This window comes from Triticum aestivum, chromosome 7B (genome assembly GCF_018294505.1).
Source record: "Triticum aestivum cultivar Chinese Spring chromosome 7B, IWGSC CS RefSeq v2.1, whole genome shotgun sequence".
NCBI classification, from domain to species: domain Eukaryota; kingdom Viridiplantae; phylum Streptophyta; class Magnoliopsida; order Poales; family Poaceae; genus Triticum; species Triticum aestivum.
The window spans coordinates 414,455,078-414,527,166 of NC_057813.1; the positions used below are offsets into that span (position 1 = coordinate 414,455,078).

Here is a 72,089-nt window from a genome sequence, read left to right on the forward strand (position 1 = left end):
ACCTGCTAGTTCATCGAGTGGTTCGTGATCACAGGTAGTGGATACTTTATCTTGAGTGTGAGCATATTTAGTTGTCTGTGATCCACATACAAACGCCATGTCCCCTCTTTCTTTCTGACCAAAATAATGAGAGAAGCAAATGGGCTAGTACTCGGAGAAATAACTCAAGAGGCTAGAATTTCTTTCACTTGTTTTTCAATTTCTATCTTGAGTTCAGGAGAGTAACGGTATAGTCTGATATTTATTGGCCGAACACCTTCCACCAAAGGAATTATGTGATCATAAGAACGATGAGGGAGCAAACCAGTGGGTGGTTGAAAGGATCGAGAAGAGGGGTCTAGAGGAGGATGATTAGACCCTTAACAAGTAAAAGTGGCAGTTTCTAAATTCTTCAAGTTAAAGTGGAGTTTAGCATAAGTTAAAGGGCACATAATACATTTTACACAAGCATAGCAAGAGTATGAGCAGCGAAAAGATTAATACATGCAAGTATAAGAATGTGAAGTAATGGGATTGGAGTGTGCAAACGCAATGCGGACACGGAGATTTTTGGCGTGGTTCCGATAGGTGGTGCCATCGTACGTCCACGTTGATGGAGACTTCAACCCATGAAGGGTAATGGCTGTGCTATTCCATGGAGGGCTCCACCCATGAAGGGTCCACAAAGAAGCAACCTTGTCTATCCCACCATGGCCATTGGCCACGAAGGACTTGCCTCACTCGAGTAGATCTTCACGAAGTAGGTGATCTCCTTGCCCTTACAAACTTCTTGGTTCAACTCCACATCTTGTCAGAGGCTCCCAAGCGACACCTAACCAATCTAGGAGACACCACTTCCAAAAGGTAATAGACGGTGTGTTGATGATGAACTCGTTGCTCTTGTGCTTGAAATGATAGTCTTCCCAACACTCAACTCTCTCTCATAGATTTGGCTATGGTATAATAAGGATTTGAGTGGAAAGCAACTTTGGGAAGGCTATAAATCAAGGTTCAAATGATAGGAATGGAATCTCTTGATCTCAACACATGAGGATGTGGTTCTATCTCAGAAAATGTATGGTGAAAGTGTAGGCATGTTCTGATGGCTCTCTCGACCGACGAAGAAGGGGTGGAGGGGTATATATAGCCTCCACACAAATTCTAGCCGTTACACACTTTTGACCCATCTCGGTGGCACCGATCAGAAAACTCGATGGCACCAATCTGTGTAAAAATATGAATGTTAGGAATCTCAGTGGGACCGACGGGAACAACTCGGTGGGACCGATGTGCTACGGCTTAGGGAAAACCTCATCTCACTGGCGCCGATCGCGTCATCTCGGTGGGACCAAAGTGAAGCAACAAGGCAACAAAGAACCGGTCATGCCATATGAAAGAACATGCGGTGCCCCCATGTTTGGTTTTGGTAATTGATGACAATCTCTATGGACTAATGGTTGCATCGAGTTATATTTGAAGGATGTTTCCATAGGCATTTCTTGAAGTCCATGTGTTGGTTTCAAGGAGTTTATGGGTTGACCAAGGTGCTATTAAGGAATTATCCAAAGATTGGTCATGTGAGTGTTGAGCTTATTGCAAGCATGTCTTGAAGAAGAAGATTGTGTGATCATTCATATTTACCTTCAAGACATCATCCAAATGAAGAGAGTCGGAAAGATTCAAGGTTGATCAAGACTAAGTCAAGAGTGAATCAAGTTGATCAACTCACAAAATATAGAAGATGTACCGAGTGGGACCAAGTGTTCCCATGGTATGGTAAGCATTGTCCATTATGCTTTGTGTACTAACCCATGGTCTACGTGAGAGTTCTTTGTGGGGTTAGGTATGTTTCCATGGTCTTGCGTCAAGAGGAAGATCCCATACAACCCATGGAGGATGACATCAAGTGGTGATCGTCATCAAGTTTGCAGTGTGCAAGTTCAAGTGGAGCAACACAAAGAGTGGCTCACCCATAATGGAGTATGGGGGAGCAATCAAGTTTGAATCTTGCCATCCATTGTGGTGTCAATGGACTTGTGAATATGTGCCGAAGAGTCGCTCACCCATAGTGAACTATGGGGGAGCAATCATCTAGTCTTCATCGAGCCAATGCAATCAAGAAAGGTGGTCCAACTTGAGGGAGTCAAGATCGTCATCATCTAGCTCAACTGGACCATGTGCAAGGCAAAGGTTTGCCCTTGATAGGTTTTCTATTTTACCGGTCTCATGGTGGTAGTTGGGAGACCGGGTTATAGGATCGATAGCCGTACTATCAAGGGGGGCTCTCAAGTGAGTAGCTTGATCGTATCGTTCGTCGAGAGCTCAAACCATTGCATCCTTTCATTGTGTTTCTTGGTTCTTGTTTGATTCTCTTTGTGAGTCTTAGAGCTTATGGTCATCTTTATGACAAGCTTGAGTTCATCGAAAACGGAGTTTGCATGCGTCTTCTATGAAGTTTTCGGTGTTGGAGATTTTACCGATCTTATCTGAGGAAGGGTTCTCACCTTTTTCTTTTGGGCCTTTTCTCATTTGCTTATTATTGGTATTTCTATCAAGATTGTGTTAGCCCTTGTCGCTAGCTTTCCAACAAACTTGGTTTCGTCGAATTCGGAGTCCGAATGCAAAAGTTGTGGTAGTTTTGGTGTTCTGAAAAGGCTGCAGCGGTACTACCGCGGGTAGGAGCGGAAGTAATTTTTTAGTACCGCCCTTGGGAGCGGTACTACCGCTCTTGGGAGCGGTACTACCGCTTGGAGCAGTACTACCGCGGCTACTTCCGTGGCTACTTCCGCTCGGGACCAAAATCTCGTCACAAGTCCAGCGGTGGTAGGCACGGATGTAATTTTTTAGTACCGCTCGCAAGCAGTAGTACCGCTACCCCGAGCAGTAGTACCGCTACCCCTAGCGGTAGTACCGTGATGTCAAGCGGTACTACCGCTCGATGCGGGCTGTGAGCATAACGGTTGGATTCGGGAGGTCCTATAAAAGGGGGTCTTCTTCCCCATTGAACCTTATCCTTTGAGCTCGTGTTCTTCCCCCATTGTTGACCTTCTTCGAGCTTGCTAACTCTCAATCCCTCCATGGATTCTTCCTAGTTTTTGAGGGAAAAGAGAGAGGAGATCTAGATCCACATTTCCACCAATCACTTTCTCCTCTATGTGAGGGGAGCCCCTTGGATCTAGTTCTTGGAGTTCTTGGTGTTCTCCTTCTTGTTCTTCCTCTCATTTTCCTCCCTAGCATTAGTTGCTTCGGTGGGATTTGAGAGAGAAGGACTTGGGCACTCCGTGTGCCCTTGCCATTGCATTTGGTGCATCGGTTTGAGTTCTCCACGTGATACGTGGAAGTTACAAGTTGAGAAGCTTATTACTCTTGGGTGCTTGGTGCCCTTGAGCTTGTTTATCTTGGGTGCTTGGGCCCCCTAGTCGGTTGGTGGTGTTCGGAGCTCAATCATTGTGGTGTAAAGCTCCGGGCAAGCGTCGGGGTCTCCAATTAGGTTGTGGAGATCGCCCCGAGCAATTTGACGGGTACCGGTGACCGCCTCCAAGGGTTGCCAAAGTGTACGGGTTCGGTGACCGCCCCCAAGGGTCGCCATTTGTACGGGTTCGGTGACCGCCCTCAAGGGTCCCTTAGTGGAATCACGGCATCTTGCATTGTGCGAGGGCGTGAGGAGATTACGGTGGCCCTAGTGGCTTCTTGGGGAGCATTGTGCCTCCACACCGCTCCAAACGGAGATTAGCATCCGCAAGGGTGTGAACTTCGGGATACATCATCGTCTCCTCGTGCCTCGGTTATCTCTTACCCGAGCCCTTTACTTATGCACTTTACTTTGTGATAGCCATATTGTTATTTGTCATATATCTTGCTATCACTTTGTTGCTTACCTTGCTTAGCATAAGTTGTTGGTGCACATAGGTGAGCCTAGTTGTTGTAGGTTTTGTGCTTGACAAATTAACTGCTAGGTTTATTCCGCATTTGTTCGAGCCTCTACCGTAATTATTTTAAAACGCCTATTCACCCCCCCCCCTCTAGGCGACATCCACGATCTTTCAATTGGTATCAGAGCCACGTCTCTCTTTGTTAGGCTTAACCGCCTAGAGAGTAAAGATGTCGACTAGGGGATTAGGATTCTCTGACACTCTGAGTTTCGATGGCACAAATTTTGATGTTTGGGTAATTCGCATGCTTAATCTCTTTAGGGTCATGGACCCAAATTTGGAGCGAATTGTAGATATGGGTTTTTCTCCTCCAAAGGATCCCCAAAGATTATCTTTAGAGGATGAGAAAAACTCTTATCTCAATGCTCAAGCTTCTAATGTGCTTTTCGATGCTTTGAGCAATGTAGTTATATTTCAACTCATGCCGTTCCGGGATTCTCATGAGTTGTGGACGAAGCTTCAAGATAAATATGGTGTGTCCAAGATTTGTGGGGATGATTGTTCTCCCTCCACCTCCGGTCGTATAGTCTTCTCAACTTCTTCTACTTCACCTACATGTGGTTTGCCACAAGGTAATGACATGGTGAGTAGTGTTGGTCATTGCAATGATGATAGTATGCTTATTGTGGATGATCCTTCATCACTATATTATTGCAATGCTCCTTCTTTGGGCTTTAACACTTCGAGCACTCCAAATGTTTCACATGCTTGTGTTGATAGTCCTTGCATATCATGTAGAAATTTCTTGACTAAATATCATGATGAAATGCTTGCTATGTCTTGTTGCCATGATAAAAATGCATCTATTTCCTCGAATTGTTGTGCTAACAATGTAGAGGAAACCAAACACTCCATGGAACAAGATGTGGTGCTTAATGTTGCCTCAAGGGATCCTACATCATCATCTATTGCGTTTTGCCTTATGGCTAAGGCATCAAAGGTATCTCCTACTTTGTACCCCAATATGTCTCTTGATGATGATGTTGATGCTAATGATGATGAGGATAATGATGAAGAGAATGATAATGTTACCTCCTTAAAAATTAAGGGGGAAATGGTTTTTAAAGCTCTTCATAAAAGTAAAATTGCTCGTTCCAACTTCATGGAAATCATGTCCATTGCTATTGAGAGCAAGAAATATATTGATGAGTTGGAATCTCGTCTTGAGGAGCATGAGGTCACCATTGATAAACTGGAAGGTCATGGGCGTGATTACGCTAATGAGATTGCGGACCTCTCTCAAGCTCTTGAACTTGAACAAACGACCAAGGAATCTCTTGAGGAGACTTTTGCTCTAGAATTGTCTAGAGTGAAGGAATCTATTGATAGAGCCCTTGAGGTGGCCAATGTTTTTAAAACTAAAAATGCTAAGCTTGAAGTTGCTCATGCTAGACTCCTTGAGGATTTTGAGCACCTCGAAAATGGCTCAAGGGTCATCAAGGGTGAGCTCATCAAACTCACCGAGTCTCATGCCCAACTTGAAGCTTCTTATCTCAAAGAGCTTGCCAAGTTGCCTTCTCCTCTTGTTGTTAATGATGATGCTTGTGCTACTAATTCTATTACTTGTGAAGCATCCATTTTGAAGGAGAATGTTGAGCTACGGGCTTAACTTGAGGTGCTATCTAGCAATTATGGGAAATTGGAAGAAAGTCATGAAAAGCTCTCAAGCTCTCATGATGATCTTCTAGTATCCCATAGTGTGCTAAACATAGCTCATGAGGCCATGATTGCCAAGGTAACATCTAGTGAGCCTCATGTGGATACTAGCACTACTTCTAGTCAAAATAGTATATTGCCATGTGCTAGTCCTTGTAATTCATCTACTCACAATGTTGGTACATCTTGCGATGAATTGCTTTCCTTGCCTTGTTGCTCTAATGATGAAGCTTATACTTCCTCTAGTACTTGTGTTGAGACTAACCATGTAGAGGAAATCAAAGAGCTCAAGGCCCAAGTCACTTCCTTGAAGAAAGACTTGGAAAAGAGTCATCAAGGGAAATCCACACTCAACAATATCTTGAGTGTGCAAAAATTCCCCAATGACAAAGGTGGACTTGGATTCAACTCCAACAAGAAGAATAAGTCCAAGATCAACAAGAAGAAGGGCCAAAAACAAGTCAAGGATTCGGCCAAGATTATTTGCTTCAAGTGCAAAATTGAAGGGCATCATGTTAGATCTTGCCCATTGAAGAAGAAGGCTATTAGTGACAAGCAACAAGGGAAGCGGCTACAATTGCATTCTCATGCTCAACCTCAAGTTGAAGAAAGGCCTCTTCCCAAGAAGACTCAAGCTAATGCTTCTCAAGTTGAGAAATCAAATGAGAAGAAAGTGAAGAGTAGATGTTGCTACTTATGTCGTGAGAAAGGTCACGTCGCTTCTTCATGCACTAGTGGTAACTTATCCAACCCAATTATTATTGATGATATCTATTCTCTTGGGAAGGATAAGGTTGGCAATGTGTTTGCCAAGTTTGTTGGTACTCAAAGTGGTGTCAAGAAAAGAACCATTTGGGTAGCCAAACCTATTGTGACTAACCTCTTAGGACCCAACTTGGTTGGGGACCAACAAGCTCAAACTTGATCAATAGGTGTTGTTGGAGGGCATTGGAGACTTGGCTAAATTATGAAGAATTAAGGGGACTTCATCATTCTCTTTGTCTCAAGCCAAGTCAATTGGATTATCAAGTTTCTATCTTATATCCAATGTGCCTCCTTGCGGTAACTTGTACTTAAAATTGTTTACCTTGAAAGTTACTTGCCCCCTTGCATGTTTTGGTTTTGTTCCTTGCATGTGTTTGTATATGTTGTGATTCCAACGTGCTTACCTTGAGCAATCAAGTATGTGTGTGTTGGTTTGCACATCATGTACGTGTGTGTCATGCGTTGAGCCTTTATGCTTCTTGTTTGTATCCTAGTTGGCTCGTGTGAGAGATTGATGGAACATCCCATTTTGGGGGAGTGATGTGCTTTGTGCACCTCACAATCCTATAAATGTGTGTACATGAGGAATACCATCTAGTATTGATATTACAATATTATCTAGTCGCTAGGTGGTATATCTCTCATGAGAAATTCAAATTCTAAATAGTCCATTAATTATCTCTTGGTTGTTCCTCTTATTGCCTCTTGTTAAGTTCTTATTGGTATCACATTATGGGGGAGTAATATGCTAAGTGCATATTACAAGCCTAGAAAATGTGTACATTTGAGATATTGTCACCTAGAATTGATATTGTAGATTATCTTGTTCCTAGGTGGCATGTTAGCTCTACAAGTTGCAATTTGCTTGTGGTTGGTGTGAAGATGATGTCGGATATCCTTGTTATCTACCACCGGGAATTATTACCAAATACTTCTTGTCTTTGACAATTGGTAGTCTTATGTGTGGTAGAATTTGTTGATCATCTTTACATTGGCTTTTGTTTTACTTGCTTTTTCTCTTGCCAAGGTTTGTGTCAACTCCCGTTGTCTTCCATACCACTTGTGGATCTTGTTTATTTCTTGTTCTTGTCTAGTGTTTTCTAGATATAGTGAAAGCGGTGATCCCACCTTGTGCTTCTTGTATTCAAATACAAATCCTATATAATGCACAACTCGTGGGGGAGCTATTCTATTTTCTTTAGAACACTTTTTTGTGATCCTTATCAAGTGTGTTGGTGGAAGGCAAGCCTTTTTCTTTTGGTACTTTGTGCCATCATGAAACTTTGTCGAGAGCTTGGTTTGTTTGGAACCATCCTCTCTTTGGGAGTTTGACATCTTTAGTTTAGTGTGTATCAATGGATATCTCATTCCTTGATGTATCTTTATGATATCTTCCAAGTGATGATTTCTCCATTTGGTATCCTTTTCACTTGGCATTTCGTCGTCTTTTGGTTTCGGGTTTTGAAAGTCTTGAGCTTGCATGTTTACTTCATGTATTTCATTTGGCATGCTTTCTTTCTTTGACTCGATATATAGCGGAAACTCCACCTAGTCTCAATTTGGATGAGATGTGCATGAAATTCATTATCATATCTATATGCACATATTTATGTGGAGTTTGTCCTATGTATTGGTGTTTCTAACTATTTGGTCCCGTTGAGTGTGGGTACCGTTTAGTTTGTGTTGTTCTTCTAGGAACATTTGGAGATACATTGGATGCTCGGCTCACTCACAAGGAAGGTGTTGTCACCATGTGCATATTGGAGTCAAGCTAGGATGATCAATGAACTACTATCTACCTTCAATTGGTATCTACTACTTCCTTCCAATGATATCTCGGTAACAAGTATCTATTCATGCTTTCCCTTGTTGCATTCAACCTTGTGTAGGTTGCATCTTGGCATGATATTCATTTCATATCTTGTGATACTTGTTTCCTTTCTCAAAGCATCCCAATGATGATCTCTTGTTGCTCGTTGTGATGTCTTTGATGGATGTGTGATTGGAATTCATTTATATACAATAAGACCATATCTAGCCAAGTGCTATGCTTCCAAGCAAATATCTTATTGGTATATTTATGACTTCCTTGTGGATATCTTGTTCCTTCGTGTTGTATCTATTTCGGGTGTACATCCTTCTTTGTAGATATATTCGTCTACATAGAACCTTATACACTTGAGAGAAATTACATCTCTAGTTGATATCCTTTCTTTCACGTCCTCCCTGTCTTTCTTATGTTATTTCTTTGGTGGCTCCGTGAAAGCTCTTGCCTTGAGTGTGTGTCCTCTATCGTTGCATCTTGATGCACTCTTGTGTGGTGAAGATTATTTTCCTCATGCTTATCTTTACAAGGTTTTTGCCATCTTAATTGGCATCCCTCGTCTTGATGAGACTTTCATCTTCTATCTTCACCACGGGTTGTCACAAGCATAAGTTCTTTATATGCTTATTAGTAAGCTTGTGAACCCACTTGCTAGTTGTGTGTGTGGGAATGATAGGCCTTGCACCGTGTGCCTCATTATTTCAAGACTATGTTGATGCCTAATGCTCATCCTAATTTTAGTCCTCTCAAGTGCTTCGCCATGACTCACACACGTAATGTTGGTTGAGCCTATTCTTAAGTTGCCTCTTTTACATGTTGCTCAACCATGTACTTGTTGCAAGCGCTAGGCTTTGTTTCCTATATGCTCACTTGCACTGGATGTGAGTTTCTATTGATTTTGGGGGAGCTATGATCCTATTTTGTGCACTTTGTATTCAAATACAAAAATTCTTATGTGTGCACAAATCATGGGGAGCTTCTCTAGTTTCTTTAGAACACTCCTTTGCGTTTATCATAATATCTTTATTCTTGTTGCATGTAGGATCATTGGTCTAGTAGGTTCAATTGATATCCGTTGATTGCTTGCTTCAATTGGTATGATTGCTTGTGTCTCTCTCTGTTATGTCTTTGTGTCATATCATTCTTTAGCAATCTTTGTGCCTCAATATAGTTTGTCTTCCTCCAAGTATTTACCATTGGATTTGTGTATGGCATTTCACTCTCTTTTTGAGAGATACGCAATTTATGGAGGAACACTCCTTATATTGGCATTCTAAGCTTTTCACCCATGTTGGCAATCGATGCCAATGGGGGAGGAGTTTCAGAGAGTTTTGTGGAGAAGTTTAGAGAGTTATCTCCTCTTGCTTTAGTTTTGCTCCATAGTATTTGCATCTCATTCTCATGCATCATTGGTTGTTGCATTGCATGGTGATGCATAATTCCTTGTATAAACTCTTTTGAAAGTGATTGTCATCAATTACCAAAATGGGGGAGATTGAAAGAACATGCGGTGCCCCCATGTTTGGTTTTGGTAATTGATGACAATCTCTATGGACTAATGGTTGCATCGAGTTATATTTGAAGGATGTTTCCATAGGCATTTCTTGAAGTCCATGTGTTGGTTTCAAGGAGTTTATGGGTTGACCAAGGTGCTATTAAGGAATTATCCAAAGATTGGTCATGTGAGTGTTGAGCTTATTGCAAGCATGTCTTGAAGAAGAAGATTGTGTGATCATTCATATTTACCTTCAAGACATCATCCAAATGAAGAGAGTCGGAAAGATTCAAGGTTGATCAAGACTAAGTCAAGAGTGAATCAAGTTGATCAACTCACAAAGCATAGAAGATGTACCGAGTGGGACCAAGTGTTCCCATGGTATGGTAAGCATTGTCCATTATGCTTTGTGTACTAACCCATGGTCTACGTGAGAGTTCTTTGTGGGGTTAGGTATGTTTCCATGGTCTTGCGTCAAGAGGAAGATCCCATACAACCCATGGAGGATGACATCAAGTGGTGATCGTCATCAAGTTTGCAGTGTGCAAGTTCAAGTGGAGCAACACAAAGAGTGGCTCACCCATAATGGAGTATGGGGGAGCAATCAAGTTTGAATCTTGCCATCCATTGTGGTGTCAATGGACTTGTGAATATGTGCCGAAGAGTCGCTCACCCATAGTGAACTATGGGGGAGCAATCATCTAGTCTTCATCGAGCCAATGCAATCAAGAAAGGTGGTCCAACTTGAGGGAGTCAAGATCGTCATCATCTAGCTCAACTGGACCATGTGCAAGGCAAAGGTTTGCCCTTGATAGGTTTTCTATTTTACCGGTCTCATGGTGGTAGTTGGGAGACCGGGTTATAGGATCGATAGTCGTACTATCAAGGGGGGCTCTCAAGTGAGTAGCTTGATCGTATCGTTCGTCGAGAGCTCAAACCATTGCATCCTTTCATTGTGTTTCTTGGTTCTTGTTTGATTCTCTTTGTGAGTCTTAGAGCTTATGGTCATCTTTATGACAAGCTTGAGTTCATCGAAAACGGAGTTTGCATGCGTCTTCTATGAAGTTTTCGGTGTTGGAGATTTTACCGATCTTATCTGAGGAAGGGTTCTCACCTTTTTCTTTTGGGCCTTTTCTCATTTGCTTATTATTGGTATTTCTATCAAGATTGTGTTAGCCCTTGTCGCTAGCTTTCCAACAAACTTGGTTTCGTCGAATTCGGAGTCCGAATGCAAAAGTTGTGGTAGTTTTGGTGTTCTGAAAAGGCTGCAGCGGTACTACCGCGGGTAGGAGCGGAAGTAATTTTTTAGTACCGCCCTTGGGAGCGGTACTACCGCTCTTGGGAGCGGTACTACCGCTTGGAGCAGTACTACCGCGGCTACTTCCGTGGCTACTTCCGCTCGGGACCAAAATCTCGTCACAAGTCCAGCGGTGGTAGGCACGGATGTAATTTTTTAGTACCGCTCGCAAGCAGTAGTACCGCTACCCCGAGCAGTAGTACCGCTACCCCTAGCGGTAGTACCGTGATGTCAAGCGGTACTACCGCTCGATGCGGGCTGTGAGCATAACGGTTGGATTCGGGAGGTCCTATAAAAGGGGGTCTTCTTCCCCATTGAACCTTATCCTTTGAGCTCGTGTTCTTCCCCCATTGTTGACCTTCTTCGAGCTTGCTAACTCTCAATCCCTCCATGGATTCTTCCTAGTTTTTGAGGGAAAAGAGAGAGGAGATCTAGATCCACATTTCCACCAATCACTTTCTCCTCTATGTGAGGGGAGCCCCTTGGATCTAGTTCTTGGAGTTCTTGGTGTTCTCCTTCTTGTTCTTCCTCTCATTTTCCTCCCTAGCATTAGTTGCTTCGGTGGGATTTGAGAGAGAAGGACTTGGGCACTCCGTGTGCCCTTGCCATTGCATTTGGTGCATCGGTTTGAGTTCTCCACGTGATACGTGGAAGTTACAAGTTGAGAAGCTTATTACTCTTGGGTGCTTGGTGCCCTTGAGCTTGTTTATCTTGGGTGCTTGGGCCCCCTAGTCGGTTGGTGGTGTTCGGAGCTCAATCATTGTGGTGTAAAGCTCCGGGCAAGCGTCGGGGTCTCCAATTAGGTTGTGGAGATCGCCCCGAGCAATTTGACGGGTACCGGTGACCGCCTCCAAGGGTTGCCAAAGTGTACGGGTTCGGTGACCGCCCCCAAGGGTCGCCATTTGTACGGGTTCGGTGACCGCCCTCAAGGGTCCCTTAGTGGAATCACGGCATCTTGCATTGTGCGAGGGCGTGAGGAGATTACGGTGGCCCTAGTGGCTTCTTGGGGAGCATTGTGCCTCCACACCGCTCCAAACGGAGATTAGCATCCGCAAGGGTGTGAACTTCGGGATACATCATCGTCTCCTCGTGCCTCGGTTATCTCTTACCCGAGCCCTTTACTTATGCACTTTACTTTGTGATAGCCATATTGTTATTTGTCATATATCTTGCTATCACTTTGTTGCTTACCTTGCTTAGCATAAGTTGTTGGTGCACATAGGTGAGCCTAGTTGTTGTAGGTTTTGTGCTTGACAAATTAACCGCTAGGTTTATTCCGCATTTGTTCGAGCCTCTACCGTAATTATTTTAAAACGCCTATTCACCCCCCCCTCTAGGCGACATCCACGATCTTTCAATTGGTATCAGAGCCTCGTCTCTCTTTGTTGGGCTTAACCGCCTAGAGAGTAAAGATGTCGACTAGGGGATTAGGATTCTCTGACACTCTTAGTTTTGATGGCACAAATTTTGATGTTTGGGTAATTCGCATGCTTAATCTCTTTAGGGTCATGGACCCAAATTTAGAGCGAATTGTAGATATGGGTTTTTCTCCTCCAAAGGATCCCCAAAGATTATCTTTAGAGGATGAGAAAAACTCTTATCTCAATGCTCAAGCCTCTAATGTGCTTTTCGATGCTTTGAGCAATGTAGTTATATTTCAACTCATGCCGTTCCGGGATGCTCATGAGTTATGGACAAAGCTTCAAGATAAATATGGTGTGTCCAAGATTTGTGGGGATGGTTGTTCTCCCTCCACCTCCGGTCATATAGTCTTCTCAACTTCTTCTACTTCACCTACATGTGGTTTGCCACAAGGTAATGATATGGTGAGTAGTGTTGGTCATTGCAATGATGATAGTATGCTTATTGTGGATGATCCTTCATCACTATATTATTGCAATGCTCCCTCTTTGGGCTTTAACACTTCGAGCACTCCAAATGTTTCACATGCTTGTGTTGATAGTCCTTGCATATCATGTAGAAATTGCTTGACTAAATATCATGATGAAATGCTTGCTATGTCTTGTTGCCATGATAAAAATGCATCTATTTCCTCGAATTGTTGTGCTAACAATGTAGAGGAAACCGAACACTCCATGGAACAAGATGTGGTGCTTAATGTTGCCTCAAGGGATCCTACATCATCATCTATTGCGTTTTGCCTTATGGCTAAGGCGTCAAAGGTATCTCCTACTTTGTACCCCAATATGTCTCTTGATGATGATGTTGATGCTAATGATGATGAGGATAATGATGAAGAGAATGATAATGTTACCTCCTTAAAAATTAAGGGGGAAATGGTTTTTAAAGCTCTTCATAAAAGTAAAATTGCTCGTTCCAACTTCATGGAAATCATGTCCATTGCTATTGAGAGCAAGAAATATATTGATGAGTTGGAATCTCGTCTTGAGGAGCATGAGGTCACCATTGATAAACTGGAAGGTCATGGGCGTGATTACGCTAATGAGATTGCGGACCTCTCTCAAGCTCTTGAACTTGAACAAACGACCAAGGAATCTCTTGAGGAGACTTTTGCTCTAGAATTGTCTAGAGTGAAGGAATCTATTGATAGAGCCCTTGAGGTGGCCAATGTTTTTAAAACTAAAAATGCTAAGCTTGAAGTTGCTCATGCTAGACTCCTTGAGGATTTTGAGCACCTCGAAAATGGCTCAAGGGTCATCAAGGGTGAGCTCATCAAACTCACCGAGTCTCATGCCCAACTTGAAGCTTCTTATCTCAAAGAGCTTGCCAAGTTGCCTTCTCCTCTTGTTGTTAATGATGATGCTTGTGCTACTAATTCTATTACTTGTGAAGCATCCATTTTGAAGGAGAATGTTGAGCTACGGGCTCAACTTGAGGTGCTATCTAGCAATTATGGGAAATTGGAAGAAAGTCATGAAAAGCTCTCAAGCTCTCATGATGATCTTCTAGTATCCCATAGTGTGCTAAACATAGCTCATGAGGCCATGATTGCCAAGGTAACATCTAGTGAGCCTCATGTGGATACTAGCACTACTTCTAGTCAAAATAGTATATTGCCATGTGCTAGTCCTTGTAATTCATCTACTCACAATGTTGGTACATCTTGCGATGAATTGCTTTCCTTGCCTTGTTGCTCTAATGATGAAGCTTATACTTCCTCTAGTACTTGTGTTGAGACTAACCATGTAGAGGAAATCAAAGAGCTCAAGGCCCAAGTCACTTCCTTGAAGAAAGACTTGGAAAAGAGTCATCAAGGGAAATCCACACTCAACAATATCTTGAGTGTGCAAAAATCCCCCAATGACAAAGGTGGACTTGGATTCAACTCCAACAAGAAGAATAAGTCCAAGATCAACAAGAAGAAGGGCCAAAAACAAGTCAAGGATTCGGCCAAGATTATTTGCTTCAAGTGCAAAATTGAAGGGCATCATGTTAGATCTTGCCCATTGAAGAAGAAGGCTATTAGTGACAAGCAACAAGGGAAGCGGCTACAATTGCATTCTCATGCTCAACCTCAAGTTGAAGAAAGGCCTCTTCCCAAGAAGACTCAAGCTAATGCTTCTCAAGTTGAGAAATCAAATGAGAAGAAAGTGAAGAGTAGACGTTGCTACTTATGTCGTGAGAAAGGTCACGTCGCTTCTTCATGCACTAGTGGTAACTTATCCAACCCAATTATTATTGATGATATCTATTCTCTTGGGAAGGATAAGGTTGGCAATGTGTTTGCCAAGTTTGTTGGTACTCAAAGTGGTGTCAAGAAAAGAACCATTTGGGTAGCCAAACCTATTGTGACTAACCTCTTAGGACCCAACTTGGTTGGGGACCAACAAGCTCAAACTTGATCAATAGGTGTTGTTGGAGGGCATTGGAGACTTGGCTAAATTATGAAGAATTAAGGGGACTTCATCATTCTCTTTGTCTCAAGCCAAGTCAATTGGATTATCAAGTTTCTATCTTATATCCAATGTGCCTCCTTGCGGTAACTTGTACTTAAAATTGTTTACCTTGAAAGTTACTTGCCCCCTTGCATGTTTTGGTTTTGTTCCTTGCATGTGTTTGTATATGTTGTGATTCCAACGTGCTTACCTTGAGCAATCAAGTATGTGTGTGTTGGTTTGCACATCATGTACGTGTGTGTCATGCGTTGAGCCTTTATGCTTCTTGTTTGTATCCTAGTTGGCTCGTGTGAGAGATTGATGGAACATCCCATTTTGGGGGAGTGATGTGCTTTGTGCACCTCACAATCCTATAAATGTGTGTACATGAGGAATACCATCTAGTATTGATATTACAATATTATCTAGTCGCTAGGTGGTATATCTCTCATGAGAAATTCAAATTCTAAATAGTCCATTAATTATCTCTTGGTTGTTCCTCTTATTGCCTCTTGTTAAGTTCTTATTGGTATCACATTATGGGGGAGTAATATGCTAAGTGCATATTACAAGCCTAGAAAATGTGTACATTTGAGATATTGTCACCTAGAATTGATATTGTAGATTATCTTGTTCCTAGGTGGCATGTTAGCTCTACAAGTTGCAATTTGCTTGTGGTTGGTGTGAAGATGATGTCGGATATCCTTGTTATCTACCACCGGGAATTATTACCAAATACTTCTTGTCTTTGACAATTGGTAGTCTTATGTGTGGTAGAATTTGTTGATCATCTTTACATTGGCTTTTGTTTTACTTGCTTTTTCTCTTGCCAAGGTTTGTGTCAACTCCCGTTGTCTTCCATACCACTTGTGGATCTTGTTTATTTCTTGTTCTTGTCTAGTGTTTTCTAGATATAGTGAAAGCGGTGATCCCACCTTGTGCTTCTTGTATTCAAATACAAATCCTATATAATGCACAACTCGTGGGGGAGCTATTCTATTTTCTTTAGAACACTTTTTTTTGTGATCCTTATCAAGTGTGTTGGTGGAAGGCAAGCCTTTTTCTTTTGGTACTTTGTGCCATCATGAAACTTTGTCGAGAGCTTGGTTTGTTTGGAACCATCCTCTCTTTGGGAGTTTGACATCTTTAGTTTAGTGTGTATCAATGGATATCTCATTCCTTGATGTATCTTTATGATATCTTCCAAGTGATGATTTCTCCATTTGGTATCCTTTTCACTTGGCATTTCGTCGTCTTTTGGTTTCGGGTTTTGAAAGTCTTGAGCTTGCATGTTTACTTCATGTATTTCATTTGGCATGCTTTCTTTCTTTGACTCGATATATAGCGGAAACTCCACCTAGTCTCAATTTGGATGAGATGTGCATGAAATTCATTATCATATCTATATGCACATATTTATGTGGAGTTTGTCCTATGTATTGGTGTTTCTAACTATTTGGTCCCGTTGAGTGTGGGTACCGTTTAGTTTGTGTTGTTCTTCTAGGAACATTTGGAGATACATTGGATGCTCGGCTCACTCACAAGGAAGGTGTTGTCACCATGTGCATATTGGAGTCAAGCTAGGATGATCAATGAACTACTATCTACCTTCAATTGGTATCTACTACTTCCTTCCAATGATATCTCGGTAACAAGTATCTATTCATGCTTTCCCTTGTTGCATTCAACCTTGTGTAGGTTGCATCTTGGCATGATATTCATTTCATATCTTGTGATACTTGTTTCCTTTCTCAAAGCATCCCAATGATGATCTCTTGTTGCTCGTTGTGATGTCTTTGATGGATGTGTGATTGGAATTCATTTATATACAATAAGACCATATCTAGCCAAGTGCTATGCTTCCAAGCAAATATCTTATTGGTATATTTATGACTTCCTTGTGGATATCTTGTTCCTTCGTGTTGTATCTATTTCGGGTGTACATCCTTCTTTGTAGATATATTCGTCTACATAGAACCTTATACACTTGAGAGAAATTACATCTCTAGTTGATATCCTTTCTTTCACGTCCTCCCTGTCTTTCTTATGTTATTTCTTTGGTGGCTCCGTGAAAGCTCTTGCCTTGAGTGTGTGTCCTCTATCGTTGCATCTTGATGCACTCTTGTGTGGTGAAGATTATTTTCCTCATGCTTATCTTTACAAGGTTTTTGCCATCTTAATTGGCATCCCTCGTCTTGATGAGGCTTTCATCTTCTATCTTCACCACGGGTTGTCACAAGCATAAGTTCTTTATATGCTTATTAGTAAGCTTGTGAACCCACTTGCTAGTTGTGTGTGTGGGAATGATAGGCCTTGCACCGTGTGCCTCATTATTTCAAGACTATGTTGATGCCTAATGCTCATCCTAATTTTAGTCCTCTCAAGTGCTTCGCCATGACTCACACACGTAATGTTGGTTGAGCCTATTCTTAAGTTGCCTCTTTTACATGTTGCTCAACCATGTACTTGTTGCAAGCGCTAGGCTTTGTTTCCTATATGCTCACTTGCACTGGATGTGAGTTTCTATTGATTTTGGGGGAGCTATGATCCTATTTTGTGCACTTTGTATTCAAATACAAAAATTCTTATGTGTGCACAAATCATGGGGAGCTTCTCTAGTTTCTTTAGAACACTCCTTTGCGTTTATCATAATATCTTTATTCTTGTTGCATGTAGGATCATTGGTCTAGTAGGTTCAATTGATATCCGTTGATTGCTTGCTTCAATTGGTATGATTGCTTGTGTCTCTCTCTGTTATGTCTTTGTGTCATATCATTCTTTAGCAATCTTTGTGCCTCAATATAGTTTGTCTTCCTCCAAGTATTTACCATTGGATTTGTGTATGGCATTTCACTCTCTTTTTGAGAGATACGCAATTTATGGAGGAACACTCCTTATATTGGCATTCTAAGCTTTTCACCCATTTTGGCAATCGATGCCAATGGGGGAGGAGTTTCAGAGAGTTTTGTGGAGAAGTTTAGAGAGTTATCTCCTCTTGCTTTAGTTTTGCTCCATAGTATTTGCATCTCATTCTCATGCATCATTGGTTGTTGCATTGCATGGTGATGCATAATTCCTTGTATAAACTCTCTTGAAAGTGATTGTCATCAATTACCAAAATGGGGGAGATTGAAAGAACATGCGGTGCCCCCATGTTTGGTTTTGGTAATTGATGACAATCTCTATGGACTAATGGTTGCATCGAGTTATATTTGAAGGATGTTTCCATAGGCATTTCTTGAAGTCCATGTGTTGGTTTCAAGGAGTTTATGGGTTGACCAAGGTGCTATTAAGGAATTATCCAAAGATTGGTCATGTGAGTGTTGAGCTTATTGCAAGCATGTCTTGAAGAAGAAGATTGTGTGATCATTCATATTTACCTTCAAGACATCATCCAAATGAAGAGAGTCGGAAAGATTCAAGGTTGATCAAGACTAAGTCAAGAGTGAATCAAGTTGATCAACTCACAAAGCATAGAAGATGTACCGAGTGGGACCAAGTGTTCCCATGGTATGGTAAGCATTGTCCATTATGCTTTGTGTACTAACCCATGGTCTACGTGAGAGTTCTTTGTGGGGTTAGGTATGTTTCCATGGTCTTGCGTCAAGAGGAAGATCCCATACAACCCATGGAGGATGACATCAAGTGGTGATCGTCATCAAGTTTGCAGTGTGCAAGTTCAAGTGGAGCAACACAAAGAGTGGCTCACCCATAATGGAGTATGGGGGAGCAATCAAGTTTGAATCTTGCCATCCATTGTGGTGTCAATGGACTTGTGAATATGTGCCGAAGAGTCGCTCACCCATAGTGAACTATGGGGGAGCAATCATCTAGTCTTCATCGAGCCAATGCAATCAAGAAAGGTGGTCCAACTTGAGGGAGTCAAGATCGTCATCATCTAGCTCAACTGGACCATGTGCAAGGCAAAGGTTTGCCCTTGATAGGTTTTCTATTTTACCGGTCTCATGGTGGTAGTTGGGAGACCGGGTTATAGGATCGATAGCCGTACTATCAAGGGGGGCTCTCAAGTGAGTAGCTTGATCGTATCGTTCGTCGAGAGCTCAAACCATTGCATCCTTTCATCATGTTTCTTGGTTCTTGTTTGATTCTCTTTGTGAGTCTTAGAGCTTATGGTCATCTTTATGACAAGCTTGAGTTCATCGAAAACGGAGTTTGCATGCGTCTTCTATGATGTTTTCGGTGTTGGAGGTTTTACCGGTCTTCTCCGAGGAAGGGTTCTCACCATTTTCTTTTGGGCCTTTTCTCATTTGCTTATTATTGGTATTTCTTTCAAGATTGTGTTAGCCCTTGTCGCTAGCTTTCCAACAAACTTGGTTTCATCGAATTCGGAGTCCGAATGAAGAAGTTGTGGCAGTTTTGGTGTTCTGAAAAGGCTGCAGCGGTAGTACCGCGGGTAGGAGCGGAAGTAATTTTTTACTACCGCCCTTGGGAGCGGTACTACCGCCCTTGGGAGCGGTACTACCGCTTGGAGCAGTACTACCGCGGCTACTTCCGTGGCTACTTCCGCTCGGGACCAAAATCTCGTCACAAGTCCAGCGGTGGTAGGCACGGATGTAATTTTTTAGTACCGCTCGCAAGCAGTAGTACCGCTACCCCGAGCAGTAGTACCGCTACCCCTAGCGGTAGTACCGTGATGTCAAGCGGTACTACCGCTCGATGCGGGCTGTGAGCATAACGGTTGGATTCGGGAGGTCCTATAAAAGGGGGTCTTCTTCCCCATTGAACCTTATCCTTTGAGCTCGTGTTCTTCCCCCATTGTTGACCTTCTTCGAGCTTGCTAACTCTCAATCCCTCCATGGATTCTTGCTAGTTTTTGAGGGAAAAGAGAGAGGAGATCTAGATCCACATTTCCACCAATCACTTTCTCCTCTATGTGAGGGGAGCCCCTTGGATCTAGTTCTTGGAGTTCTTGGTGTTCTCCTTCTTGTTCTTCCTCTCATTTTCCTCCCTAGCATTAGTTGCTTCGGTGGGATTTGAGAGAGAAGGACTTGGGCACTCCGTGTGCCCTTGCCATTGCATTTGGTGCATCGGTTTGAGTTCTCCACGTGATACGTGGAAGTTACAAGTTGAGAAGCTTATTACTCTTGGGTGCTTGGTGCCCTTGAGCTTGTTTATCTTGGGTGCTTGGGCCCCCTAGTCGGTTGGTGGTGTTCGGAGCTCAATCATTGTGGTGTAAAGCTCCGGGCAAGCGTCGGGGTCTCCAATTAGGTTGTGGAGATCGCCCCGAGCAATTTGACGGGTACCGGTGACCGCCTCCAAGGGTTGCCAAAGTGTACGGGTTCGGTGACCGCCCCCAAGGGTCGCCATTTGTACGGGTTCGGTGACCGCCCTCAAGGGTCCCTTAGTGGAATCACGGCATCTTGCATTGTGCGAGGGCGTGAGGAGATTACGGTGGCCCTAGTGGCTTCTTGGGGAGCATTGTGCCTCCACACCGCTCCAAACGGAGATTAGCATCCGCAAGGGTGTGAACTTCGGGATACATCATCGTCTCCTCGTGCCTCGGTTATCTCTTACCCGAGCCCTTTACTTATGCACTTTACTTTGTGATAGCCATATTGTTATTTGTCATATATCTTGCTATCACTTTGTTGCTTACCTTGCTTAGCATAAGTTGTTGGTGCACATAGGTGAGCCTAGTTGTTGTAGGTTTTGTGCTTGACAAATTAACCGCTAGGTTTATTCCGCATTTGTTCGAGCCTCTACCGTAATTATTTTAAAACGCCTATTCACCCCCCCCCCCTCTAGGCGACATCCACGATCTTTCACCATATCGGTGGGACCGATTGCAACATCTCGATGAGACCGAAGTGATTGCAACAAGTCACAGAGAGCTGGCAAAGCCATCTCGGTGGGACCAAGATCCGTATCGGTGGAACCGAATTGTTAGGGTTTTGGCAGTGGCTAAGTCCAGATGAACTCGGTGGCTTCGGGTATGAAATATCGGTGGAGCCGAGTTGGAAATTAGGGTTTGGACATATTTGGAAAGTGGCTAAGGGTTTTGGAGCAATATCACTAAGTACTTTTGAGCAAGTAGATCATTAAGCAACACCTCCTCCCCTTTTAATAGTATTGGTTTTCCTATGGACTCAATGTGATCTTGGATCACTTAACCAAAATGAAGAGTCTTGAGCTTTTGCCAATCCTTGTCCTTAGCATTTTGAAGGGGTCCACAATCCTCTTGTCCTTTTCACACCACTGTTGAACTTGTCTAATAAAACTATTAGTCCAACAAAAGATATGTTGACATTAATTATCAAAATCACCAAGGGAGCACTTTTGGGTAATTAACGACAACATACATCAAAGCTTCAAGTAATGATATGATGAGTAGTGCATTTAAAGCTTTGGATAAACATGTAACTTGCATAAGCTCCCCTTACATGTGTGCAGTCATGGCTTAGAAGCACTACAAGGAAAGGGCTTATAGGTGAACCCCAATGAGTGGCGGGCATGGTGGGGCACCCGCCACTTCTAGTTAGCAAAAGTAACTGTGATGGGTGCTAGAACGTGATCGCCAGAGGTACTGTGCTAGCAGTCGCGGGTGACACACAACACCCGCCAAAAACAAGCGGCGCTGAGGGTGGACACATGATGAATGCGATCGGTGGCGGTTGTGGAGAACTGCTCGCCACTACTCTGCGAGGCACCAGTGGCGAGCGTACCAACTGCTCGCCACAGTTTAGTGGCTGCAACAGGTACAAAAAGAATATGTATGCATACTTTACCTATGGCGGGTACGCCAGCAACCGCCACGGCTAAGTTAGCTGTGGGGTCGTCCCAAATCAAATCAGCGGTGCCGCTCGCCATGCCAAAATAGCGTGGCGGGCAATCTGAATCGCCCGCCACATTAGGCGAACTCAACAGCCCGACACGCACCCTTCCCCCTCCCCAACTCCTTCACTCCCTCATTCTCGCTCACCCTCCATCGATCGGCTCATCCACGCTGCCGCCGTTGGCCTCGGCGTCCGGCGCCGCCGTCGCCCTTGTCGTCCACCGTCGCGAAAATTTGTGGTCATTTTAAGGATGTACAAAAATAGACCATGTTGAACTGGCGGGATAGGCTAGAAGGCTCCGTCTTAGAGCATTTTGTTTCTCCACATTCTTGAAATGACCCCAATTTTTTACATGGACTTGTGTGGCCAACTACAGTCACCATGCCAAGTTGTTTTGATTTTCCACAAATTTAGCATTTTCTTGAGTTTTCCGGTCAAAAAAAGACAAAAAATGCCTGGACTTGTCGCGACTTGCATACGCGGTCAAAAATCATTCAAGCATGACATGGATATGCACTATGGGCATGCCCACCAGCTTGCAGAAGTTGGGGTTATTTCAAAAATGTCCAAAAATAGATCAAGTTGATCGAAGGGTGTTTGAGTAAGTACAAGGGCTCCGTCTGAGAGCACGTTATTTCTGGACATCCTTGAAATGGCCCTAATTTTTTTCATGAGCTTTTGTGACCAAATTCAAGGCACGATGCTAAGTTATTTTTTGTTTTCAACAAGTTCAACACTTTCTGGAGTTTTCCCAGTGAAAAAGACTGATACATGGCCGGACGTGTCGCAACATGCAAACGGTGTTGGATTTCAGTCAAACAATGCATGGATGCCTAACATGGGCTTGCCCTTCTACTTGCAAAATTTGGGGTCATTTATCCATGGTCCAAAAAAACCACCAGTTGAGAGGAGTGTGCCAGACTAGGCCACCCGAGTGCATCCGTGAGCATGTAATTTTTTCAAATTCAAATGTTTTTGTTATTTGCAATATCCGTCATTATCAATCAACATGAACATTTTCTTGTGTTCTAATCATTTCTTGAAAGTTTTCAACAATTTTAAAATTTTAAGTTGTGTACACGAATTTTATGAACTTGAGCACTTTTTCCAAAATTATTAACAACTCCAAACAATTGATGAAAAATTGCAAAACAATTTTTTTAAAACATTTAGAAACTTTTTTTGAAACAAAAAACATTTCATAAATTTGTGAATACAAATTAGAAAACGGGAACATTTTTTAAATTGTAAACAATATTTGAAAACAAGAATATTGTTTGGTATTCGAAACGATGTTACAATTTTTTGAATAGGTTTTAAAAAGAATAATAAATTTCAAAAAGGAGATAAATAAATTAACCAAAATACAAGGAAACGAAAACTTAGAAAAGAGAAAAAATGCTTAGGCCTTCACCCAACTAGGCGATGGCATCGATCCCAACAGTCGCCTGTTGCGCCGGCCTAAGCATTCACGGATTTGAGAAAAGTTCATCAACTTTTTTAAAAATGTTCAGGATTTTGAAAAAAAATCCTGTGGGTTGGTCTTGTTTTTTTTCACGACTAAAACCCGGTATAAAAAAACAGGATTTTTTTAATTTCGTTTCTGCTTCCAAATATTCTAAATAAATATATTACAAAAACATTTAAATAAATTTTTTTGAAAAAATGTTAACCAAGCATTTGAAAATTGTTAAATTTGTATAGAGAAAATGTTTCTCATGTGTACAAAAAACATATAATGTGTGTGAAAAAAGTTGAATATGTATTTAAAAAAGCTAATTGAAGCATTTGAAAAAAAGGTAAGCAAGTATTTCAAAAATGTTAATCAAGCATTTAAAAATGTAAATGTGTATAGGAAAAAATGTTGAACATGTATTTAAAAACTGTTAACCTTTTATTTGAAGAATGTCAATCCATGCATTTGAAGAAAATAAATGAATGAAGCATTTGGAAAATATTAAATTTGGATAGAAAAAATGTTGATCATGTATATAAAAAATGTTAAAATTTATTTGAAAAATGTTAACCAAGCATTTTAAATATGTCAAATGTGTATAAAAAATGTGTGATGATGTATTCATAAAAAGTTAAACTTGTATTCGAAAAGTGTTAATCAAGCATTTAAAAATACGAAGTGTGTATAGAAAAATGTTGCCCATGTATTTAAAAATGTTTATCTTGTATTGAAAATTACTAACATGTATTATAAATATATATTAGATGTATACCAAGAAGCCCCTCAAAAGATATATACCAAAAAATGTGTATAAAAAACTGTGAAAACCGAGAGAAAACCCGATAAACATGAGCCAAACACTACTCAAGAAGAAAAGAAAAAATCCGGTGAAAATCAAGAAAGAAACAAAAGAAAGAAAACAAAAACAAAAGCCCCCGAAAACCAGTGGAATAGACGGCTCTTTTACCAAGTTAGTTGCGCCCTACATTTTTGCCACATGGTCCATAGTGAGCTAGTTGTTTGTGGCTCAACCCTTGATCTAGGGAACCTGGGTTTGATACCTGGCATCTTCAATTTCTCCACTATTTATTTCCCTGCCCTCTCCATTTTCTCAGCTATTTATTTTATTGAGTGTTCGCTAATGGGCCAACCTTTTAAATGTTCGCTAGTGGGCTGGTCCGTACCGGGTGACGTATTTTCAAAAAGGATCATCATACCCTTTATTATAAAAAGGTATGGACGGATCTTCCCCGTTGATGTGTTAGGGGAGGAGTGTACCGAAGCAGAAGTGAAAATCACTTGGATGTGTCTTCCGGCGTGCATCCACATGGTCGAAGAACTGCAAAAAGGTGGAATCGTGGAACACCTGCTGTTCCTTTGCCCGGATTCTAAGGAGACATAGGCCTGTGGTCAGGGGCGCCAAATTTTAAGAGTTAATTACATGTATGGTACATGAACTTGCATGAGGGGTACAAATTCATACAACAATTTGAAAAATGATACAAATTCATCACACAACTTGTATTTTAGGTACAGTTAGATACATTTTCGTTCTTGCCGTCAAGTGCGCCGTTAAGTCTGCCTAGTGGCTCACCACCGTGGCAGCAGGCCCCTTCATTGTGTGGGTCCCACATTTTAGTGAGGGAGAAAGAAATAGAAAATGTTGTATGAGAGACGTAGAAAATGGGTGGTGCGGCTCTGGGTTTCGAATTTGTCAATGGCGATGAGATGGAAAGAAATAAGGATGGAGTAAAATGTGAGATGCAAGGGAGTTCAAAACCGAGCACATGCACTACATTGCTTCTCCACACACAAGAGCTAACCGAGCCTATTGAAGAGTTGAGATGTTAAATAATTTGTGTCTCTCCTTTGTCAAACAATTGCCATCTAAGCTGGCTTGGTCATTCAGGTTACACAGGACGCTACAAGCTCTACGGTTTGAAATTCTGCGCAGATAACTTTCTTGTTCCAATTTATTTCTCTTGTTGTTGTATATAGAAAATTTAAATGTCAAGCCTTAACCTGATGTACCATCGGAAATCCAATTTAGCTCCCGGGAGCACGTGCTCCTACGCCCGAAAAATGATTTTTGAAATGTAAAAAAAATCCCAACAAACTTTTTATGTACTCGCAGCCACGTCCAAATGCTACCTGCAAAGTTTTAGGCAAAAAGGTTAAACATTTTGGCATGTGCATAAAAACATAACACATTAGACACCAAAAGTTACCCTAAAATGTCACCCTGAATTATTATTTTTCAATCAGCGAAACACTACTACTACGTTTCCTTACGAAAATTGTCAAGCATGTTTGCGGCACTAACACAAATTCCACAAAAAACCACTTTTTTTACATTTACCACCTTTTGAGTTACTGTACATCCGGTAGCAAATGCTCTCGGGAGGCAAAACGCCTACCGTTCTTGTGAGGTGAGGCATGGGGTGTGATTGCCATTGCAACATTTTATGTTTCAATTTATTTCTCCCAATCCCTCAAAAAGTCACCCGCAATGTTTTTTTGTTTCGATGTATTTACCCCGCTAAAGGATATACAAATATTATATGTCTAACTTAAACTAGAAGCTGCATTTTTTGTTTCAATTAATTTCTCCCAATCCCTCAAAAAAATCATCCGCAATATTATTGGTTTCAATTTATTTATCTCGCTAAAGGATATACAAATATTATATGTGTCTAACTTAAACAAGAAGCTGCATTTTTTTTGTTTTAGTTTATTTCACCCGATCCCTCAGATATATAAACATAATACCCAAGCCTCTATTTCTGAGGACGATTTTGCGCTGAGACTTACCCACTTGTTTGACCGCGACCTGCTAGCTTACCGAGTGCAGGCACGTGTATTTAATTGGGATACTGGCGTGTACAATTACCCCGTAGCTGTAAATTCTCGATCAAAATTTTGTTAACTTGGATCGCGACTCGATGGGTGCCCTTAGCGATTTTTCGTGTGGGCCATATTGTCGCGTTGACCTGGCTGCGTACGGTTCCTTCGGTGGTCGCGTGCATGTGTGGCCTGGTTGTTTCTCACGATTTGCCTGCTTATTGCGTCCACGTCTTGGCAGCGGGATGGGCTTCTCCTGTTGCGCTAATTTTTTGGCATGGGCCTTCGTGCCTGCTCGGCTGCATGCATGGCCCGACATGTGCTGCCTTTCTCTTGCTGTAGCGCGATCGGCCGCCTGCGTGTGTCACGTCTACGCGCACTCGATTCTTTCGTCAGTACCGCCTTGGTCGCCCCCTCCAGAAGCACCCTCGCTCGATGCTTCGCCTCTTTTGGATGCGGCGGCCGCCTTGCCGCCCTGCCGCGCTTCCCATCGCGAAGGCTCCAGCGGAATCCGGTGCCACATCGTTTCACCATCTTGTCTGCCTATAAAATCCTCCTTGCCTCTCCTCTGGAGCTCACAACGTCGCCTGCGTTTCGCAAATCATCACGGTGCAAATACCGTCACCTCTGTCCTTGCCGCCGGCCCGTTCTTCACTGGAGTCTCAACCGCCATGTTCCGTCTCTCCTCCCAGCGCCGTCGTCGTATGCCCTCGGCGCCACCAGGTTGATGGCATGCGGGGCTGCGCCAGGAGGCCACGCCGCGGAGGGGCTTGCTGCCGCGGCCAGGTCGCTACAGATCCCCGTGGCTACCGCCGCAAACCCCTACGCCTGTCGATATACGCCCATGGGCCATGGCTCTTCAGACGCTTTGGCTAGGAGACTAGGACGGTGGAGGCTACCATGGAGGCATGGGCGATGGTGGGAGGAACAGAGGCGGTAGTGACGGTGGACCTGCTGGCTTCCGGTTCATCCTGCTTCGGAGCGTATTTGCGACTTCGCGTCGTCCTTCTAGGGTCGAGCAGCCATCATTAATCGGTGCGTAACCCGGTGGAAGGCGTTCTGCAGCTCGAGGTTCTGCTGCGTTAATGACAGAGGGTGCGTTGATGATCAACTATCCGACGTTCACTCATCGCGACGAGCTTGGCATGCCGGTCGTCGTTCTGCTCGCCATGCAGATCATGGTTAGTTTGGTCTAGCTGTTTGCTTCTGAGATATTTTCTTTTCTTTTCTTGCGTGATTATTGAGTGTTGCGTGTTTGTTTTCTTGTTTTGTGCAGGAGTTGTGTTTTTGTAGCATGAAGATTTGCCTGTCGATTCTTCATACCATCGGCGTCGTCGACAACGGCCAGGGCGCGGCGGCGGCGGCTACACATGAAGCCGAGCGGCGGGCTGAAGGGGAGGACACCTGCTGAAGCACAGACTCCGGCGGCGACTACCATGCTACAGAGGCGACCCTTGATGGCGTGAGGCGTCGGCTCTAGCTACAGGACAGCCTCGTGGTGGCGAAGGAGTCCGCGGACCCGGAGGATGACTTCCCGGCGAGCATCATGGACGCGATGATCGCGGCCAACGACAACCTCTGGTCGTCGCTGCGGGTCTCCGGCCAGGAGTTGCTTGGGTGCAACGTACATCGCCCTCAACGCCGCCAAGCACCGCCGCGGCATCGTCGCCGCATTCCGGCACACCTAGCTCAAGTACCGGCGTGAAAGTCCATTAGAGACGGAGCGGCGTGTCGCAGCATCAGTCCATGTCGTCAGCAGTCAAGGAGTCCGGCAGGTTCAGATTGAAGGGCAGCTCCACTCGCCCACACCCATCCCCAGGCAGGCTGCGGTTGCGCCGCCGCAACATCAGCACGTCGAGCAAATCATTGGGTCGTCGACCTTGTCGTCAGGCAGCGCGCACATGAACCGCCGCTCGAATCCTGAATATTTGCAGGAGAGCCGTCTGTTCATGCCCGACACGTGTGGTGGTGATCGACTTGGTGGTCCATCTGCGGTTGCGTGACCGCGAGTTTTCTCTCTCTGTACTGTAGGTCCGTAGGGTCCCGTTAGGTCAGTTTGCATTTCTTTCTTTGTAATCTGGTTCATTTTATGTAGTGCATGCAAGCAGGAAAAAAGGAAAAATGCCTGGACCAAACAGCGAGAGAACAAAACGATCTCCGATGTATATGCATGTAGACACATCATCTCCTACTCCCATGCACGTGGTCACATCAACCCCATTCACGCCCAACCAGTGCATGCAGCAACTAATTATTCATGTATGGCGGACAAAGGTCATTTGACAAAAAAATAGAGATACAAATTGCTAGGTGCATCCCAAATTAGAATGGCGGATCCACAATTTTCATCGAGTATCCAAACTATAACTCAAAAAAAAATCCAATCACTTGAGGAAGAAAGAAACACACGACTATATGAAATATCAGAATAAATACTGGACCAACGGATCTAGCTCATGTCAGTGATATTATGCCATAGTTGCAAAATGCCTCTTTATTAGCATTAGGATTTGAGAGCACCGGATACATTCATCTCTAGGAAAGAAGTTAATTTCTCTGAACTTGAACTGTTTAAAAATTAAGTTTGTAATTAAATTAATCTATTGCAGCGGCAAGTTGTTTCGAGTTTATATTCCTTTTATGAGAAAAAATCTGTTTCATAAATCATTGATAATATTTGAAGAAGAGAATATAACCTGAGCCTTTCGTAGTAGGCACTTTTAATGAGTAGTATGAAAGATGGTGATAGCATTGACCATCTTTGGTTGGTATTCTTTGACTATTTGGATGCAACTGAGAGTGTAACCTTTGGCAATATGAAATATAACATGCATTTGGTCGATTAACCATCTCTCTTGCCACAAACAGAAATATAGCAATCTAGCATTACTATCACGCGGTGCATTTCATACCGACGCATCAACGGGGCGCGGCGTGCCGCCGCGCGGGCATAGCTAATAATATTCTACCAAAAAGTATGTACGTGAGCTGCCAAGCAGCAAGCCATATTCATGGGGAATGCAAAACTCAAATGTATGATACATGAATAATATCAACATTGATTACCCCAAAAGCTACCAGCGGGTTCACGGGCACGCCCTCATATCCAACAAGGCTAAGTACGTCCCCAAGAAACTTCTCGGATCTCTGTGAACCTCCTGGATCTCCCGTTGACAAGCAACAAATCAATCACCACATCCGATGCACAATAAAAAAGATACCCAACCTTATACTTCCTCCATTTCACAATATAGTGCGCCCGCGCTTTCTGAGATTTAAGTTGACCATAAATTTAACCAACGAGACCGACCGCGGCGGGAGCAAAAATTATATCACTGAATTCATATCGAAAATACGGATTCGGTGCCATAATTTTTACTCCTGCCATGGTCGGTTTTGTTGGTTAAATTTACGGTCAAACTTGAATCTCGGGAAACGCTGGCGCACTACATTGTAGAATGCAGGGAATATGTGAGAGGGAGAAACCGCATAATGTATCCATGAGGTCCCGCACCCGTCGGTCGACCTCGTCCTCGAGGAAGACGGGTTGCGGACGGAGTCAAGGAGCACCTCAACAGCCTGTGGCATTCATGCCTTGAGCGTGTCGTAGCTATTGAGTATTATAATTATTAGGAAGTACATGATATATATATATATATATATATATATATATATATATATATATATATATATATATATATAGTAACGCTATTCTGATCCCGGGATCATAATAGTTATTTGGATCACGATCAGCCTATATAGGGCCCGACGGGCATGTTCCCGAACTCCCGAACCGGCACAGTGGACGAAAGAAAGAAAAAAAGAAAATCTCCACCCACCCCTGACCCGATCCCCTCCCCGATCCCATCTGGCCCGCATCACACGGCCACCGCCGCCTCCCTCCCTGGCCGGCGCGGCCACCGCCGCCTCCCTCCCTGGTCGGCGCGGCCACTGCCGCCTCCCTCCCTGGCCGGCGCGGCCACCACCGCCTCCCTCCGCTCGCGCAGCCACCGCCGCCTCCCTCCCCAGCCCGCGCAGCCACCGCCGCCGACCGCCGGCTCACCCCGCATCCCTCCCTGGCCGGCGCGGCCACCGCCGCCTCCCTCCGCCCACGCAGCCACCGCCGCCTCCCTTCCCAGCCCGCGCAGCCACCGCCACTGACCGTCGGCTCGCCCCGCCTTCTTCCTCGATCCACCGCGGCGGCGGCCTCCCTGCCCCTGGACAGCGCCTCCCTCCTCGATCCATCGCGGTGACGGACTCCCTGCCCCTGGACAGCGCCTCCCTCCTCGATCCACCGTGGCGGCGGCCTCCCTGCCCCTGGACAGCGCCTCCCTCCCATGGATCCACGGCGACGGCGACCTCATTCCCCCTGGAACCGCAACGGAGGCCTCCCTCCTCTGCTTCCAACGCGGCCACTCTACTACATGGCATAATACCGTCCAGGGCCGTCCACCTCCTCTCCATCTTGAAGTTCAATTTGGTTTTTCCCAACATGTAGTAGCATGTGCTGTACTTTTGCAACTTGATCTTTCTCCAAAACAAGTGTAGCCGCTACGTGATTTACTGAAGAAAAGAAGCGAAAGTAGAAAGTTTAGAGAAAAAGGTAGGAAAAGGTAGGAAAATCACGTCTCCAGAGGTTATAGCTTGGGCCTCCCCATGACTCCATCGACACAGGTCTCCCATGCTCCTCCGTCCTCCGGTTGAGGACATCTCGTGCTGGATGCCAAGCTCCAGCGCGGTGGAGGCATGCAGCCTTGTCCCCTTCGCTCCCTTGCCACCACATTATCCTTGCTGTACGGTGATAAACAATTCATGTGTGTCGTTGTGCCAGCTCTGTGTTAGGATGTGTGTTGTACTATTGTGTCAATTGTATGGCAGGCTTTTGACAGTTCAGCTACAGGAATAACGATAGGTCAGCTTTCGTATACAGTGCAGTAATAGAATATACGGCTAGTGTGCACCGTAGTAAAAGGTTCCGCTGAATAAGCCTGATCTGGACGATGCACTAGTAGCTCTGTACATTGGGTTTGCTTTGTTCGGTGATGTGCTGTAGACTGTTGGTTCGCTAGCTTTACCCATCGCTGCTACATCACGTGAAAGCTACGAAAAAAAATTGATAAACGAGAGGTGATGCGCTGGTCAGAAAATGCAATGGGAGAGTATGAGAGCAAATTATTTCCATTTCAAGGAAAAATAAAAAGTATGAAGTTCAATTTTTATTTAAAAATGTCGGATGCTTCAACTTATTTTAAAACCATATTTTTTTCCTAAAAAATGAAACTAAGAAGTTCAAATTAAAATAACAAAGAAGTTCAAAGTTTATAAAAACCTCGGGTTTTTTCTCATTACTAAGAACTTAAATGAAGAAGTTCAAATTAAAATAAAAGGAAAAACCAAAACAATTTAGAAGAATTTCCTTTTAAAAAACTAGAAGTTCAAACTAAAATAACGAAGTGGTTCAATATTTATTAAAAAATCTAGGATTTTACCGTTTAAAAAAACTCAAAACAAAATGAATTTCCCCGTTACTAAGGGTCATCAATAAAAAAGAACAAACTGAAGGTTACTAAAGGGAACAAACAAGAAGTTAAAATTACATAAACAGAGTACTTCAAAATTTATAAAAAAGAAATGTATTTTCCCCGTTTGTGAGAAGACCAACAGAAATTCAAATTAAACCAATGAAGCAAATCAATGTTTACTAAAAGCTCAAATTTTTAAAATGGGAAAAAATGACGACCGACCTTCAATTGCGTGTAATTCGACGTCTACACAAAAATGCGACAGAAGTTCATAGTAAAAACAACGAGAAGTTCAAGTACTATAAGGAATGCATTTCAGGTGAGAATAAAAAGTATAGAAAAATAAAAGCTTAAAAAGGTTGTTGAAAGAAGTTCAAGTTCTCTGTCCGGAGAAGTTCAAAAATTCTTGCGAGAAAGGTTCACTTTGTATTTCCATGTTCTACTTTTTCCGTATAAAAATCGAATACAATTCTTTACTCAAAAAATATAAAAAGGTGAAGTTCATATTGAAATAATAGAGAAGTTCGGAGTTTATTAAAATATAGGATTTACCTGTTCAAAAAAAACACAACGCCATTTTTTGTACTTTTAAAAACAACTCACAAACGAAAAAAAATGGTTGCTAGAAGTTCAAGTGCTCGATGAGGAAAAGTTCAAAAAATTCTTGTGAGAGAGGTTCACCGTGTATTTAGATGTCCAAAATACGTAAAAAGATATGTTGTTTTTTGGGTTTTAAAATAATTCTCTTAAACCAGAGAGAAGTTCAAAGTGATAATAACCAGAAGTTCACGTACTACATGGTGTGTATTTCATACAAGAAAAAAAACAAAATAAAGTGAAATAGAGTGAAGTTCAAACAGACATGCCCCAGAAGTTCAACTACTTCACGCAGTGCAAAAAACAGCACGTCAAAAACAAAGTGAAGTTCAAACAGACATGCCCCAGAAGTTCTACTACTTCACGCAGTGCATTTCCATTTGCGATGAACGCAGAAATCATGATCTCGCCATTTTCTAATTTACCTTAAAACAGCAGGAATATTATTTATGTAAATTCAAGTCCTCGGTCGGAGAAAGTTAAAAAAAATATTGTGATAGAGGTTTGTACAAAAAGAATATCATTTGTATAACACTGACGAAATGGATGGAAAAATTACAAACGAGAATACGTCACAGAAGTTCAACGTAAAAACAGCATGAAGTTCACCTACTGCACTGAATGAATTTGAGATGAAAAACTTTTAAAATCGTCACGAGTATGAAAAAATGATCAACACGGGAAATTTGCGTGTTTACAATAGCTTTCCATCGGTATATCACTTGCTCAATTCCAGTGAGTGGATGGAGAGCTACGAGCAGTGGATGAAGAGCTACGAGCAAAAAAATCACGTGAAAAAACAGAGTGAAGTTCAGGTACACGCACCGAGAAGTTCAGGTTCTTCACGCGGTGCATTTTCAAAGAATCTGTTTCGCGGTAGAGGCAGAACGAATGATCCCACCATTTTCGGAATTACTTGAAAACGGCTAGGAATCAGAGAAAACCATCAACATGAAAAAGTTTCACATTTTCCGTAGCTTTTCAACGGTATATTATTTGCCCAATTCTGATAAAGTTTGTAGAAATTACGACAAAAATACGTTTTTCGCCATTTTCGAAACTGACTTAAAACCGTAAAGAATTTGGAGAAACAATACATACCAAAAAGTTTCACATTTGTTCAAGCTTTCCAACGCCATATCATTTGCTGCATTCGGACGCATGGTTAAAAAATTAGCTCAAAAATATGAACTCGGTAGGACTTGGACCATTTTCTAAATTACTCTTAAACCGTTCAAAATTAGAAAAACAATTTCTAGATGAAAAAGTAGCGCATTTTCATAAGCTTTCCAACGCCATATCATATGCCTCCATTGGATTAGCCGTTTAGAAATGACATCGAAAAAACGAACTCAACTGTTCGGTTTACGAAATTTTACGTTTTTTCAAATTACTCTTTAACCATAGGGAATTAAAAAAAACTTTCAACATGTGGAAGGAGCGGTTTTGCAACAGCTTTCCAACGCCATATTATATGCCTCATTCCAATAAACGGTTTAGAAATGCGATCGAAATTACGATTCACGTTTTTTGTGTGAAGAAAAAACGGTTTTCAAAATTGTTCTTAAACCGCTTACATTTTGTGAAAAATTTAACTTGGGTCATGATACTCGTGTCCATAGCTTTCCAACGGTATATAACAAGCCCCGTTTGGGCAATGTTGCGGGAAGTTCAACCTAGCACAGGGGGAAGTTCAGGTCGAACAACTCAGGCAGTAAAATCGTAAAAAACGCGAGTCCTTCACGACCCGAGTGCAAAATCCGCCTATGAGCGAGATTCCTATCTAAAACGAGTATTTAGTTGCTAAAAATCGTTTGAAAATTACACTTACATCACATGGAACATGACTAACAAGAAAAACTCGCGGTAGAAGGCACGGTTGCGAAGATAGCCCGAAGGTCGGGTTCGTACAGAGAGAAGTTCAGGCACGTTACTCAGGCAGTTCAGGTTGTGATCAGAATAGTGTTTATATATATATATATATATATATATATATATATATATATATATATATATATATATAAAGAACCTAGGGAAATTTCATACTACTACCGGGGGTAGTTACCCCCTAAGAATCCACCGTAGATCTCAGCTTCCTGGATGGAGCGTGAGTTTTCTTGTATGTATCGTTGCCAATGCTAACGGGCTAGCAAAAACTAGCACCCGACCCATTTGCCATTGCTTCTAATTTATTTAATTTATTTATTAGGTGCTTATCCCGTTGTTTCTGTTGTTATCCCAAATTTTGAATCAGGCTAATAACCGACCAAGACTATTTCCTACGCAAAGCCATCCTTATCCAGCTATTAAGAACCTAGGTTGTTGTTGTACGCGCTAACAAACTTTTTAGTATCTGCCAAGCCGTTTCTTTCATCGCCGGCTGGCGCCCGTGGATCGGCGCGGTCGCAAGTATTTTTCTGCCGCCGGCAAGACGGTGAAGAGAAGGGCTGGCCAACGATGGTCCGATCTGGTACATGATGAGACAAGAGTTCCTACGTCCATGCAACTACTAATCCTTCTTATACATCGGCCTACAATGACTTGAAGCCTCATACGTACACTGAGTTTTGTTTATCCCGGTGTAGGTATGGGCAAGCTCGGCGGTAGCGGTAGCAACTCCAAATCTGCATTTAGGCGAGCTCTTTCGAAAGTACATACTAATAGGCAAGAACAGGGGTCTGCCAAAAAAGCTTCCGATGGCTCTCGCTCAAAGAAACGGAGCTCCGTCAAGAAGAAACCATGGAAGGACAAGTTGTACACCAGGTGTGCTCCTTCTATCATTATAGATCTCTTGGAAGACCTAGGTGAGCAGCAGAGAAGGCTTGTAGAAGAGATGGGTTTTCAGGGATTATATAGTCTGAAGCTACATAAGCTGAATAAACCGATAGGAGCCTGGCTCCTAAGTAAATTTGATGCGGAATTGTTGCTTTTTTTCGCTGGGACAAGCAGGGAGCTCAAGATGACACCCGAGGATGTTAATCGTGTGAGTGGACTCCCTTGTTCCGGCCAGATCATAATACCTCCAAGCACACAGGATGTTAGTTCCATGAAAGCATATTTTTGTGGTGTTTTTAGAAAAGATTCATGGGATGAAATCACCATCAGTAGCCTTTTGAAGATAATTTCAAAAAAATATGTTGATCCGATGACAAATGATGAGATCCTCCAATTCAAGACCGCGTTTGCATTTTGTGTTGTTACCAAATTCTTAGCTCCACAGTCCCTTAATAACTTCATATCAACACGATATCTGAAACCGGTGTTTGATATGGCGAACATTCATACATACAACTAGGCACACTTTGTACTCGAGGAGCTCCGACAGGCCGCACTATCCCTTGCAAAAAACATTGGATACATCAATGGATGCATGTTAATACCTCAGGTTTGCCTAGTACTAATTAATACTTATTTTTATACGCTTGTTTCTGTACTGATATAACCAAGCTACATTTATTCATTCAGATTCACTACCTGGACAGCTTGGAAATTGGCAAAGATTGCCCCCCCCCCCACAACATTCTTCCAAGGTTTGCTGCATACAACGATAGCGTGGTCGACAAACTCATCAAACGTGACATAGTTCTGCATAATCGACTGCCTTTTCCGACGTACGGAAAATTAAAGGTAACATGTTATATATTTGCTACAAGGGACTGAAATATCATACTACATACTCTGACTAACTATGCCATTTACATTCTACGATACTCTCTTATCTACATAATTCAGCATACTCCATTCAGCATACTACATACTTGTCTCATCAGACTACATTCTCTAATCAACATACTACATCCTACTCTACGGCGCATACCATGTATTTTTTTCGTCATACTACATACTACATTCTACACTTCCCATTGTCATACATACTCCTCTTCACGATACTACATGAAAACACCATTTGGTCCTAGCACGATACAACATACTCTTTTCTACATACTACATCCAAGTTTTTTTTACAAAAATATGTGCATTATTTATTATCCACGATTGTATATGCAGATACGAAATCCCCACAGCATCCGCTACGAGTATGGAGCAATTGCACAACAGTCAGCGAACACTCCTACTACTCATAGAACGTTTAATTCTCTAGTTAACTTGGAGACCCCAACCTTCAACATTGGATTGAGCCAATTTGAGCACGACAACAGCATCTCAGTACGCAACCAAATCCCCCGAGTGTCTGCAAACTTATCGACGGAATTCAACATGGTAGCTGATACAGACGTAGTGCCAGATACACCAGATCGGCAGCAACAAGCTGCACAAACAGGTAAAACCAAAATAAGTAAGGTGGTTGCACTCCAAACCAATATGAAGCATTAACACACATTATTTCACCATTTACAGATTTTCCTGTCCAAACTCCTACATCCATATCACCTCATTCTTTATTACAAGAAATGAGTGCGGCAAGAATATCGATACATGAGGAATGTGGTCTCCCAAAAGTTCAACCCAAAACAAGGAGGAGAATCATTGGAGAACCATCTGATATGCTTGTAAACATACCAAAGCGAATAATTAGACCCAGTAGAATGGTTCAGTCCCCATTTCTGTGCAAACAATACATAAGTGTGAGGGTCGATGTCAAGGCATTAGAAGATTTATACACATATACTATATCCATTACTAATGAAGAACAACTGAGGTCAGTAAACTTCCTTACCTCATTATGTATTAAATTACTTGCTTTATCTTTATAAATTTAACCTTCTTTCCCACAGAAAAATCTGGGTACACATGTCTGAACCTGTGCCCAGGTTTTTGAAACTGAAATAGATACAAGAAGCCCTTAGTCAAGATGCTGAACTTCAAGATGATGCTTTCAATGTTGCTGTACAAGCACTGTTCGAGGATGAGATAGAAAGGTTTACTGGTAGCGATTTCTTAGGCTGGAGGCATTTCATAAATCAAGATTTTGCGGTACGTACACATCATAATTTCAGTTCTACAAATTGCACACATCTCACTCTCCACTTTTAATGTACACAGATGCATGCAACCGCTGGCGGGGCAGACTGGAACGCCGAGGAGCATGTCTACTTATTCAATGACATTCATATACCATACGACGTGTCAAAAAGCCGACTGGTATGTTCACCCACTATCATTCACCCTATCCTCTATCGTACGACACTCATGTGTCCTACATACTCCACAATATTTTGAGCAATATACTACTCGAACTTTGCAGCTACATGTCCCTTTGCACCAACCATTTCATTTCTCTTTGTACACATTCAACATGGAGAACGAGAAGATTCAAATCTTGGATCCCTTTAGGGATATAAGCAAAGGAGGGAAGGACATAGAAGCTCGACACTCTAAGACGAAAGACCATGTTGCTAGGGCATTACAGGAGTGCATGATGTTTTCCTTTCCAGATTGGAAACGTGATATTTCAATCTGGCAGCATGAGTTCCCCACAAATATTCCAGCAATTACTAACAGGTTAGTACATTCATACACACTGCACAAGCATTTTAATAACGTTGGATTCCTAGTAATGATTTTACCTTGCAGGATGGAAACTGCTTTCCATGTACTGAGTTACATGAAAAATTGGGATGCAAGAACCTTGGTCAACCCACTACCCTATGTGAGCATCCTTACTTCCATACATATATATAGAATTCAATTGTATCCTACCCCAGGTTAATAATCAATTGTACTAATACACAATACGCAGGATTCAAGAGAGGCACGGAAGGACTTTCTCGCGAACCTCCTATCCTTCAAGACTAACGAAGCAATAATCCCAGAGAGTGTCGACCGGCTGGTGAAAGCACTCAGGAGAAATTAACACAACCACCTGCCGATACGAATAACTATGAAGAGCAGACAGAATACCCATTAAGATCATACCGCATTACCTATTTTCTACACTCTGTAATAGAAGACATAGTACCATCAACTTATAGCATAATTTTATGTTCCATACATGGATTATTACCCTTTCCAACCACCACTGTTATTCCTAATCGGCTACACTACATTATATCTGTGAACAGAGTATGTATGTGCCTCAACATCTACATAGTTCATACCAACATACTACATACTCCATCTTCGGCACCACGGCCATAGATGTAATCTCGATCATCATTCTACATGGCACAACAATGGTCTCCAATGGGAAAAAATATTAACCAAATACGAACTGAGTTCACATACTCCATACTACATACTAAGTACCTCCTATCAACCCTTGCCATCAAAACAACACCAGTTAAGTACTACAGGAGTATGCAGTACATATTCCACATACTACATACGAGACGAGAACTATGCAGCCATCTACACATTGCAACAGATGCACCGACCTCAGTGCACATAACGCATACTTCTTATACACAAGCTCTTTTCAGCAATCACACAATACCCTGGACGATACAAAAAAAACAAAATTTCCATTCTGCATTCTCCCGAATGGTGAAGACACTACTTATAAATAATCTACCTAGAACGCAGAAACGATTAACAGTACATACACAAAGTCATTACTAAAGACCGATTCAGATTTTCATCAAACGAGAATAAACGAAAAAAAGCAAAAAAAATTGGTAAACAACAGGACGTACTATTAACTTGGTTTGAAATCACAATATATTTCACCAACAAACGAGTTCATAAGTAGACAAATAACAAGAAGTATCAATCGTTCGACACACAAGTATCCGAGCAATTTTTGAACGTACATAATACAAAAACCTAAGTAAAATGTCACAGCATAAAATCCTCTTAAAAATAAAAAGTATGTGTCTCACATCACATTAGACACACTCCCTACTTTCTCTTGTAAGTCGAATCACGGCCACACGTACTTTTATTGTGTCCTTGCTGACCACAGCTGTCACAATACCTAATTTGCATCGGTCTAGCCCCCGCAGAACTACTCCCAGTTTCAACATTTTTCATTTGGGATACGTGTCCGCTTTTCTTACCATGCCGAGACGCCATTTCTGCCTTTGACTTGAACCTTCGGACTTTAGGTCGTCCCCTCCCTCTTCTAAATTCTGGAGGAAGTATGTCACATCCAAATGGAGTTTCTACAAACTCCTGACCTTCTATTTCCTCATCAAACGATTCTTCACCAGCACCTTCTTCTGCCTCAAAGTCATCTACAAAGTTATCGTTCAGCAGGTCCTCGTCGAACTCACTCATCACATCAGCAGCAACTATCTTCCCTGATAATCTTTCACTCTTTCTACTCTCCTTGGTGTTTGTTTCTTCTGTGGCAGCCAGTATTTTCAAATCACTAATGTGCTTGCACATGACATCCATAGTCTTCCGATACGACTCTGTGTTCGTATCACCGAGCCTAACCATATCGAGTGCCGTCTGATACATTAGGTCATGTCGATAAGTCCTCGACGCAGCAGCTTCATTATCATTTACGTACTCTTTTAGGTGTTCTGGGATGGAATCTCTAGCACTTCTAGTCCACCTCTTCTTCACGTACTGTTCTGGTATCTCCCTGAACCCGAACTGCACCATAACCTGCACGCAAAGTTATTCAACCCAGTTAACATAATGTGAAACAAAAAACAATAAGCGTCACAAGTTTGCTCACAATCAATACTACCCACCTTCAATATGTCCCGGCATAGTATTCCCAAGTGCTCAAACAGTTTGCAGACACAAGAAAATTCTCTCTCACCGATATTTGCATACACATCATACTCTCTCCTGCCCCAGCTATCCTTTTCTTCGCCCATATGTATCACCATAAAATGATGTTCATCCATCGATGGTCTTATATCATACGAGACACTCCACACAAATTGTTCCTTGAACTTTTTGTAAGCACCTCTTGTGTAAACACGTGCAACATGTTTTTCCAAAGGCGACTTCGTTGCTGTAATCACCTTGTCCTTCAATACCAAAAGTATACAATTCATTGTAAATCAGGAGTAATACTCATTCAAGCTTATTTTAAATCAACTCCACACATATTTAAAAACTTACATCAGATGTGTGAAACTCCTCTGCGTCTTCCTCCTGAATTCTGTCATAAAAGAAACTTTCATACTTTCTAACAAGCACATTCATTAGGGAAGATGGCCTCACATACTTCTTCAGAACATGATTCATGCTCTCACTTCTCTGAGTGGTCGACATTTTAGCAAAAAAATAAGACTTGAAGTAAACAGGAGCCCACTTCTCCTTAATATCCCACATCCGTTTCAAGTACACACTCTCCTCTAGATTATACCTCTTGATTAAATCAGTCCATGCTTTTTCAAACTCGTCTATTGTCTGCGGTTCATTCAGAACTCTATGAAACTCATCCTTGAATGTGCTCCTCTTGCTATATATGTTTCCAAGGTTCTCTTTAGCGTTCTTCAAAATATGCCACTTGCAAACTCTGTGATACGCACCAGGCCACACAGCTTTGATCGCCGCTTCCATCTGATAGCAGTTATCTGAATAAACAACTTCATAATCGGTTAAAGATACAAAATAAAAACTATAACAGAAGACACTTCCATCTGTTTTTCGGAATTAATTTGAAATACCTGTGAGAATTGCCGCTGGTTTCTTCCAATGCATCGCCTTACTAAAAGCGCGGAACAACCATTTGAAAGATTCCACTGTTTCCTCTCTCATCATTGCACAACCAAATACTACAGTTTGGCAATGATTATTCACCCCAACAAAAACACCAAGAGGCATGTTATACATATTTGTCTGATATGTTGTATCAAACATAACAACATCACCAAAGTGCTCAAAACTAAGTCTCGACAGTGCATGCGACCAAAATAGATTTTAAATCCTACCAGCCCCATCTGTCTGCATGGTGTAATACAAGTTCTTGCTCCGACTCTGCAGCTCTTGAAAGTACTCCAATGTTTTCTCAATATCATCCGCACAATCATCTCTCCAAATAGAATAGGCCAATCTGTTCACCACCCTTCTTGTAAAAGGCGCCAAACCAGGGCCTCCATGCATTCCTGAAAGCAATCCGTACATGCCCGTCGGAGGCATCTCATTGTCTACCAAACCTTGCACGATACTCTTCGTGCCATCATCAATATAGTTGTGGGACCTATACTGATTAGTAATGCTTATTTATTTTTTAAGTTCGTGGTTATGAACACTGACAAATTTTGTCACCATCCATTGTTGCCTCTCTGAAAAACGGTTAAGCCTAATCATAGCTTTGCAACCAATCCTAGTTGATGCACCTTTCGTACTTTTGTCTATCCCCTGTTCAATATGAAAGATGCAAATGAATAAACAGAGGCATTTGTACTCAATCTACAAGTACAAATTTTACACACGCACTTGGCGTACACAGCAGTACTCTTGCATGCTTTTCACACCTCCATTCCTATCTCTTTTCTTGTGACGCCTAATACCGAAACCATGGAATCCAGCATAAAGATTATAAAATGCAAACCCATCTATGTCTTCCTTGAATAATTGCCCTAATTTGGGCACTACTGCTGATGGTTGATAAAAGCAACTAGGAATGGGAGCATCAGCAACTTAATTATCAACTATCACCCTACATAGAAACCACGATCATCACTAGTAGCAGGATTATTCATGACTACCAAAATAAAATATTAGTTTCCGTACAAGGATTACCTCTCGAGTGGAATTTTCTCTAGGCCATCTTCTGTGCCCGTGTTCTGCTCCTGCTGAATGATACGTACGACAGCACTGCCACCATCTGCGTCCATCCCTCCACCGGCGACCGTGCTGCCGGTTTCCCCAGCCACCATGCTCGGCTGTTTCTCGGTTCCTAATGCGACGTCACTCATCGGATCTAGATCCATCAAACCTTCCCAAGCAACTGAGTCTACAAGACACTTTCTGCAAGCAACGGAATGGCTAGAAACGCGAGTTTGTTATCGCACACCAACACAGAAGCACTACTAACTACTTCCCATAATTACGTGCCTGGCAGCTCGCCAGGATAAACATCCCACAAAATTCTCAGCGTGCGGCCCCTACATGCATGGGTGGCCACCAGCCTCAACTACCCTGAAATTTCTCAATAGGATGCCACTCCGTGCGTGCCACAACTAACCTGAGAAGAATTCCCTAAAAAAAACCTGAAAAGAATTCTCAGCTAGTGCGACAAATTAAACTACACACTTCCAAACACCTTGATTCTTACACATACATACTACATACTACATACCCCTCCAGATACAAAGTACTACATACTTCGTACTCACACAGAAACAGCCCACCCCATACTACGTACTCCAACAGGAACAATCTTATTAATACTCCCTCTAATTCCGTACCATATTTATAATTTCGTCTACATGTATACTACTAATCCATGGTCGACTCTCTTCACATGGTCATTCATACTACATACTTCGGGCATATAGTGAAAAAAAGGACTACATCCTATACATATCACATAATTCGACCTCTCAATCGCCATGAAGTTTTGCAGCTGACATCGATTTCCCAACCAGGGAACAACAAAACACAAGAAAAGGGACAGTCGGCTATAAAAAAAAGACAGTACAAGAAGAAAATATCAATGATTCTGAATCGTAATTCACAATCTTCATACAAAACCAACATGACAGAACATTTTATTATATTCATCCATCATGGAAATACATTGACAATGCTCAAGGGAAATACATCTTCACTACTGCAATTTAAAATGAATGAAATAAAACCTATTACTTTAACTATTACTTTAACTAGACTGTCCTATCTTCACGCCAAGTCTTCTAACGAGAAGCACGTCCACAGGTACTCCTATTGTGGCCCGTCACGCCGCAAGCCATGCACCGCCTAGGCGCGAAACCAGTACCGCGTCGACGTTCGTCCAGTTGTCGCCGGATCAACGAAATTAGTCTGCCATGCATCTCAATTGTGGTCATCAAATGGTCGATCCTCCCAATAACTTCCATCATGCGGTTGTAGTGACTGCCACAAAAAAAAATGAAATCACCAACTAGATATAAACTTACTAGAGTACGTGTACACACAGATTAAGAATATACTTACTCAAGGGAAATGGTGATGCTTTGATTCTCGTCACCGGCGGGCTGCTCAGATCCAATGCGTCCACTCTCTTCACCGGCGGGCTTCTCGGATCCATCAGCTCCGTCCATACTACCAAATAGAAAGATACTATTCTTTAATTGTAAACTAATCTGCTGCTGTATCTGGCGTCTGGGACGAAACGTGTAGGCCCTCTTTATAGGGCTGCGTGAACCCATGATTAGCGAATTAGTTGCTCGTACCTGCCCACCTACAACCAGGGAATGCTTTATCTAAAAAAACTCCATCGAATAATTAAAGAAGCTTCCGGGTTAACGGGTTCTGCCCACGATCGCTACATCCTACACCCGGCTGGATTTCTTGTACCTGCGGGACACGTGGAGACCAACGAGGGGGTAACTATTCCTGGTAGTAGATAATATATATATATATATATATATATATATATATATATATATATATATATATATATATATATATATATATATATATATGAAAAATCCATCCTACCATCCGGTGGTCGTTATCCTATATGTCTCATATACTACCATGTGCTACTATATATACTACTTTATCATTTTCAATATATTCGTATACTATATTTAAGATATTTCAAAGCAAGTTACATGAAAAAATTATATATGAACCCATAGTTTTTGTTATATTTGTGAAATACGTACATATTTATATGTAAAAAGAGTATACTCAAAACATGGTATATACTACCTAAAAATTAGTATATATACTACCTAATCATTGTTACATACTACATACTACACGTACATACTCTCAATTTTGACAGATACTACATATAACATACAAAAACATACAAAACGCAAGTGGTGGTAACTACCACTGCTTGTAGGAAACATTTGTCTTATATATATATATATATGTGTGTGTGTGTGTGTGTGTGTGTGTGTGTGTGTGTGTATGTGTGTGTGTGCGCGCGCGCGCCCGCCTACGAGACTTAAGCAATAAACAAAAATTCCTCCAATCGCTCGATTCCCTTCTAACATGGTATCAGCCTAACCGATTCAACCCTAGCCGCCGCTCGCCGCTTTCGCCCCGCACGTCGCCCTCGGGGCGGTCGGCCTCCATGACTGCCGTCGGGAGCCGCGCTGCCCGTACCTAGGGTTCGTCCGTCGGTCGTGTTGATCGGCTGTCCTAGAGAGTCTTTTCCCGATTCTTTGATCCGGGTTTTCTTCTCTCTTGCCGGCCGCTTTGGTTTTCCCATCTAAGATCGGTTTGCGTCATCCGCCGTCGCCATCGACACCCACGCGCCATTACTCTGACACCGGCGCGACCACCTGGCCTCTTCCCTGACCCGGCGGCCTCGCGTGATGCGGCGGCCTGTCCCTGCCGTTGTTCACGCGTCCGCCCGCACGTCGCCCTGCGCCGACCGTCGTCGCCCTCATCTGATCAGTATCCTGCATCATCTCACCTCCACCCCGCTCGGCTGCATCTGTCCGGCGGCCCTGGCACCGCACCACACATGATGCATGGGCCGACTGCGTTGTGATGTGCCGCTTGTGCCCCTCCCGGGCGTGGGCTGCGTTCACGTGCCGGCTGTTCGCGCGTGGCCTCGATAGCTCGGCCACCTCATCACCGACCGACGACCCGACCTTGTGAGCGGCCCGATCGATCACTTTGTCGTCGCTTCGCTTCATCCGCGCCGCGCGACCGACCTAGCTAGTCGCTTGCGCGTGCCTCCGGAGGTCCTGTGAAGATCGTCCCTGAGTAGAGCACGCCCCTCCACCGATCGAGCATTGGGCTGCCGCTGCATCGTCCCATAGGGCTGCAGCGTCGCCACCCCATGGTTCTCCCCGCTGCACCGACTTTCGCTTCGCCGCTGCATCGCCCCTTCGAGGTGTAGCGCTACGGCATGTTGTCCCCGCCTCCACCCGAGGCCGTTCCCGTGGCTGCAACAACCTGTGCACCGCTACTGCACTGCCCTTTGGGCCATGGCGCCGCGGCAGGTGTGCCGCTCAAGGTCTTCCCACTATCGCCCCGACCCGACTACTGCCGCTGCATTGCCTCGTTGGGCCATGGCGCCGTGGCCCGCGGTCCACTCTGCCGTCCCCGCGCATTGACTTCCCGTGGTATGCACCGCGCCACCTCCCTTGGCGCGCGAACGCCATCATGTGCGCCGGTCTTCGTCACATTGTCGGGTTCCTCGCCTACTTCGGGCACCGGTGCCGCCATCAGGCCGTCGCCGCCGCTCTTCTTCGGTCGGTACCACCGCTGCTGCCGCCATCGTTCATCCACCCCCTTCGTCTTCATTCAGCACCAGCTCGTCGCCAGCGTCACTGTCATCTTCCCGACCACTTCGTCTACTCCGACCACCGTTGGTGACATCGGCCCCATGCCAATTGGCGCCACAACCATCGTCGAGTCTCCTTCTCTGCTGGCCCCTCCGACTCCTCGACATGGTGTACAGTATATCTAATTAAAACTAGAAGTTGCATGTGCTTCAGTGGTTACGTCCTTGAGTGATGTGAGATCGGTTGTAGCTGTTTTTATAGCTACGAGTAATTTCTCCACCTATCTGAAAGGTGGGACCCACGTGTTGATAGTAAAAGAGTGCATGCCCACTGCCACATAGGCAGACTTAACGGAGCACTTGACAACAAGGACGGAAATGTATCTGGATGTTACTAAAACACAAGTTGTGTGATGAATTTGTGTCATTTTTCAAGTTGTTGTATGAATTTGTACCCACTATGCAAGTTTGTGTACCTTAGATGCAATTAGCTCCCAAATTAATCCCGAGGTTCCACTGACTGTGCTTTCAGGACGCCGGCGGACAAAACCAACTTTATAGGATGGTGGTTGTTCGCAGCTGTACCATGTGTCCACGGGTACTTCGGAGTTCGATGAGGGATGCAAAATATTTATTCAGCCTCAGGGAAGTTGGGCGTTTTTTCGAAACCTGGACCGTAGAACAATCGTTCTACGGTATTTTCATTAATTAAAAACCATTACAACAAAAGGTAATATAGTACATCAGGCATGATGCATCATTCATCCAATACCCTCTCTAGGAAACCGAAGGACAATCATATTACAAATGGATATCTATCCAGGACTTGAGTAGTTCTGCTTTCCTAGCTTGTGCTCGAAGTTGCGCCTCCCAATGTCTTTCCTTCACATAGAATTTCCAGGTATCTAGATGTGCTGCAGCTGTTCGAAATATTTTATCATTTCTTACAGACCAAATGCCCCAACAGCTTGCTAGAATGATGTCCAGAGCAATGTCATGTGGAAGAAGTCTGGATATGTTTGAAATCTCATCAAAAGAGGAAATGCCCCGGTGTCTACCAGGGGCAATATAATCCCAGCATGAAAGTGCAAATGAGCAATCCCAGAAGAGGTGACCCAGTGTTTCCTCAACACCATCAGGGCAAAGCGTACAAGAGTAGTCTGGTAGGTGCATCTTTCTTCTGGTAATCATATTCCTGGTGTTGATCTTATCATGAAGTAGTAGCCAGAAGAATACCTGATATCTGAGTCGACATGAGGTTTTCCAAAGTTTCTTAAAAGCACCATGCTCAAAACTGGGTCCCGTAATATTCTTGTACATCTTCATAGATGAGTATTGCTGCTTTGACCAAGTATATTTCCATATGTCCTTATCTGTGGAAATCTCTCTATTTCTAGCAGTGCAGTGAGCTCGTTGAATTGTTGGAATGCTTGGGAAGATAATGGCCTGTGGAAATGCAAACTGAGATCTTGCTGATTAGTGACTTCAGCCATAGAGGAGGCCTTGTTAAGCGCATAAGAACAAAGTTCTAGGAATTTCTCCAACAGAGGTTGCCCTGTCCAATTATCAGACCAGAAGGTAATTGTATCTCCAGTACCAGGTTGGCAAATAGCATGACTTTTATAAAGTGGAAGCAGTTTAAGCAGCGATTTCCACCAGAACGACCCAGCCATCTTGTCACTTGGGAGAGCATCTTGGTAATGTGCTTCCCAAATGATGTTGACCCAAGGTACATCTTCCTTATTGAAAAATTTGTGGAGGAATTTCATCAAAAGGGCTCTGTTGTGAGTTGTGATATCCAATATACCCAATCCACCATGTGCTTTAGGTTTGCAAATGGAGTCCCAAGCGATGAGAGCTGCGCCTGTTTCCATGGAGCCATACTTTCTCCAGAAGCAGTTTCTCAGGTAGCTAGTGATTTGATGGATCACACATTTTGGTAATGTGAGGCAGCACATGAAGTATATAGGCATGCTGGCAAAACAGATTTGATGAGAGTGAGTTTGTCACCACTAGATAGCATGGTTGAGCAGCTCAGTAATCTGTTTTCAATCCTTCTCATCATGGGCATGAAGTCCACAATCTTGGGTTTTAGGAGGCAAAGTGGAAGACCCATATATGTGTGTGGCAGGGTACCAATCTGACAACCAAGCAAAGTTGATAGGGAAGCCATCTTCTAAGGGGGAGTGTTGGTTGAGATCATAGTAGATTTCCCATAATTTACTTCGAGACCAGTGTAGGCTGCATAATGTAATAGGAGGTTCTTAATGTGGTTCAGTTGGAGAGGATCAGCATTAGCTACCAAAATGGTATCATCTGCATATTGGATGATTGGATAATCAGGACATGGATGGTGTAGCAGAGGAGGGAAGTTGGACGTGGAGGTGGAGAAGCTTCTTTTCCCAGCAAGGATTTTGCAACTTGGAGACTCTAATGGCAGACTTGGAGTTCTCTGATCTGATGCAACGATGGACGTATGGTGTGTACCTTCGTGTTGCGCATGCTTGAGCTTTTCTTTGTTATCTTTAGGCTGGAACTGGTGGCGTTTTGCTGGTACTAATTACTAGAGGGTTTTTTGCATGTAACTACTATCTTCGTCCGGCTTTATAGGCCCCTTCCATTTTGAGCCAAAATTTGACCATGCATTTAACTAATAAAATATAATCTATATGTCACGAAAACTATATCATAGAAAACCTCTTTCAAATACAAATCCAACAATACACTTTGTGTAGCATATACTTTATATATTTTTAGGTAAATACATGGTCAATCTTGAATCCAATATACAAGGGGGCCTAAACCCGAACAGAGGTAGTACTTACAAGAGGTCGAAGCACCCCTTCCTAACAGATCATGTGCTCCCAAATCCAACACGTTATGGCACAAGAAGCATGGTCATGTGCGGTCTTTATTTTTAACAGTCAAGTTAGCTCTCCAACAATAAGAGTTTAATCTCCCATTTGTAGAATCCAAAATCTTGAGGGTCTACAATTTCAAAAGACACTTTGCTACTAGCAAACAATGCTCTTCATAGAATATAACGGTTACACAAAAGTACTTTACACATTATATGCAATTGCCAGTGTCACTTTCATCTATACAATGCCAAAGTGTTCCAATGAGCACAGTTCTATGTCTACCTAGAATCATACCTAGTTGGGGAGAAAACAACATGGGAATGCTAGTTGCATCTTTCCTAACAGCCATCAAGGGCTAGTCCTAGTTGGTCTCATCTTTTTTTCAATGTTGTGAATGACAGCTAGATTTTCCTGATACGTTTCCCCCTCTTCTTTTTTGGGAAATGAAACGCATCCTCAACCTCCCAGTTTTCTTGAAATGGAACGAACCCTCGACCTCCCTGACAGGCCAACCGCCTTCATCTTAGTTTTGGTATTGGTTATTATTACTCATGTTTACTGATGTCCAAAGAATAGAAGGGGATGGGAGCAGTGCTCATCTCGGGCAAGGATGGTTAGTCACATGATCTTCAATATCACACCTGCTCTGCTATCTTGATTTGTTCTCTCAACAAGTCAACATGGTGCTCTAATGTAGGTAACATACGATGAAGGCAATTTATTGGCGGTTGAATAAAGATTTGCGATTGACAGAAGGGTGAATTCATTCAAAAGGGGGAGTGAATCGCATTAGAGATACTTCAAAGGTGGAGAGATGAAAGTGCACCAGAACAACTATGTAGAGTATGACGTATGACAAGGTCATGGCAATGCACAGGTGTTCAACTAAACTAGCTAGGCACCGCTCATTATTGGCTTCTTCATAGCAGTAGAGCTATGTGTAGTTCTGGGGGGGTGCCCCCCAGCCCTTGCATATTTACTGAAGCAATACATTTTTAGAGGATTAAATTATGAAGAATTCAGTCATTTGGCACCATGTTTTCTCTTTACCCCCCCCCCCCTCCTTAATTTCTCCTCAAGCTCCACCAGTGCTTCTTCATCTCCCATGCACTGAGTTTTGACACCTTAATATACACCCTCCCATTGTTGAAGACGTGCAGGTGAGCTTCCTTGCCTATGGCGAAGGATGCGTAAACTCTAGATAAAATGCATGTTTTCCCTCTTTCTCCAAAGCTCTCAACAACAGATCTATCGATCTGAAAAAGAGTAAAAGAATGCACAAGCTTCATAGAAAATAATTTGCGAACTTCGATAATACCAAGTTCCAACAAGAAAAGCATAACAAGATTCTCAGCCATAAAAATGATTACTCGGAATTAGGAAAGAACAACAAGGACAATACATTTATGTGATGATTATGTTGGTCTTATAAATGTTTAAACACATTACTTTGTCTATTTTTTCAAAGGCATGTGTTGAAATAGCCTTTAACAAAAAGGCAACTAGTTGAGTAGTATACCAGGCTTCACATTGATATCTTGTCATTTGCCATCTTAGTATCAACAAAACCTGCGAAGGTCAACAGGTACAAGTTAGGATTTAAAGATTACCTGCAGAAAGTCAAATAAACAATGCAATCCTTGCAAGTTATTGTACGAAAATCTTGTGACGGGCCACATGTGATATAACATTCTTTTTTACAAAATATAAAGTGAGTGAGATAATTGGGAAGCTAGAATGCATACTTGGTGGCAGTGGCAGAGCTTTGTGTATTGCTGGGGGGCTATGCCCCCCCCCCAACTTTGAACAATTCTTTGAAGAAAATATTAGGTAGAGGCCTAACTGAAAGAAAAAATAGTATTTTGCCCCCTCAAACGCTCCTATTTTGTGTTCCTCCCCCTAGGAATTATGGTGTAGCTCCGCCACTACTTGGCGGGACCGATGCACATGAGCACAACGGGCTTCCTGTCATTCCACCCCACCGCCCTGAAAACCCTGAAGAATACTATGGTTTTCTCTGTAGGAAATATGCAAAAAATCCCTTATACAATGGGGCAAATACAAAAGGCTACATGACTATAACTCATGGTGGATTACTAACACTGAGTTTAGAGAGATAGAAGTCATGGCGCACTCTAGTGTGGGCCTTCATAAAGAAATCAGTCAACTGTAACTTGGAAGGCACATACTAAAGAGCAATAACCTGACCCCGCACACTAGCGCATACATAAAAAGCGTCAATACCAATATGCTTGGTGAGCTCATGCTTCAGAGATCATAGGGTCGCGCGTAATGCTAATAGCACATGCACTATCAGACAATAGCAGAGAAGGTGTAGTGACAGAAACACCAAATCCTGAAGTAACCACCGTAACCAAATCACCACTGCTGTCAAAAGAGTCATAGCTCACAACTTAGCCTCTGGACTCATGGGAAACAACAATTTGTTTCTTTGCCTTCTAGGCAATGAGAGAACCACCAAGAAAAACACATTAAGCAGAAAGTGAATGGCGATCCGAGGGATCACTAGCCCACGTAACATCCGGAAAGACCTGAAGCTGTAATGAACTGGAGCGAGGAAAGAACAGACAATGAGAGATCATGCCATGAAGATATATATCGGAGAACACGAAGAAGGTGGCTATAGTGAACCAAAGTCGGAATAGAGACAAACTGACTCAAAATATGGATTGGATAAGAGATATCTTGACGATTGAAGAAGAAGAAGAACAAGAAGAAGACAAACGGGTGATGTCACATACGAGCAGTTCAAGCGCCAAGCAGATCGAGCGGATCAAGGCGACCCAATGCGGCCGGAAGCAAGTGGATCGGGGTAGCTGCGGCAATCGGGAGACTTGTTGATCTGCCTACAACAAATTAGCAGCAGCAATCGGCCGGAGAGAGAGGAGCAGCGGCAGCTGACTCCTACCACACCACCAGCGACATCCACCTCGGCCGCTGGCGGTACCGCCTTCTTCAAGCGGAATTGGCAGCTGCCTACAGGGAGTTCGACGAGGCGGCGGATGAGGCATGGGTAAGAGCGACAACGAGGAGGACATCGTCAGCTCCGCCCCGACCGCGCCCCACCGCCAGGACCACGAAGTCGGTACATCCGCGGGCGCCGCCGCCAACAAGGAAGAGTAGTACATGGTAGGTCGCCGCCGCTCGGGTCCCAAGAAGGTCACCGTTGTTCCCCTTCTATTGAAGCCAAGCTTAGTGGGCTGGCTCTAGAGGCGGAGCTGGATATCACGGAGGCGGAAATGGAGAAGCCGAAGGCAATAGCCGAAGCTTCAGTTCTCGGGGCTCATGGCCGGACATGGGGAACGGGCACCGGCGATCATTTAGATTAGGTTTACAGTAGGGTTTGGTCCGGTTTATACCAAAATGTAATAAATTTCGTCCGATTTATATCAAAATGTAATGAATTTCGCGATTTATATGAAATCCGTGGTGTTTGCATGAATTTCGTCCGGCTAGTTCAAACAGTGATTGAAATGTTTGCGGCAGCATTGGATGGCCGGCTCCCGCATCGGTGACTTCGGACTGGTCCCCCTGTCTGCGGACGGATGCCAGAGCAAATTCGCGGGTCAGCGTAGGAGATGTCCAATACTAATGGCAATTTTAATGAACCCAGTTGACATTTTTAACATAGCCTGCATGGCAGGAATAGTTGAGGCTGTTTGACATTCTATCTACCCTTTTTGTTTGTATCACAAATTCTGCTAAAAACACTCATGCACACTGTTCATCCTAGCTAAAAAATTTGACAATCCATGACATTTCTATGTTTGTTTTCGCCCTTCTTGATACCGCATCGAATTGGGGTTTGTAATATAGTGGCAAAATCATCCAGAATTTTCCGAGCTTCTCATGGTAAGGTGTCAGGTCGAGAAGCGGCACATGCTAGGGGAGTTGGAGACATGGTTGGCAAGAATGTTGATAAGAGAGGCACGGAGGAGGGTTTTTCTGACAGGGTGGGTATTGACGTCCAGTGAATAAACGAACCAAATAGGGGCGGAGGCAGGGGACCCTCCCCAACATCCTCTATTTCCATGTTCTGAATGTGAACATAGGCAATTGCTTCATGCTCCCCTCACAAGTCACAACATACAGTACACATATTTACTCTTTACAAAATGATGACAACCGAAAACTCTAGTCATGCAGTGAAAAGGTGCAACAATTATAAAATTAGTAGTTCGGATCATGTTGTTGGAAATATGCCCTAGAGGCAATAATAAAAGTATTATTATTATATTTCCTTGTTCATGATAATTGTCTTTTATTCATGCTATAACTGTATTATCCGGAAATCGTAATACACGTGTGAATACATAGACCACAATATGTCCCTAGTGAGCCTCTAGTTGACTAGCTCGTTGTGATCAACAGATAGTCATGGTTTCCTGGCTATGGACATTGGATGTCATTGATAACGGGATCACATCATTAGGAGAATGATGTGATGGACAAGACCCAATCCTAAGACTAGCACAAAAGATCGTGTAGTTCATTTGCTAGAGCTTTGCCAATGTCAAGTATCTCTTCCTTTGACCATGAGATCGTGTAACTCCTGGATACCGTAGGAGTGCTTTGGGTGTATCAAACGTCACAACGTAACTGGGTGACTATAAAGGTGCACTACGGGTATCTCCGAAAGTATCTATTGTTTTATGCGGATCGAGACTGGGATTTGTCACTCCGTGTAAACGGAGAGGTATCTCTGGGCCCACTCGGTAGGACATCATCATATGCGCAATGTGACCAAGGAGTTGATCACGGGATGATGTGTTACGGAACGAGTAAAGTGACTTGCCGGTAACGAGATTGAACAAGGTATTGGATACCGACGATCGAATCTCGGGCAAGTAAAATACCGCTAGACAAAGGGAATTGTATACGGGATCGATTGAGTCCTTGACATCGTGGTTCATCCGATGAGATCATCGTGGAACATGTGGGAGCCAACATGGGTATCCAGATCCCGCTGTTGGTTATTGACCGGAGAACGTCTCGGTCATGTCTGCATGTCTCCCGAACCCGTAGGGTCTACACACTTAAGGTTCGATGACGCTAGGGTTATAAAGGAAGCTTGTATGTGGTTACCGAATGTTGTTCGGAGTCCCGGATGAGATCCCGGACGTCACGAGGAGTTCCGGAATGGTCCGGAGGTAAAGATTTATATATAGGAAGTCCTGTTTCGGCCATCGGGACAAGTTTCGGGGTCATCGGTATTGTACCGGGACCACCGGAAGGGTCCCGGGGGCCCACCGGGTGGGGCCACTTGCCCCGGGGGGCCACATGGGCTGTAGGGGGTGCGCCTTGGCCTACATGGGCCAAGGGCACCAGCCCCAAGAGGCCCATGCGCCTAGGGAACCCTAGAGGGAAGAGTCCTCAAGGGGGAAGGCACCTCCGAGGTGCCTTGGGGAGGATGGACTCCTCCCCCCCCTCTTGGCCGCACCCCAAAACCCATCTAGGGCTGGCCGCCGCCCCTAGGGGGTGGGAAAACCCTAAAGGGGGCGCAGCCCCCCTTCCCCCCTATATATATTGAGGCATGGGGCTGCCCATAACACGCGATTTGATCTCTCGTTGGTGCAGCCCTGCCCCTCTCCTTCCTCCTCCTCTCCCATGGTGCTTGGCGAAGCCCTGCTGGATTGCCACGCTCCTCCATCACCACCATGCCGTTGTGCTGCTGCTGGATGGAGTCTTCCTCAACCTCTCCCTCTCTCCTTGCTGGATCAAGGCGTGGGAGACGTCACCGGGCTGTACGTGTGTTGAACGCGGAGGTGCCGTCCGTTCGGCACTTGATCATCGGTGATCTGAATCACGACGAGTACGACTCCATCAACCCCGTTCACTTGAACGCTTCCGCTTAGCGATCTACAAGGGTATGTAGATGCACTCTCTTTCTACTCGTTGCTGGTCTCTCCATAGATAGATCTTGGTGATACGCGTAGGAAAATTTTGAATTTCTGCTACGTTCCCCAACAGTGGTATCAGAGCTAGGTCTATTGCGTAGATTCTTTGCACGAGTAGAACACAAAGTAGTTGTGGGCGTCGATATTGTTCAATATGCTTGCCGTTACTAGTCTTATCTTGATTCGGCGGCATCGTGGGATGAAGCGGCCCGGACCAACCTTACACGTACGCTTACGTGAGACCGGTTCCACCGACAAACATGCACTAGTTGCATAAGGTGGCTGGCGGGTGTCTGTCTCTCCCACTTTAGTCGGATCGGATTCGATGAAAAGGGTCCTTATGAAGGGTAAATAGCAATTGGCATATCACGTTGTGGTTCATGCGTAGGTAAGAAACGTTCTTGCTAGAAACCCATAGCAGCCACGTAAAACATGCAACAACAATTAGAGGACGTCTAACTTGTTTTTGCAGGGTATGCTATGTGATGTGATATGGCCAGAAGAATGTGATGAATGATATATGTGATGTATGAGATTGATCATGTTCTTGTAATAGGATTCACGACTTGCATGTCGATGAGTATGACAACCGGCAGGAGCCATAGGAGTTGTCTTTATTTTTTGTATGACCTGCGTGTCATTGAAGAACGCCATGTAAACTACTTTACTTTATTGCTAAACGCGTTAGTCATAGAAGTAGAAGTAGTCGTTGGCGTGACAACTTCATGAAGACACGATGATGGAGATCATGATGATGGAGATCATGGTGTCAAGCCGGTGACAAGATGATCATGGAGCCCCGAAGATGAAGATCAATGGAGCTATATGATATTGGCCATATCATGTCACAACTATATAATTGCATGTGATGTTTATTATGATTATGCATCTTGTTTACTTAGGACGACGGTAGTAAATAAGATGATCCCTTACAAAATTTCAAGAAGTGTTCTCCCCTAACTGTGCACCATTGCTACAGTTCGTCGCTTCTAAGCACCACGTGATGATCGGGTGTGATGGATTCTTACGTTCACATACAACGGGTGTAAGACAGTTTTACACAGCGAAAACACTTAGGGTTAACTTGACGAGCCTAGCATGTGCAGACATGGCCTCGGAACACGGAGACCGAAAGGTCGAGCATGAGTCGTATAGCAGATACGATCAACATGAAGATGTTCACCGACGTTGGCTAGTCCGTCTCACGTGATGATCGGACACGGCCTAGTTGACTCGGATCATGTGATCACTTAGATGACCAGAGGGATGTCTATCTGAGTGGGAGTTCATAAGATGAACTTAATTATCTTGAACATAGTCAAAAGACCTTTTGCAAATTATGTCGTAGCTCACGCTATAGTTCTGCTGTTTTAGATATGTTCCTAGAGAAAATATAGTTGAAAGTTGATAGTAGCAATTATGCGGACAGTAGAAAGCTTATGTCCTTAATGCACTGCTCAGTGTGCTGAACCCCAACGTCGTTTGTCGATGTTGCGAACATCGGACATACACATTTTGATAACTACGTGATAGTTCAATTAAATGGTTTAAGTAGAGGCACCAAAGACGTTTTCGAAACATCGCGGAACATATGAGATGTTTCGAGGGCTGAAATTGGGATTTCAGGCTCGTGCCCACGTCAAGAGGTATGAGACCTCCGACGATTTTCTTAGCCTGCAAACTAAGGGAGAAAAGCTCAATCGTTGAGTTTGTGCTCAGATTGTCTGAGTGCAACAATCACTTGAATCGAGTGGGAGTTAATCTTCCAAATGAGATAGTGATGTTTCTCCAAAGTCATTGCCACCAAGCTGCTAGAGCTTCGTGATGAACTATAACATATCAGGGATAGATATGATGATCCTTGAGGTATTCGCGATGTTTGACACCGCGAAAGTAGAAATCAAGAAGGTGCATCAATTGTTGATGGTTGGTAAAACCACTAGTTTCAAGAAGGGCAAGGGCAAGAAGGGATACTTCATGAAACGGCAAATCAGCTGCTGGACCAGTGAAGAAACCCGAGGTTGAACCCAAACCCGAGACTAAGTGCTTCTGTAATGAGAGGAACGGACACTGAAGCGGAACCACCCTAGATACTTGGTAGATGAGAAGGCTGGCAAGGTCGATAGAAGTATATTGGATATACATTATGTTAATGTGTACTTTACTAGTACTCCTAGTAGCACCAGGGTATTAGATACCGGTTCGGTTGCTAAGTGTTAGTAACTCGAAATAAAAGCTACGGAATAAACGGAGACTAGCTGAAGGAGAGCTGACGATATGTGTTGGAAGTGTTTCCAATGTTGATATGATCAAGCATCGCACGCTCCCTCTACCATCGAGATTTGGTGTTTGCGTTGAGCATAGACATGATTGGATTATGTCTATCGCAATACGGTTATTCATTTAAGGAGAATAATGGTTACTCTATATTTTTGAATAATACCTTCAATGGTCTTGCACCTAAAGGAATGGTTTATTGAATCTCAATCGTAGTGATACACATTTTCATGCCAAAAGATATAAGATAGTAATGATAGTACCACTTACTTGTGGCACTGCTATGTAAGTCATATTGGTATAAAACGCATGAAGAAGCTCCATGTTGATGGATCTTTGGACTCACTCGTTTTTGAAAAGTTTGAGACATGCGAACCATGTCTATTGGTGTATATGCATGAAGAAACTCCATGCAAATGGACCGTTCGGACTCACTTGATTTTGAATCACTTGAGATATGCAAATCATACCACATAGGCAAGATGACTGAAAAGCCTCGGTTTCAATAAGATGGAACAAGATAGCAACTTGTTGGAAGTAACACACTTTGATGTGTGCAGTCCAATAAGTGCTGAGGCATGCAGTGAATATCGTTATGTTCTTACTTCACAGATGATTCGAGTAGATGTTGAGAATATTTACTTGATGAAACACAAGTCTGAATTATTGAATGGTTCAAGTAATTTCAGAGTGAAGTAGAAGATCATTGTGACAAGAGGATAAAATGTCTATGATACGATCATAGAGATGAATATCTGAGTTACGAGTTTTGGCACACAATTAAGACATTGTGGAAAATGTTTCACAATTAATACCGCCTGGAACACCATAGTGTGATGGTGTGTCCGAACATCATAGTTGCACCCTATTGGATATGGTGCGTACCATGATGTCTCCTATCGAATTACCACTATCGTTCATGGGTTAGGCATTAGAGACAACCACATTCACTTTAAATAGGGCACCACGTAATTCCGTTGAGATGACACCGTATGAATTATGGTTTAGAGAAACCTAAGTTGTCGTTTCTTAAAGGTTTGGGGCTGCGACGCTTATGTGGAAAAGTTTCAGGATTGATAAGCTCGAACCCAAAGCGGATAAAATGCATCTTCATAGGACACCCAAAACAGTTGGGTATACCTCCTGTCTCAGATCCGAAAGCAATATGAATTGTTTCTAGAATCGGGTCCTTTCTCGAGGAAAGGTTTCTCTCGAAAGAGTTGAGTGGGAGGATGGTGGAGACTTGATAAGGTTATTGAACCGTCACTTCAACTAGTGTGTAGCAGGGCATAGGAAGTTGTTCCTGTGGCACCTACACCAATTGAAGTGGAAGCTTATGATACTGATCATGAAACTTCGGATCAAGTCACTCCCAAACCTCGTAGGATGACAAGGATGCGTACTACTTCAGAGTGGTACGTAATCCTGTCTTGAAAGTCATGTTGCTGGACAACAATGAACCTACAAGCTATGGAGAAGCGATGGTGGGCCCGGATTCCGATAAATGGCTCGAGGCCATAAAATCCGAGAACGGATCCATGGACTTTGGTGGACTTGCCCGATGATCGGCAAGCCATTAAGATAAATGGATCTTTAAGAAGAAGACGGACGTGGATGGTAATGTCACCGTCCATGAAGCTCGACTTGTGGCGAAAAGTTTTTCACAAGTTCAAGGAGTTGACTACGATGAGATTTTCTCATCCGTAGCGACGCTTAAAGTCCGTCGGATTCATGTTAGCATTAGCTGTATTTATGAAATCTGGCAGATGGATATCAAAACGAGTTTCCTTACCAGTTTTCGTGAGGAAAGGTTGTATGTAATACAATCAGAAAGTTTTTGTCGATCCTAAGGATGCTAAAAGGTATGCTAGCTCCAGCGATCCTTCTAAGGACTGGAGTAAGCATCTCGGAGTTGGAATGTACGCTTTGATGAGATGATCAAAGATTTTGGATTTATACAAAGTTTATGAGAAACTTGTATTTCCAAAGAAGTGAGTGGGAGCACTATAGAATTTCTGATGAGTATATGTTGTTGACATATTGATGATCAGAGATGATGTAGAATTTCTAGAAAGCATATAGGGTTATTTGAAAGGTGTTTTTCAATAGAAAACCTGGATTAAGCTACTTGAACATTGAGCATCAAGATCTATAAGGATAGATCAAAATGCTTAATAATACTTTCAAATGAGCACATACCTTGACATGATCTTGAAGGTGTTCAAGATGGATCAGTCAAAGAAGAAGTTCTTGCCTGAGTTGTAAGGTACGAAGTTAAGACTTAAAGCTCGACCTCGGCAGAATAGAGAGAAAGGACGAAGGTCGTCCCCTATGCTTAAGACATAGGCTCTACAATATGCCATGCTGAGTACCGCACCTGAAGTGTGCCTTGCCATGAGTCAGTCAAGGGGTACAAGAGTGATCCATGAATGGATCATAGGACAGCGGTCAAAGTTATCCTTAGTAACTAGTGGACTAAGGAATTTTCTCGGTTATGGAGGTGATAAAGAGTTCGTCGTAAAGGGTTACGTCGATGCAAGCTTGACACCTATCCGGATAGCTCTGAGTAGAGATACCGGATACATATAATGGAGCAACAATTTAGAATAGCTCCAAGTAGAACAGTTATTTGGAACAGCTCCAAATAGAGCGTGGTAGCTGCATCTAGGAGATGACATAGAGATTTGTAAAGCACACACGGATCTGAAAGGTTCAGACCCGTTGACTAAAACCTCTCTCACAAGCAACATGATCAAACATAAAACTCATTGAGTGTTAATCACATAGTGATGTGAACTAGACTACTGACTCTAGTAAACTCTTGGGTATTAGTCACATGGCGATGTGACCTATGAGTGTTAATCACATGGCGATGTGAACTAGATTATTGACTCTAGTGCAAGTGGGAGACTGTTGGAAATATGCCCTAGAGGCAATAATAAAAGTATTATTATTATATTTCCTTGTTCGTGATAATTGTCTTTTATTCATGCTATAACTGTATTATCCGGAAATCGTAATACACGTGTGAATACATAGACCACAATATGTCCCTAGTGAGCCTCTAGTTGACTAGCTCGTTGTGATCAACAGATAGTCATGGTTTCCTGGCTATGGACATTGGATGTCGTTGATAACGGGATCACATCATTAGGAGAATGATGTGATGGACAAGACCCAATCCTAAGACTAGCACAAAAGATCGTGTAGTTCATTTGCTAGAGCTTTGCCAATGTCAAGTATCTCTTCCTTTGACCATGAGATCGTGTAACTCCTGGATACCGTAGGAGTGCTTTGGGTGTATCAAACGTCACAACGTAACTGGGTGACTATAAAGGTGCACTACGGGTATCTCCGAAAGTATCTATTGTTTTATGCGGATCGAGACTGGGATTTGTCACTCCGTGTAAACGGAGAGGTATCTCTGGGCCCACTCGGTAGGACATCATCATATGCGCAATGTGACCAAGGAGTTGATCACGGGATGATGTGTTACGGAACGAGTAAAGTGACTTGCCGGTAACGAGATTGAACAAGGTATTGGATACCGACGATCGAATCTCGGGCAAGTAAAATACCGCTAGACAAAGGGAATTGTATACGGGATCGATTGAGTCCTTGACATCGTGGTTCATCCGATGAGATCATCGTGGAACATGTGGGAGCCAACATGGGTATCCAGATCCCGCTGTTGGTTATTGACCGGAGAACGTCTCGGTCATGTCTGCATGTCTCCCGAACCCGTAGGGTCTACACACTTAAGGTTCGATGACGCTAGGGTTATAAAGGAAGCTTGTATGTGGTTACCGAATGTTGTTCGGAGTCCCGGATGAGATCCCGGACGTCACGAGGAGTTCTGGAATGGTCCGGAGGTAAAGATTTATATATAGGAAGTCCTGTTTCGGCCATCGGGACAAGTTTCGGGGTCATCGGTATTGTACCGGGACCACCGGAAGGGTCCCGGGGGCCCACCGGGTGGGGCCACTTGCCCCGGGGGGCCACATGGGCTGTAGGGGGTGCGCCTTGGCCTACATGGGCCAAGGGCACCAGCCCCAAGAGGCCCATGCGCCTAGGGAACCCTAGAGGGAAGAGTCCTCAAGGGGGAAGGCACCTCCGAGGTGCCTTGGGGAGGATGGACTCCTCCCCCCCTCTTGGCCGCACCCCAAAACCCATCTAGGGCTGGCCGCCGCCCCTAGGGGGTGGGAAAACCCTAAAGGGGGCGCAGCCCCCTTCCCCCCTATATATATTGAGGCATGGGGCTGCCCATAACACGCGATTTGATCTCTCGTTGGTGCAGCCCTGCCCCTCTCCTTCCTCCTTCTCTCCCATGGTGCTTGGCGAAGCCCTGCTGGATTGCCACGCTCCTCCATCACCACCATGCCGTTGTGCTGCTGCTGGATGGAGTCTTCCTCAACCTCTCCCTCTCTCCTTGCTGGATCAAGGCGTGGGAGACGTCATCGGGCTGTACGTGTGTTGAACGCGGAGGTGCCGTCCGTTCGGCACTTGATCATCGGTGATCTGAATCACGACGAGTACGACTCCATCAACCCCGTTCACTTGAACGCTTCCGCTTAGCGATCTACAAGGGTATGTAGATGCACTCTCTTTCTACTCGTTGCTGGTCTCTCCATAGATAGATCTTGGTGATACGCGTAGGAAAATTTTGAATTTCTGCTACGTTCCCCAACACATGTATCTTTGCATTTCCTGTAAGATATGGGCTACATTATATACATTGAGTGTATGTATAAAATTTACCGATTCACTATCTATTGTCCCTGTTGAAATTCTGGCCTATCGGATACCATGCACAATTATTTATGTATCAAAACCCTTGTGAGCGCTTGCAGAAGAAACTGAAAGCGACCAAGATCTGAACTCCGGAATGTTTTCGTTGCTTTCCCTAGTTCTGAATTTTGGGACATATTGCAGCGGAGGGCGTCGATATGGAGTCTGAAAAATTGTAGCAGCGCAACAAATTTGTGACAGATGATGCATGTTAGTGCAAGTTCAGCGCTACATTGGTTCAGTACTTGAAAAGTGTTGCCAAATTTGGGCGCACTCACAGAGGCTGGGATAGCAGGGTTGTTTTGACACTGGATCTTCTTCCAATGGCGGGGGCGCCTGACCATATATCATTTCGCAGCTCATGTCTTGAAAGTCTGAGACGTTGTTGGGTCAGCGAGCAAGGTAATCATCAGCCAGGGCTAACTGAATTTCAGTTGGAAAAGGCATCAAGTGAGCTTACTTGGATTCATGGTGAGGGGAAGGCCGAACTCATCGGTGAAGAAGCTCTGCATGGGGATCTTGCACATGTTGACGCAAATCCCAACGCACCCGCTGTTCTCCAAGTACCTGCATCAATTCCGGTGACGTGACTGTGGCACCAAATCAAACCAAAGGTTTCCTCACATTTCCAAGAATTTCCTGTATTTTAAAAGGAATAACTTCAATCTACGTAGCCTTCACTATTTGCTTCACAGAACCAATGTAGCCATAATAAGAAAGTCCATCATGGAGTATATATAACCTCGTTTCGCTATTATTCTGCAAGTCTATGTACCCTAATAAGACGTCCTTTTATTTTAGATGTTGAGTTAATGAAATTTGTTCCCTAATGTATATGCGGTAATTTGGGATGAACCCAAATATCTCATTTTCCTTCAAATAAATTATCCCCGAAAATATCTGTTTCGAGTAAACATTTTATCGTAGGCATCTTTCAACCGCTAACCAAACCCGGTCATCATCACATGTTTAGTGCGTGGATTTTGCCAGTGTCACAATATTGACATAATTGACACGTGTGAACCATCTTTAATCTACGAGATGGCGAAATTGAAAAGATTGTTTGGAGTTGAACAAGATTCTGAGTATAGTTGTGCAAGATAGGGGGAGAAAACACATAGATTGGAGGACAAGGTAGGGGGAGAAAACACATAGATTGGAGGACAGTGGGAGGAAGGAAGCAAATTGTCACGCATTTGTCTACAACATGACGGATGTGAAGTATCATCCCATGTGCATAGTCAATAACCCCACCACACAACATTTCTCTTTCTAGACATTTGTTAGCTTGTGGCAACACATGGACATTGAACTCAAGTTCATTTACTTCTGCACTTACCCATGGTTTGATGGATCGAGAAATTTAGTGACATTAATTGCAATGAGGAATATCGTATATCCATAAATATCAGATTTTTTTTCCAGTAGAACATGATCATGATGAACCAGTGAGATTTTTAAAATGCCCGTGGCAACGCATGGGCATTCTACTAGTAAACAAAGAATTTCTGTAAGAGTAAAGTGTACTTATTGTTATTACCAAACCATAGGAAATGCAATTTCTGTAGTAGTAGCACATTATTTAATATGATATGGTATCATGGTACTCAACTCTCTCTTTATGATATGGTATCATTTAATATGATATGGTATGATACTCAACTCTCTCTTTCTTCATTTAATTCTATGTCACATCATTAAAATTGTCTAGCTGGCATGCATGACACTACCTATGATACTCCCCATTACGGGCACCCTTATACAAATGGTTCCGTGAGGCCCAGATGGCATGATGGTGGTCCATGGCAACAACGACATCCCGGGATGGTGTCAGGAGGCCCAAGAAGTGCGACGGGTCAACGGGGTCCACAGCTGTAGCAGCAACCAAGGAGGCGCTGGGCACCGGCCGGCATCGGGGATTTGGGGATGTGCGCGGTAGCCGACGAGGGTTTGGGGTCGGCACGCGTGGAGGATCTGTTGACTGGCGGCGCGTGCGGTTACCTGGCGCCGGCGGGAAAGAAGGTGGGCAGGAGTCAGCGGCGCCCGCTGCTCCCTGAGTTTACCAAATTGAGTCACTCACATGTGGGAGGAAAAGAGAAACAGATAAGGTTCGGGTTTTTTTCGGCAGGATAGGATCTGGCAAGTCACCTGAGTTAGGAACCAGGGGTTTTAGAGTAGCTCCATCCATATCAATCGCAATACCGAAGAAAGAACATGCTTGCTTGAATCGTACTCCTCCGTCCAAAATTACTTGTCATGGAAATGGATGTATGTAGACGTATTTGAGTTTTAGATACATTTAATATTATTTATTTTTGCGACAAGTAATTCAGGACAGAGGGAGTAGGCTAGATATAGGATTAGAAAGTGCCAGAGCTAGCACATACATATATGTATTATGCATGTAGGAATTTCTTTTATTATGCGAGCCATTTGTTTTTAACATTTTTGTGGTGTCTTAGGCAATGGGGCAGCAACAGCCATCGTAGGAAGTGCACTTTCCTCCATGGCAAAATTTGTTGCATGATTCCAACGTGCAGTTAGGTAAGTCCAACTCATAGCACTTCGCAGGTAGGGGGAGAGCATCTGTTTGTATCTGCACCAGATCAACACATTTTGTTAGGCCACTTATGTGCAACATAGCTTGCCACCTTATATTTTGGCATTCCTAAATATACACTAGTTTTAATGGGATCTCAACATTTCAATATGCATGTTAACCAAATGATCAAGGAGAATAAAGAAGACATGTAAAATAACATCACCTCGTTGTTTGCGTCGCATGAGGAGAGAAGACTAGCCACAGTGGGAGTAACTTTAGCAGTAACATCGAGTCCAACTCAGCAAATTTGCTTATGTGGCAATGAGTTAATGAGGAAAGAGGTAGTTATAGTAACTTAACTAGTTACTGTAACATCACATGTCTCAATGCAATATGAGTCTATAACCTAATAAATGAAGCTTTGCATGTTACCACACTTATGTTACTACCCACTATGAAGGTAGTAACATAGTCTAGGGATACGTGTATTTACTAGTGTATGTTACTCACCGTTGTGGCTAGTCGAAGAGTAGCGATGACCATGAGAGTTGCCAAAAACAGGGCGCCTGCTTTCTTTTTGAAGATAGCCATTTCGAGAGGCACTAGTACTTTCTTACCTTTTCAATGATCAGTGCTCTTTGGGTATACTTTTTGCTTGTGGTAGTGTTCACCTCTCCTACTGTTATATAGATACACTAGTAAGCGTGCACGTGCAACGCACATTTTGATTAATATTACAACCAGAACCATATATGGGAATGCATAAAGAAGATATTATGATAGCACGACATAATATTACGACTATAATTTAGGCTCATGCATAGAGAAAAGAACAACCAATTATCTTAATATTGCTTGATCCTTAGACAGGTTTTTTTTAGGGGATGATCCTTACACGGTTAAGCAACACTTGTACGACATCATGATGTTGTTTGTAGCTGCATTCTCGATATAGTTGAGAAGGTGAAAGTCGATTCCTTAGCTCACAATCATCCTCTGAAGATTATGAGTTATTGTGTGAAGAGTTTTCAGCAGTATAATGCAAACATGTGCAACCGTGAATACTCACCCTCCAAGCTGAATAACAGGGTCTTTTCTATTATTCCATCAATGCATAAAACTAAAAAAGAAATTAACAAGACAAGACAAGTTCCTAAAAGCTGCATAGACCAATGTATTACAGTATCTTGAGCATTGAGAGATGCTTGTAGTGATTTTCAGAAGTAACCGCTTGTTTGTGTTTTTTGGAACACAAGTTAGTAATGGACAATGCAAAAAAGAAAAAGAAAACATCATGTCATGTTCTTGAAAGTTATAAGACCGAATGATGCGGCAGATATGAAAGAGTCCAAAATACAGATCTCAAATATGCCTGAAAGTTAGAAGCCCACAACCCATATTGATGAACAGAAAGAGCGTATTACAATTGCCAAAAATTCTTAGGCATTTTTTCCAGGACAAGTGTTGGAGATGCTTCAGAATATATATATAGGTGTATGACCAGGTGATTCTACTTTGCCAAGACTGGTAGGCACGCCGACCCACCTGACAGCATATCGGCCTAATATATTACCAGGAACTACAATACTCCCTATCAGACAACCTAGCCACCGGCGTGTGGTCAAAGCTATAAGTGCATATCAAGCCCGTGGAATCCATAGCCTGCCTTCATCCTCAGGAGCTGTGCCTTTTCATTTAGAAGAGAATTGCCCGAACAATGCATTCAACCAGGCCTCAAACCAGATACAAAGGGCAGCACTGCCGAGGTCAACAAAATTCTCAGACATAACAGGAGCAACAAATCTTGGTGATAACATGAGTGAAAGAAACCAATATACAAAATAACATTGCCAAAATATATTGCTAACAGAAAACAATGTTTCCAAAAATGGTGAGACGGAAAGTAAAAAATAATGAGCTATATGCTACGTTTTCTCATCACCACATCATCTTCTTTGGGAATAATAAAATGTTGCATTGAGTTTGCAGTAAAAGGCACCTTAATTGCATTGTGTGGCCATCAACTATAGCTCCACGGTTCCACAAAATAGAAAACAAGCAACAAGGAAGGTAATGAAAAGAAAAGGGAAGGTATATAAATACACGTTTTAAAATATCTGTATGTAACTGAATGAGCTCTGTACACTTGAGGCATAACATAGTAAAATGTAGTTAAATCGATCTATCATGTAAAAAACAAAATACAGATATGAGCAGAGAACATACCAGTATTATTGATGATTCACTGTGGGAATTATTGATGATTCACTATGGGTGGTACTCCACACATGCTATGAGATCTCTGCCACCACCGTAACATTCACCAAAATGTCACAATTAAAAATAATAAAGGTAATGGATACAACAGAAACAATGTAGGAAAATATGCTAGTAATCACGGACATCACTAAACCCCATGTAGGGCTTCAGGGTTGCCTCTCAATTTTAAGATCTGCTATGTAATTCCGATTATGACAGGGGCTATATAACACATTCTTGATTTTTGGCCTATCCTTGTCATTTTGTATAAAATATAGTACCACAAAAATAACGAATAGAAACCAAACAAAAACTCAGCCAGGATTAGGCTGGAAACTCCAACTTTTTTCAGATTCTTCTTAAATTTTCAATACAATATGTGAATAGTAGTTTGAACAGTTTACCATTAGTATTTGGATTGCTGACTAAGAAATGACAAACATTTGGCGATCTGCGTGCTGCCGTTGCCTTACATTGATTGCCAATTCTCTAAGCATCTCATTTTGACATATAACCATAAAAAATTCAGACACCTAGCTTGTTCGCGCACAAGTGAGGTTGCTTTATCCAAACTCTAGTTAGGTTGCTGGTTATCAAACTCTAGTTATTTTGCTTTATCCACTCTACTTAGGTTGCTGGTTATCAAACTCTAGTTACTTTTCTTTATTCTACTTAGGTTGCTTTATCCAAACTTAATATAATAAAATACATAGAATTTACTTGGACTGCATGGAGTTTGATGTTTCTACACATCGCTAACCTGATGCACAATAAGAAAAACTCTAGTAATCTTGCGCGTGCAATGCCCGTCTCAAAGTTACATATATAAATTCAACAAAAGCACACTACAAGTAATAACACTTCTATTTTAAAGATCCTGTACAATAAATCTCCACTAATAAGGAAAAAATCGTGAACTAAATTACATATTCTAACTTATCAAAAAAATCATTATTTTAGCTTAAACTGCATCCAAATTTCATAGAAAGGAGAAATTGCATCAAAAAATCATTATTTTAGAAAGGAGAAATTGCATTTAGCTTTTTTAAAAGCTTACATCAGGCTATTATTGTCAAAGTATTCGCAGTGGTAGCGCTGCCACGTCCTGCTACGGATGTGGCCGGACCGTCATCCCCAGGCAACTCTGAAATTTCATGAATTAATCATCGACTAAAGCAGTCCACAAACTCCTCATCGGAATGGTTTATAGCTAAAAGTCATGAAAACATATTCAACAAAGATAAAGATAACAATTATTGGACATGCTAATTCTGCACATTTGTTTTTGGTAAAGAGACGGAAATATACTTGTGAACATTCCAGATTCAGAAGTCATAAATTGGCACCAGACTGATGGTATTTAACAAGCCAGCGTATGCAAATATGATATCCAAACAATTATTGTGCAATCAGAATATGTGAGGAAATAAAAACAAACACAATTACTATAACACCTAAAACGGACAAAACCAAAGTTCAGTTCAAAATCCTCTGAAGATATTAATTATGGTCCTGATACAGTAGTTATCACACTATCAGTCACATGAGAATGGCAGGCCCTAAACATGCAAGAAGCAGCTATATTTGTATTAACATGTAACACAACATCTGAGCATTGCATATCAAATTCGACGTAATCGGCACATGCCTTAATTTTGTGTTTCTCTTGTTATTTTCAATCCCAAGGACCTCCAGTTGATCCGGTTTGCACTCTCAAGCTTCTGGACATCTGCAAGCAAACGCACCGCAAATCAATTAAACCCAATCCCAGCCCCCAAATCAGAAGAACAAATTTAACCTCACAATCCACTCACCCATGTTAATACAGAAGTTCTTCCTGGAGCCCAAGCAACCGTCCTGAGCTTCCCTGAGAATTTTGTCCGACGGAACTCCGAGACAAACTGCGAGAGCTGAAGTTTGTGTGGCTAGTAAAGCACAACTTGGGAGTCACGTCCTCCGCTTCCGCTTCATCCCCATCATCCTCGCTCTCACTACCTTCTGCCTCCTTTTAGTAATAAAATAACATCTGAACTTCAGTTAAACCTACACGCATAACCAGATTACCAGATATGGCGTTCGCGTGGAGTGTGGCGCCGGTCACATCGAGGAAGTGGTGTCCGCGTGGTTTCAGGCGCAGGCAGCAACGGAATCAGCATCCGGGCCGTTCCGTCGACGACGTCCTTGCGGTGGAAGGATGTGACATCCCCCTGCGATGGAGAAGAGGAGGAAGGGAGGAGCTGGGTTATGGGTTACCGCCGGGCGACCATCGCAAGGGAGCGCAATGGACGCCTCGATCTGTAGGGGCTCGCCGTGTGGGGATGGGCTGGGCTGTAGAGAAGGGGAGAGGATATGTGGTGGACGCCAGCGGCTTGGGAAGAGGAGGACGAAGGGGATCGGGGCATGGGGACGGAGAAGTGGGTGGTGCGTCAGGGTGTGGAGTACCAGAGGAGCACCGCTGGAGGTCGGGGTTGGAGGAGCGCCGCAAGAGGTCGACGTGGCGGCTGGTGCCGCCGATCATGCTTGCAGGCGAACCCTCGACCCCGACGGGTGAGGCGTGGCAAGCGGCAACCGCGCAGTGGGCGCACGGACGGCGAGGCGGCGCTGAATCAGGGCCGAAGCGCACGGAGCGGCGGCAAAACATTCCTTGGATTGGGGAAGAGATGTATTGGGTGGATGCGGGGAGCGCGGAAGTTTGGTTCGGCAGAGTTTTCGTCCGCCGGAGCAAATTGCTAAATGCAGTCTCGGCTGAGGATTAGCATAATCTTAACGGTTAGATTAAATTAAGTGTCCTGATCGTGAGGTTGGAATTGATCTGTGTTGTTATGTGTACAATAGGCTGTGTGCACTTAACGATGAATATGTTTTCTTGTTTAATAGTAGTAAAGATAGTGCGGCCTATTTATGTCAATTGTTTAATGATAATTAATAATATCTTCTATATCAATATTTTAGTTATCAAATCAATCAATATTTGGGGAGTCAAATTTGTTAAAAATAAAGCTGCGGGAATCAATACTACCAGGGATGCATTAGCTATGAAAATATATCATGATACCTTTTGTACTCATAGTTTGATGGTGTAAAATGAATGCATTATTAATTATAATAAATAATTAAGTAAATATCACGTCCTTATGTTTTAAAATCAGGGCATTAATTGGTGTAGATTGTTTATACAATAAATCTATCTAATACAGTATCTTCTGATATCAAAAGGAAGCATTAACAATGGCAAGTCATTACAAACTCAGTCGCGATGATCTAGCCCAAATATATGCTTAGTTGGCAAGAAAATGAAAGATTTCCTAAATCATATGTGTACTGTACACATGCATAATTAAATGATGATTTCTACTCATCTACTATTCTTAGCTAAGGGCATCTACGGTTCTGACCCGCAAATTTGCTCCAACATCCATCTGCGGCGGACAGGAGAACCAATGCGCGGACACGGATGTGGGAGCGAGCCATCCAATGTTCTTTGCATATATTTCAACCACTGTTTGAACTAAACGGATGAATTTCATGCAACCATGAGGGTTTTTATTCAAGTTAGGTCATAATTTACATAAAAAGGTCGATATCTCAACCTTTTAACTAAAAAACTAGAAAAGAGAAACAAAACCTTATACCGGACGACCACCCCGTACGCATGACCACCCTGCCCTACCGCACCGCCTTCACCTTTTATGCCGTCGTCGTGGTCCCTCCAGCGGCGGAACGGCGCCGCAGGGCCGCCACAACATTATCCGGCGGTTACCTGCCGTTCGCGAAGGAGCCCCTCTGCTTCCTAGGGCCACCACGACCACTGCCAATGTAGCCTCTAGTGCCCTGGCGGCGGCCTTTCCACGACCGGCATTGGCCGCCGCTGTATCGCTGAAGTAGTTATTCTATCATACTAACAGAAGCTAAACTAGTTTTTCTCTCAAGCTATATATGTCACTTATATAACCATCTATGTAGTCAAATATGATGCAAGACTTCTACTTGTAATAAAATATATAAGATACGTAATAAAACAACTTATATGTAAACAAGAGAGAGAGAGAGAGAGATTGGTAACCAAAGGGAGCAAAACGTGGTAGACGATTGGCTAATTTGTAATCAAATGTTGCCTTTAAGCGAAGCATGAGACGAAAAGCTTAATGGGCAAAATCCAGAAGTGATTCATTTCAATGCCCTACATATAGAGATTCGGCCCAAGATAAGTGTACTACTAAGGCCCAGTTCTTTTGCCAGAATCTGGGGATTCTCCCAGAATCCAACCCCTACCCAGCTTCTCCCAGAATCTGTCAGCCCCATTTGTTTTACAATTCTATCTAATTAGACCCTAACTAGATAGGATCGTAAAACAAATGAGGCTCAAAAATTCTGGAAGAAGCTGGGTAAGGGTCGGATTCTAGGAGAATCCCCAGATTCTGGGAGAATCCCCAGATTCTGGCAAAAGAACTGGGCCTAAGTCCGAAAAATGCTCGGCGTGGACGAGCTTGCGCGCTCTCGTTATCGTCACGCGTTCCATCAGCTGGAGATGCGAGATGCCCGCGTATAGCAGGTGGCGGGTGAGCAGAGTAATGCGCATACGTGATGGGCAAGAGACGCCGTGGGAGTCTATGCTGTTGACGACGTGAGAAGAGGGTCAACGGTGTTTTGTAATGTATCGTTTGAGCACTGTTCTGTACCGGCCGGTAACGGGTTTGTAGAATTTTCTGATGTGCGGCCCACCAGATGTATTTAACCTAGCCCACGGGTCATTGTTGGTCTGTTCCCATTCAATCCTATGAAATTCCAAAATGACTACTAGTCGAGGAGTATTTAAAAAGATTACTTCAATATCCCCAGGTTGCGATAAGTGGTGCGTTGCATGTGCGTCACTTATCGCAACCTGAGAGTTTTCTCTTTTTCGTAAATCCGTTTATTCAAAACATTGTTTTTAAATCGTGCGTCCAAATTTCGAACCGTTTTCACTGTTGGATTCATCGCCTTGAGATCTTCAAAACTAGATCCCATTTTGATAGATTTTCATGAACTTTTTTCTTCACAAAAAAACCAACCATGCCTCTCACGAAATCACAACTGTGCCTCTCGCGAAAGCAAAACCGTAACTCTCACGAAACAAAAGTGAGAAAACACGTTTTTTTTTCGTTTCCGAGGAGGCACGGCCGTGTCTCTCGCGAAAGCACAACCATGCCTATCGCGAAAGCAAAACCGTGACTCTCACGAAAGGAAAAAGAAACAGAGAACGCGTTTTTTTCCGTTTCTGAGAGTCACGGCCGTGACTCTCGCAAAAGCACAACCGTGCCTCTCGCAGAAGCAAAACCGTGACTCTTGCGGAAGGAAAAAAACAAAAAAAGTGTTTTTTCCGTTTCCGAGAGACACGGCCGTTACTCTCGCGGAAGCAAAACCGTGACTCTCGCGAAAGGAAACAAAAAACAAAAAAACGCGTTTTTTTTTTCGTTTCCGAGAGGCATGGCCGTGACTCCTGCGAAAGCAAAACCGTGCCTCTCGTGGAAGCAAAACCATGACTCCCACGAAAGAAGAAAAAAAGGAAACGCGTCTTTTGCACACAAAAAAATTCAATTTTTTTATCGAAAAGCTAAGGAAGACCGGTGAAAAACCGAAACATCGAAAAGACTCAAAAAAACAGTTTAGAAAGCCGAAAACGCGTGCAGAAAAATAAAAAAACAAAATCCGGAGGGAGCGCCCAGAGCGCGACAAGTGGCGAATGGCTGAGAGCGCGCCATGTGGCGTTGATCGTTGTGAGGCTTGGAGGGCTTGTTAACTAGTGGCTCCCATTAAATCCCCGATAGCACTGCCTTCCGCATCACTTATGTTGCCGCTGGTGTATGCAATTGCTGGAATAGTTTATTTACCTTTAATTCTCAACTAATAAACTGGCCCGCTCGATGATTTTTCAATTTTTTTAATAATATCATATTATTTGATTTGGCTAAAGAAAAATTGGAACCCAATATTACGACTTTATTGTGCGGGCTCAATCTTTTAATTGTCTATTATGTTTTATGATTGAATTTCTTATATGTATTAAGTCCATACATATTTTATCAAAATTATTATTTATGTTATTGTTTTTATTATTATTATTATTACAAAATATGTTAAAGTCAACCCATTTGAAAAGAACTAATTTAATGCAAGTATAGTAT

At 43.1% G+C, this 72,089-nt stretch overlaps 3 protein-coding genes and 1 long non-coding RNA gene across 6 annotated transcripts; 1 reads left to right on the forward strand and 3 right to left on the reverse strand.

Annotated features, from left to right (window-relative positions):
- Positions 1–34,350: 34,350 nt before the first annotated feature.
- LOC123161159 (uncharacterized) lies at positions 34,351–38,009 on the forward strand. 2 transcript variants are annotated; one of them, XR_006480567.1, is made up of 10 exons: positions 34,351–34,486; positions 34,602–35,401; positions 35,482–35,643; positions 36,025–36,298; positions 36,376–36,676; positions 36,753–36,951; positions 37,021–37,119; positions 37,223–37,479; positions 37,552–37,627; positions 37,718–38,009. XR_006480567.1 is itself a non-coding variant. In XM_044579005.1 (5 exons), the coding sequence occupies exons 2-5, from the start codon at positions 35,387–35,389 to the stop codon at positions 36,729–36,731; spliced, it is 807 nt and encodes a 268-aa protein (XP_044434940.1). In that variant the 5' UTR covers positions 34,351–34,486; positions 34,602–35,386; the 3' UTR covers positions 36,732–36,744. The 2 variants fall into 2 exon arrangements, 1 of the variants encoding a protein (XP_044434940.1); XM_044579005.1 differs by lacking the exons at positions 36,753–36,951; positions 37,021–37,119; positions 37,223–37,479; positions 37,552–37,627; positions 37,718–38,009 and having other exon boundaries at positions 36,376–36,744.
- A 598-nt stretch (positions 38,010–38,607) lies between these two features.
- Positions 38,608–41,878, reverse strand: LOC123159331 (protein FAR1-RELATED SEQUENCE 5-like). The gene is made up of 4 exons (XM_044577157.1): positions 40,548–41,878; positions 39,997–40,454; positions 39,618–39,902; positions 38,608–39,528 (listed from the first exon to the last, which is right to left on the reverse strand). Exons 1-4 carry the CDS (start codon positions 40,738–40,740, stop codon positions 38,815–38,817), a joined length of 1,650 nt encoding a protein of 549 aa, XP_044433092.1. The 5' UTR covers positions 40,741–41,878; the 3' UTR covers positions 38,608–38,814.
- Positions 41,879–42,584: 706 nt separating this feature from the next.
- Positions 42,585–43,258, reverse strand: LOC123162880 (uncharacterized). Its single transcript, XM_044580630.1, has 2 exons — positions 43,021–43,258; positions 42,585–42,939 (listed from the first exon to the last, which is right to left on the reverse strand). Exons 1-2 carry the CDS (start codon positions 43,233–43,235, stop codon positions 42,741–42,743), a joined length of 414 nt encoding a protein of 137 aa, XP_044436565.1. The 5' UTR covers positions 43,236–43,258; the 3' UTR covers positions 42,585–42,740.
- Positions 43,259–65,033: 21,775 nt separating this feature from the next.
- Positions 65,034–68,625, reverse strand: LOC123159826 (uncharacterized). 2 transcript variants are annotated; one of them, XR_006479881.1, is made up of 5 exons: positions 67,990–68,625; positions 67,740–67,916; positions 66,983–67,654; positions 65,893–65,968; positions 65,034–65,424 (listed from the first exon to the last, which is right to left on the reverse strand). It is a non-coding gene; the product is annotated as an uncharacterized lncRNA (long non-coding RNA). The 2 variants fall into 2 exon arrangements; XR_006479880.1 differs by having other exon boundaries at positions 67,740–68,625.
- Between the last annotated feature and the right edge of the window lie 3,464 nt (positions 68,626–72,089).

What these genes read in the sequence shown, in the direction of transcription:
- LOC123161159 (XM_044579005.1), top strand. An exon ending in CGACGTACGGAAAATTAAAG is followed by an intron (nt 35,644 to 36,024) that starts GTAACATGTTAT and finishes TTGTATATGCAG; the next exon opens with ATACGAAATCCCCACAGCAT. An exon ending in GCAACAAGCTGCACAAACAG is followed by an intron (nt 36,299 to 36,375) that starts GTAAAACCAAAA and finishes CACCATTTACAG; the next exon opens with ATTTTCCTGTCCAAACTCCT.
- LOC123159331 (XM_044577157.1), bottom strand. Translation starts at nt 40,740, where the DNA reads ATGTTTGATACAACATATCAGACAAATATGTATAACATGCCTCTTGGT. An exon ending in ACCAGCGGCAATTCTCACAG is followed by an intron (nt 40,455 to 40,547) that starts GTATTTCAAATT and finishes TTGTTTATTCAG; the next exon opens with ATAACTGCTATCAGATGGAA. An exon ending in AGGAGTTTCACACATCTGAT is followed by an intron (nt 39,903 to 39,996) that starts GTAAGTTTTTAA and finishes TTGGTATTGAAG; the next exon opens with GACAAGGTGATTACAGCAAC.
- LOC123162880 (XM_044580630.1), bottom strand. Translation starts at nt 43,235, where the DNA reads ATGGGTTCACGCAGCCCTATAAAGAGGGCCTACACGTTTCGTCCCAGA. An exon ending in AGCATCACCATTTCCCTTGA is followed by an intron (nt 42,940 to 43,020) that starts GTAAGTATATTC and finishes TTTTTGTGGCAG; the next exon opens with TCACTACAACCGCATGATGG.